At 34.4% G+C, this 69,169-nt stretch overlaps 1 protein-coding gene across 1 annotated transcript; it reads left to right on the top strand.

Annotated features, from left to right (window-relative positions):
• The first annotated feature begins 8,945 nt into the window (after window positions 1-8,945).
• Window positions 8,946-47,034, top strand: LOC133335033 (eye-specific diacylglycerol kinase-like). The gene is made up of 5 exons (XM_061543325.1): window positions 8,946-9,038; window positions 21,833-22,736; window positions 22,929-23,472; window positions 46,857-46,911; window positions 47,002-47,034. Exons 1-5 carry the CDS (start codon window positions 8,949-8,951, stop codon window positions 47,032-47,034), a joined length of 1,626 nt encoding a protein of 541 aa, XP_061399309.1. The 5' UTR covers window positions 8,946-8,948.
• Window positions 47,035-69,169: the final 22,135 nt, after the last annotated feature.

Here is a 69,169-nt window from a genome sequence, read left to right as displayed (position 1 = left end):
ACAGACTTCGGCCTACTGTTCCACACAGAGGCTTCGTCGTTGCCGATCATCATACTGACCCCAGAAAATCATCATTATCGATCACCGTTAAATCGTCGTTGCCAACTCCCGAGAATCATAATAAACATCAGATTTTATCAGAGGACGGATCGAGTCTAAAATGCGATAAAAAATTGAAATCTGAATCACTCGGATGGATTTATTTACTAAAGAAAGGTCAGATTGTACAATAGTGTCATCGATTCCGAAGGTTATATGCTAGGACACCTTCGAAAACAACTAGTATACTTCGTACGGAGAAAGCGACTTCGAGCTTCTTCCGAAAACTTGCTTTGAGATCTTGAGAACGAAGTGAAATCCGAAGAGAAAACAGTTGTCACACAAGTAAGTTTACATTTTCCCGAATCACCAACGCGCAGAGAAGCATGCGATGCTGAGATTATGAATATAGTTCAACGTTGGAACCTACGATTTTCTGGCGAGGGGATCTGCTGGAGTTGTTGGAGAGACTTGAAGAACTGGCCGACAATTACCGAATTCCACATGTCCATCTGATCTCTACTTTGCCGACTATTTTGGAAGGCAACGCTCTCAAGTGACTAAGAATAATACTGAGTGAAGAAAAATGATTGCACGTCATTGGACTCGTTCCGGGCAGAAGTAGAAAAATTGTTCTTATTCAAAGGACACTTGGCACAGCTAGAACACTCATTCTATAACGGACCATGAATCATCTTGATCTAATATATGATGGCTTCCGACCTGAATAGCGATATTATATTCGCCTTAGTGATTTCCACACTCTTGACGTGTTAATATCACTTACAGATGACTTTGAATTGTCAAAACGGGACAAAGCTGACCGAGCGACCGCACACCTCACATATGGTCTGCCATATATATAACCGTGAAACGCATAAAATACGGCATAGGATCCCTATGCAGAAGCAAATGGAGCATGTTCAGTTCATATTAGGGAATTTATGGAACTTAATGGTGTGATCCCAACTGCTTCAACTCGAACAGTTCAACTAGCTTATCAGCGGATAAGCTAGTTGAAAATTCTACTTATACAGAGGTAACAGTACTGCTCACGTTAGCCGAACCCAAAGTTCTGAGAATGGACTTCCTGTTAAAAAGAGGACTAAAGATTATGTCGAATAGGAAGGTAGTCCCTCAGACCACAGTCGGGGTTGTATCATTGTATCACCGAGAACGCTGTGTTGTGTTGTCTCGATTTTAAACACCCGTTCTTCCTGCAAACCGACGCCAGTCAGGAAGGGGTAGGAGCTGTTCTGTTCTAGCGACATAGTGACAACGAGTCTGTCATAGCCTATGCGAGTCGGACGCTTTCGGATTTAGAATGGAAATTTTCAACGATGGAAAGGGAGTGTCTCACCATACACTGGGGAATTAGAAAGATGAGGCCTTATTTAGAAGGGTACCATTTTATCGTCATCACAGATATTATTTACTTAGAAGGTCTTTGACAGAATGGTTGTTCCACTAGCCGAGCTTTAATAAGATTTCCTGGCGCGTCGGTCTTGTGCGCATCTCATCTAATTTAAAAGACCATTATTCCGATTCGTGGCCTTACCCTTCTGCATGAACCACCACTTAGCTCGCTTCTATATGCCTATTGAGCTGGGGCATCTTCATCCAGCTCAATCCGTCTGACTATGTCGATGTCCAAGAATAGATGGTATAGCTCATGGTTCATTCGACGGCGATATTGACCATCGACGCTGATCGGCACATAGATCTTCCGGAGAATTTTTCTCTCAAACACTCCAAGAGCTGCATCATCTGCTTGCGCAAGTACCCATGATTCAGATCCATACAACAGCAATAGTAGTATCAGCGTCTCGTAGAGTGTGAGTTTTGTCTGGCGAGAGGTGGCCTTGCTTTTGAGTTGCTTACTCAGCCCATAGAAGCATCTGTTGGTCAACACTATTCTCCTCCGGATTCCAAAGCTGATGCTATTAGTTTTGTTTATGGCGGTACCAAGGTATAATCGTTGGTTCGGGTCTACTGGACGTCTTGCGCGTTGATACCATCAGCTTGGTCTTTTCTTACTGCCAGTCTCACTCTGACAGACTTCTTCTCAATTCGTTCAAAGGTGGCTGTTACCGCTTGAATGTTCGATCCATTATATCGATGTCGTCGACGTAGGCTAGTAACATATACTGTTTGGTGTACAGAGTGTCATTTCTGTTCACATTTGCATCTCGTATGACCTTTTCAAGTAGGATGTTGAACTGGTCACACGACAAACCGTCATCATGTATGGATCCTCGTTCGGTATTAAAGGTTTCCGAGAGGTCCTTTCCTACCTTAACATTGTACCAGTTAAAGTTATCCAGCATAGCTGTATTAATTTGGCAGGAATGCCAAATGCAGACATGGCTTTAAACACCTCAGAACGGATAGAGCTGTCGAATGCGGCTTTATAGTCGACGAATAGATGGTATGTGTCGATGTGTTTTTCGTGGGTTTTTTTACAGGATCTGGTGCAGAATGAAAATCTGGTCAATGGTGGATTTGCCAGGTATTGACATTGACCATTGGGTTCAGTCGTTCACACAGCACGCTGGATAGCACTTTATATGCGATGGGAAGGAGACTTTTCCTTTATAGTTGGCACATATCCTTTTTTAATCACGGGACACAAGATGCTGAGGTTCTAATCATTGGACATGCATTCCTATAACCAAATTGTATTAACCCTACGGTCAATAACCAAAAATGTATACGTAGATCAATAACCGTGGTACATTTGTACCCATCCAAAGATAGCTCTGTTACTCATTAAAAAATTGGACTATCGTGAGGTTTTTTGTTTGAAATTAGTCTATACGGATCTGATCTAGATGTAGGAACTCAACATTATATATACATTAAAATAATATATACTTAAATCCATGCTTAAATGATAATCTATCTAAAACAATCATAGTAAATTCCTTATAGCTTTCGAATGGGTTAAGCTTTTTTAGTTATTTTTTTATTGGGATCTTATTTAGGTGTTCCTCAACCCCTCTGCAAATTTTTGTGGCCCCAGACAACATGGGACCATCAGGGCGACTCGTGGAAGTCAGAAACTACCCTGGTTTTCCTTTGGTATACATGGACTAAAACAATTATTATTGGCAATTACTCACATTTTATGAGTTTAGAGATTGTGATTGGCGCATTTTTAACATTATTTAATACTTTAAAACGTTATTTAATGATAGTTTATATATGTACGCCAATTTAGGATTGTAATAAGTCAGACTAATTCGATTATAGAAAAAGTTTCAGGCCCAATATGAAGAATAATTGGAAAATTGCGGACAAAAATCATTGTATTTGTCCCTTTATACCAAGGGAAAACCAGGGTAGTTTCTGACTTGCACGAGTCGCCCTGATGGCCCCATGTTGTCTAGGGCCATACAAATTTGCAGAGGGGTTGAGGAACACCTAAATAAGATCCCAATAAAAAAATAAATAAAAAAGCTTAACCCATTCGAAAGCTATAACGGATTTACTATGATTGTTTTAGATAGATTATCATTTAAGTATGGATTTAAATATATATTATTTTAATGTATATATAATTTTGAGTTCCTACATCTAGATCTGATCCGTATAGACTAATTTCAAACAAAAAACTCACGATAGTCCATTTTATTAATGAGTTACAGAGCTATCTTTGGATGGGTACAAATGTATCACGGTTATTGATCTACGTATGTAATAACTTTAAAAAATTTTAAAAATTATATATTTGGAAAATATTTACAATTTTTTCTTCGATTATGTGTGAAAATACCTCAAGAATGATTCCTCAAAATTTGATCCAAATATCTCCATTATTAAAAAAGAAAATTACTCATTTATTAAACATGTTAATTATGCGTTAAGGGAAGCAAAATCTGGCTTCGAAAAAATTCAATGTGTTCTTAGAAGGAAAAGAGGCTTCAGCTGTCATATAAAAATGTGCATTTAAAGCAACTAATAAGACCCATATTAGCATACGCCTTTCCCATTTGGTTTAGCATTTCGTCGGCACAAATGGAGAAGATTAGAATATTTGAGAGAAAGATGTTGGCATACTGTCATAATATGAAAACAATACAACTTGAAGATGTTAGCTTTCGATCTCCGTCAAATAAAAATATATACAACATTAGCAAAATTAAACGCATAGACAAATTCATGATTGAATTGGCACTAAAAACTATAGACAAATGTACTACACATGAAAATTTATTAATAAAAAATGGAATGATAAGTGAAGAGGAATTCATTAGACACTTTGAGAATGGTGGTCATCTCTCCCCCATGTGCTTGATACATCTTAATAACCATGGTTTATTATTCGATGAAGAAAATAAAATATTATTTTATAATAGACGATATAATACATATGACATAGACAATACAGTGTATAGTACTGAGCAATTTTAATGGTCAAAACCGAAATAAATAAACAGTTGTAAATAGTAGTTTGCAAGTAATTTTCCTTTCTTTTTAGTTATAAGTTTAAAAAATATTCAATACGGAACAAGTTTTTCATCCCTTTTCTTGTTCAATTAATAAAATAAGATTGACAAAGTCAAATTACAAATGACAATTAAAACGGGGCTGACCTTCCTGTTTATTTGAACTATATATACATACATATATATAAAAATCGATATTCCTTGAAAAAGTTATACTGTAAGGAGCTATATAAACTATGTAATAGATTTAAGAAAACCTTGTAATACAAATGAAATGGGAAATAAATAAATGCTATATTCGCCAACAAATCTAAGTGGCTTTGTTCATCTACAAAACTCATCCGATTCCAGCGCAACATAATTGCAAATTAAGTGAAAAACAAAACTAAAACAACGACATCATAAAAATGGTTCAAATGATCATCGAACAATTGCAACAACATGTCCAAGCTATACGCAAATCGGCCGCCAGGCTGCTGAAAATGTCCAACAAAAATCCAAGGGCAGTCTCAGTAATTGCCCCTCTCATTTCGGTGGCCAACGTGATCATGATCATGGTACAAATGTATCACGGTTATTGATCTACGTATGTAGTAACTTTAAAAAATTTTAAAAATTATATATTTGGAAAATATTTACAATTTTTTCTTCGATTATGTGTGAAAATACCTCAAGAATGATTCCTCAAAATTTGATCCAAATATCTCCATTATTAAAAAAGAAAATTACTCATTTATTAAACATGTTAATTATGCGTTAAGGGAAGCAAAATCTGGCTTCGAAAAAATTCAATGTGTTCTTAGAAGGAAAAGAGGCTTCAGCTGTCATATAAAAATGTGCATTTATAAGCAACTAATAAGACCCATATTAGCATACGCCTTTCCCATTTGGTTTAGCATTTCGTCGGCACAAATGGAGAAGATTAGAATATTTGAGAGAAAGATGTTGGCATACTGTCATAATATGAAAACAATACAACTTGAAGATGTTAGCTTTCGATCTCCGTCAAATAAAAATATATACAACATTAGCAAAATTAAACGCATAGACAAATTCATGATTGAATTGGCACTAAAAACTATAGACAAATGTACTACACATGAAAATTTATTAATAAAAAATGGAATGATAAGTGAAGAGGAATTCATTAGACACTTTGAGAATGGTGGTCATCTCTCCCCCATGTGCTTGATACATCTTAATAACCATGGTTTATTATTCGATGAAGAAAATAAAATATTATTTTATAATAGACGATATAATACATATGACATAGACAATACAGTGTATAGTACTGAGCAATTTTAATGGTCAAAACCGAAATAAATAAACAGTTGTAAATAGTAGTTTGTAAGTAATTTTCCTTTCTTTTTAGTTATAAGTTTAAAAAATATTCAATACGGAACAAGTTTTTCATCCCTTTTCTTGTTCAATTAATAAAATAAGATTGACAAAGTCAAATTACAAATGACAATTAAAACGGGGCTGACCTTCCTGTTTATTTGAACTATATATACATACATATATATAAAAATCGATATTCCTTGAAAAAGTTATACTGTAAGGAGCTATATAAACTATGTAATAGATTTAAGAAAACCTTGTAATACAAATGAAATGGGAAATAAATAAATGCTATATTCGCCAACAAATCTAAGTGGCTTTGTTCATCTACAAAACTCATCCGATTCCAGCGCAACATAATTGCAAATTAAGTGAAAAACAAAACTAAAACAACGACATCATAAAAATGGTTCAAATGATCATCGAACAATTGCAACAACATGTCCAAGCTATACGCAAATCGGCCGCCAGGCTGCTGAAAATGTCCAACAAAAATCCAAGGGCAGTCTCAGTAATTGCCCCTCTCATTTCGGTGGCCAACGTGATCATGAAGCGTCGAGGAATTCATAACCTCCATTGTAACGTACCAGGAACATTCGATTTTCTTTCCTCGGTGATGAGGATGCCATGATGGGTATCTCATTGCTGTTCTATGGCTTGGCCTCCATATGGTGGCAAGGTGTACGCAAGGAAGCTAAAACATGGGATGATGTTTTGGCTCTGATTCGTGACCATTTCTCACCCACCAAATCGGCCTATGTGGCCATCTTTGAGAAGAAACAGGAAGATAATGTGATGATAATTTGTGATGATTGGCTATTTTCTTAAATGTAAGTATTTTAGTCAACTGAACTTCTGAACATTTCGAAAATATGCCGGTATTTTTGTGTCGACGGAGTGAAGTTTTCTCGCTTTTAACAAAGCGAACAATTCATGAAATTTTGAATCCAAATAAATTCGCACCTCGGAGATAGTTTGATGGGACTTGTAGTGGAGAGCATTGTATCACATTTTTAAATGAGAAATTACCTAATGACTTTGGGGCAGGAAGTGGTTGAAAGTTTTCTTAATGCAAGGAAGTTGTTACGTGCCAAAAGCCACATACATATAAAGCGTCACTGATCATAGCAACGACTCCCCATGAGCGCCAACAATGAGTGCATAGGCATTTGCTAGCGTCAGCTACCGTATCATATAATTCATTCTCATTCAGGTTGTGACGCCGCAAACATAAGTATTTCACTTTCATCTATTGAGGGCGGCTTGCCATTGCATAGGCTCGCTATTTTGTGTTGTGGATGTTCATTGCATTGCGGCTACATAAATACATACACACAGAGGCTTCGGCTTACTGTTCCACACACAGACTTCGGCCTACTGTTCCACACAGAGGCTTCGTCGTTGCCGATCATCATACTGACCCCAGAAAATCATCATTATCGATCACCGTTAAATCGTCGTTGCCAACTCCCGAGAATCATAATAAACATCAGATTTTATCAGAGGACGGATCGAGTCTAAAATGCGATAAAAAATTGAAATCTGAATCACTCGGATGGATTTATTTACTAAAGAAAGGTCAGATTGTACAATAGTGTCATCGATTCCGAAGGTTATATGCTAGGACACCTTCGAAAACAACTAGTATACTTCGTACGGAGAAAGCGACTTCGAGCTTCTTCCGAAAACTTGCTTTGAGATCTTGAGAACGAAGTGAAATCCGAAGAGAAAACAGTTGTCACACAAGTAAGTTTACATTTTCCCGAATCACCAACGCGCAGAGAAGCATGCGATGCTGAGATTATGAATATAGTTCAACGTTGGAACCTACGATTTTCTGGCGAGGGGATCTGCTGGAGTTGTTGGAGAGACTTGAAGAACTGGCCGACAATTACCGAATTCCACATGTCCATCTGATCTCTACTTTGCCGACTATTTTGGAAGGCAACGCTCTCAAGTGACTAAGAATAATACTGAGTGAAGAAAAATGATTGCACGTCATTGGACTCGTTCCGGGCAGAAGTAGAAAAATTGTTCTTATTCAAAGGACACTTGGCACAGCTAGAACACTCATTCTATAACGGACCATGAATCACCTTGATCGAATATATGATGGCTTCCGACCTGAATAGCGATATATATATTATCAGCGGATAAGCTAGTTGAAAATTCTACTTATACAGAGTTAACAGTACTGCTCACGTTAGCCGAACCCAAAGTTCTGAGAATGGACTTCCTGTTAAAAAGAGGACTAAAGTCGGGGTTGTATCATTGTATCACCGAGAACGCTGTGTTGTGTTGTCTCGATTTTAAACACCCGTTCTTCCTGCAAACCGACGCCAGTCAGGAAGTAGGAGCTGTTCTGTCAGGTAGGAGCTGTTCTGTTCTAGCGACATAGTGACAACGAGTCTGTCATAGCCTATGCGAGTCGGACGCTTTCGGATTTAGAATGGAAATTTTCAACGATGGAAAGGGAGTGTCTCACCATACACTGGGGAATTAGAAAGATGAGGCCTTATTTAGAAGGGTACCATTTTATCGTCATCACAGACATTATTTACTTAGAAGGTCTATGACAGAATGGTTGTTCCACTAGCCGAGCTTTAATAAGATTTCCTGGCGCGTCGGTCTTGTGCGCATCTCATCTAATTTAAAAGACCATTATTCCGATTCGTGGCCTTACCCTTCTGCATGAACCACCACTTAGCTCGCTTCTATATGCCTATTGAGCTGGGGCATCTTCATCCAGCTCAATCCGTCTGACTATGTCGATGTCCAAGAATATATGGTATAGCTCATGGTTCATTCGACGGCGATATTGACCATCGACGCTGATCGGCACATAGATCTTCCGGAGAATTTTTCTCTCAAACACTCCAAGAGCTGCATCATCTGCTTGCGCAAGTACCCATGATTCAGATCCATACAACAGCAATAGTAGTATCAGCGTCTCGTAGAGTGTGAGTTTTGTCTGGCGAGAGGTGGCCTTGCTTTTGAGTTGCTTACTCAGCCCATAGAAGCATCTGTTGGTCCGTTTATGACGCAGTCACGGATTATTTTGATGTTATTATTTCTGTAAACCGACACCCACTACAATAACCGCTGCCCGCCGCCACCATGCAACGCTTAAGGACAACATTTACGCGTTCGCGTACTCCAACTGGTGCCGAAATGAAAACTCAAAACAGTCTGGAAGTGCCCAAACAGGTGCGAGTCCTTGTAAATCCTTTTTTTTTTTGTAACACAGATATTTTATGTTTTGTTGGGTTGTTCACTTCTTTTTTTTTTTTTTTGGAGAGGGGTTGTTGTTTTTTGATGTTGTTTCTCAACAATTGTTATGCGTAGAATTTCCATAAAATTCAATTTCGTTTTTTTTTTGCTTTCCATTTTAATTTTTTTTTTTTTTTGTTCGCAATTTAGAATTCTGTTTTGAAGCTGTTCGTCGTGTTAAACTCTTCCATTGTGTTCTTTGTTTTATTTTAATTTTGCACATATTTTTGTTTTGACTGGAGCGAGATAAAATATTTGCAACTTCGCTATTTTGCATTTATCTTCAGGTGACATTTAAATTTAAGATTAGAATATTTTTTGAAATCTCGAGGAATTCATTAAAGCTGTTTTTAGTTTGAAATTTGATGGGGAATGCAGTGGAAATTTCAAGAATTTAAAATGAAGTAAATTTTAATTAAAATAAGAAAAATAAATATAACCAGTAAGGAAATTAATAAAATCGGACGGGGCCGACTATATTATACCCTCCACCACTATGGGTATATTAAACAGGACAATTATCATGAAATTGGATGAAATAAATATGTGATATTTATTTAAATGTGAATCGACCTAGAGCTATCCATAAACATGTCATTCGTTTAAATATCACTAGGACATCCGTTGGGCTATGTATGTAGTTCTAGAAAACGCAACTATGTTATTCTATGCACAATTTTGTACCTTGTGCAAATTTTGATGTCAATCTGACAAACATGAGGAGTTTGATGCACAATTTACTTAAAATCGGACGAAAATATGTATGGAAGCTATATCCGAATATAAACCGATTTCAACGAAACTTGTCACAGGTTAGGTTATACTAATGTCAGTACGTTTTGTTCCAATCAGCCATATATTGGCTTCTTGGTACGTCAATTACTTAAAATCAACCTACAATATAAGGGAGCTAAATCTCAACAGATTTACACGAAATCGGACGAAAATATATATATATCTAGATCTGAACCGATTTTCGCGAAACTCAGAACACATCATTCCAGCATCAATTCAGTACGCTATGCCAAATTTCGTGCACATCGAACGATATATAGGGACTTTGGTGCACCATTTACCTGAAATCGGACGAAACTATATATGGGAGCTATACCTAAATCTGGACCGATTTTCACGAAACTTGGCGCACATCATTCTGGACCTAATTCAGTAGTCCATGCCAAATTTCGTGCAAATCCAATGATATTTAGGGACTGTGGTGCACCATTTAACATAAATCGGACGAAACTATATATGGGAGCTATATCTAAATCCGAACCGATATTCTCCAAACTTGGCACACATCATTCTCGACCTAATTCAGTACTTTATGCCAAATTTCGTGCAAATATATATATATATATATATTTATATTCTTTGGACCCCCAGTTACCCTAAATCGGACGAAACTATATATGGGAGCTATATCTAAATCTACACTCAATTCATTACGTTATGCCAAATTTCGTGCAAATCGAAATATATATAGGGACTTTGGTGCACAATTTCCCTTAAATCGGACGAAACTATATATGGGAGCTATATCTAAATCTGAACCGATTTTCTCGAAACTTGGCACACATCATTTTGGACCGAATTTAATACTTTGTGCCAAATTTCGTGCAAATCGAAAGATATATACGGACTTTGGTGCCCCATTTACCTTAAATCGGACGAAAATATATATGGGAGCTATATCTAAGTCTGAACCGATTTTTCCCAATTTCAATAGGGTTCGTCCTTGGGCCAAATAAGAGACTTGTGCCAAATTTCATCAAAATCGGTTCATAAATGCGACCTGTACTTTGTTTACAATTTAACATCTACAGACGGACGGACGTACGGACGTACGGACATGCATAAATCGACCCAGAAAGTGATTCTATGCATATTCTCAAATGGAACCATGTGTCTATCTCGTTTCCTTTTGCCTGTTACAAACATATGCACAAATAATACCCTGTACCACAGTGTGGCGAAGGGTATAAAAACGCACCGAACTTTTTATAACCTCTTCCATTAGGTGAAGATGCAAAATACCAAAAACTGATCAGAACTTTTATATGGGCGGTATGGTAAATTACTACCAAGAGAAACGGAAATATCAAACTACGGACACATAGAGTGACAAATTGGGTTTGGACCTTGAACATAAATAAAGAGTGGTTTTTATGTGGGTGTTGTGTACAAATATGTACTTCTATTGAAAATATTCATCGATGAAGTTATACACAGACGAAGCTCCCGGAATGTAAAATGACAGTAATTTCAATAAAAATACAAATAATGGATTTGGGCCAAATATGGACCCTTATTTATATTTTTTAAGAGTTATATGAGAATAGAACTCAAAATATTAAATTTGGGAGCTAAAACAAATATTGAATCAAAGTTGATGATTTTTATATCCTCAGCTGCTTGGCTAATGAGGATCTATACATTTCGCTACAGCAAAAAAGTGTCTCAGCGAAATATTTCTTTCAGGCCCCATTTTTACAAAATCCGTTTCAGATATGTCGGAATGTCCTTCTATATTTCAATCTGTCTATCTGGGATTTATTAAAAATTGGAAAATCGTAATATTATCTCCAAACATAAATTTAATTCGGAGATGGGCATATCTGTCCAATCTTTTTTGGTACCTTTCCCGCAAAGATACCAAAATATCATGCGAACAAAGTGTCCTATTTGAACCAAACTTTGCACAACCTAATATTAGGTTGGGGAAAATAAATCCATTATTGTTTCGGCAGATAGCTGTGATAAAATCGCAGAACTGATCGAAGTTGTCTGGCATGTTAGCAGTTGTAACATCGCGCATTTACACAAAGCTGGATTCAAAAAGAAGCTCGATGTTTGGGTGCCACACCAATTAACAGAAAACAATAGGATGGATCGAATTTCCATCTGCGATGCCTTGGCCAAACGGAATGAGACAGACCCATTCCTTAAACGGGTGGTGACTGGAGATGAGGAATGGATCACATACCATAACACTTTGCGAACATGATCGTGGTCAAAAAGCGATGAAGATCCTCAAACGGTGGTTAAACCAAGATTTACGGCCAGGAAGGTTCTGCTATGCATTTGGTGAGACTGGAAGGGGATTACTTATTATGAGTTGCTTCCATATGGCCAAACGCTAAATTTTGATCTCTACTGTCAACAACTGGACCGCTTGAAGATGTTTGGGGAAAAAGAAATCCATTATTTTTTCGGCGGATGACTGTACTAATATATTTCTCGTAAAGTATCCATCAAACAATTTCAGATTTATGCTCGTTGAAAGGGTGACATTTCGCAAATTTATTTTGCTGTTTTTTGTTTGGTGCATTCAGTTGTGAGTTACAGGGTGTCAAAAATCGAAGTGAACAAAAAGAAATTTCGGTATACTTTACAGTTTTTTTTCTGACAAAGGCGAAAATGCAAGCCAAGCGAATCAAATTTTGAATGGTGTTTATGATTCCGATACTGTAGAAGCCTCTATACATTTTACATATTTTAAATGTCATCCTCATTTTAGAAGGTATAAAAAGTTCAACCGGACCGAATTTAACATCTTTTTAACTTTTTTCATTGAAATAGGAATAGGAATGACTTTGACAATTCAACAATTTTTTTATAGGGATATTAGATTCATTATGATTCCACGAAAATATATGCTGATCGGGTTTTCGTTTTCGAACTACAGCGGGCACCGCAAACGGCTTTAGTAAATGCAGTCTTTCATAAAAATATGCAAATTTTATTAACAAACAAAAATTTGAAGACGAGGCTTTAACCCTGCGGTCAATAACCGGGTACATTTGTACCTTTTTTGAATAAAAATGCTGTACAATTTTTAATAATGGAGATATTTGGATCATAATTTGGGGAATCATTCTTGAGGTATGTTCACACATAATCGAAGAAAAAAATTATAAATATTTTCCATATATATAATTTTTACAATTTTTTAAAGTTATTACCTACGTACATTTGTACCCATCCAAAGATAGCTCTGTAACTCATTAAAAAATTGGACTATCGTGAGGTTTTTTGTTTTAAATTAGTCTATACGGATCTGGTCTAGATGTAGGAACTCAAAATTATATATGGGAAATTACAAAAATCTTTTAAATTCCTTGAAGCTGAGGTTTGCAAGGTTATAACTCGCGAAATATGAACATATGGCATATAATTTAAATTCATTTCTATAAAATGAAATGTTCTTGTCAAAATCTTAAAATATTGGTAATAAATAATAAATTGCGTGGAAGCTGTGATTGTGGTAATGTAAAAAAAATGGGTGAAAATGTGTTGAAGCCAACGAGTTTTTTGTGTTCCGTCCTGATTTGTGGATAAACTACACAACGCACGTACATGTGATCAGTGATTAAGTTGCAGAATACCCCATGGACAATATGGTTCTAATGTATGATTTTTCGATATAATCAATGGATCCACCCAAAATGGATGCTGACATTTTGAAGCCGGATTTTCGGTGTTTTTTGAATTTTTCTTATAATTAGGATGCGCATCCAGATAATGGACTAAACTGACTATAGGATTGTAGAACTCGTAATTTTGCTTCGTTTAGTGTATATCTCATGAATGTGCTCACCGTAGCTTCTTTGCAATTGGGTTGCAAAGACGAAAATTTGGTGCGTAAATTTTTATAAAAAACATATTTTTTGAGTCTAAAATTAAGAATGTCCATTCAAATTCCGTGGAACACCGCGTGATTTTAGTTTTTTTTACGTGCCGGATCTAATGAGCCCATCCATGTTCAATTCCGCCCAATAAAACGGCGGATATAGATACCTTGAATGTGGGAAAAACTGCAAAAATTTATTTTGACAAATTCGCGTATATAATCGCGTTTTTCTTCGAATGGATTTCACATACATTCATTCCTGTGTTATCATATTCGCGAATCTGTGTGAAAATAAGTCAAAAATATATCGATACGCGAATAATATGCGTATTTTATCCAAAATCGATTGTGGAGGCACATCCGCGGTTCTTAACCGATCCTTTTGAAATAGGTGTCGTTTTGTTTATTTTCATAGGAGATTACTGAAATCGGATGCGCATAAAACTCGTATGCACGTTGCGTGATTTTTAGCCATTTTTAGGGTTTTTGCATAGTAAAGTGCATCGAGCGGCACACTTCGGCCGCTAAACGAAACCTCGAAAAATTCATAATTATTGGAAGAGATTGATTCGGTTTATCCGAAAAACGCATGCGCATCAACTGATTTCTGCGAATACGCGAATTGCATCCTTTTTAATGTTGATCATTTTCATATACGTTACTGCAATATATTTGGTCGTTTTTAAAGTCAAAACTATTAAAAATAGAATCTACCGATATTTAACAATTATCTAAAAGAATTTGCAGAAGAAAGCTGGGTATATTTTAGAAGATTAAGAAAACCCGTATCTTCTTAACCATACTAAAAAATCGAAATTCAAAAAACCTTTTTATTTTAATTCAAAAAACAATTTATTTTATTTTCTGATATCTTCATGCTTCTATTTGGTTTGTTCGCGACCATTATACCGTATTTCAATGTGATTTGACAAGTATGCAAAGAAAACAAATGTGTTTATCCATTTGTGAAGAAATTCGCGAATTACAACAAATAGGAATTCATTTAATTTATATTTGAAATACAAGATTTAAAATCGCTATAACTTTTGTGCGCAGCATCCGAATTTGTGAACGTGAACAGATTTCGAATCAGCATATTTTTCTTAACCTATGTACCAAAAATCATGAATGTGCTCGCAAAAAAAATTTTCAAAATTTTTTTAATGGAATTTTAAAAGAATTTTGTAATTTCCCATATACATTAAAATAATATATATTTAAATCCATGCTTAAATGATAATCTATTTATAACAATTATACTAAATTCGTTATAGCTTTCGAATGGGTTAAGCTTTTTTAGTTATTTTTTTATTGGGATCTTATTTAGGTGTTCCTCAACCCCTCTGCAAATTTTTGTGGCCCTGGACAACATAGGGCCATCAGGGCGACTCGTGAAAGTCAGAAACTACCCTGGTTTTCCCTTAGAATACATTGACCGTAGGGTTAAAGAAAAATATCTTTGAAAAATGTTAATCAATATGGTTGATCCTCAATAAGTGGCTATTACTTCTTAACAAATACACGCTTGTTTTGGTCCTTAAAAATCATCAAAAACCCCCAGAAAATATTCTTTAAAAATTTCATGCTTGTGGTAGATCATGAAAAAAATTAAATCTTCGTTCTAGCTTAGGTTTATCTTGTAAGGTTCTCTTTCGTATTTTCCTTATTTTCTTAAGCCGTATACTAAGTACCACAAGGCCATACTTTTGACCTCCAATAATTCAAACATTTAGCGATCCGAATAAAGACGCACAATGACTCAAGATAGAAGAAGATTATATTTGCCTCATACGATTTGACTGAAGACATGCCATTTCTAAAATAACCTGCACAACATCATCCCATAACATAAGGAATTTTTTTCTAATCACCAAATTCTTGTTGCAAGTTCCTATTAATTTTTGATTTGAAATTAATTTTTTTTATCTACAAAACATAACCTATATTTTCCCCTTTTTTCTGTGTGACATTAGAATCTCGTTTTTGCCTCTAGTTCCAAACTGACTCCGAATGTATCATAAAATATAATAACATGTAGCTTGAACATACATAACTATAACAAAATATGACCATGTGTGATAAATATTTTACAAAAGGTCATTCATGTTTTGCACTTTATTTAAAGTTATAGTTCAGGGTACTAATCTACTATCTAACCTATTTCCTAACTCCCCAAAGACAAATTCCATTTTAATTGAAATTTTAATTAAGAACTTCTTTGTAAAAATTCAATGAAGATATTATATTTTCAGTGAAGGTCCTTTCTTAGGGATATTAGAAATTCTACGCTTTCTTCATAACATACAATTTTTTTTAATTATGTTTTCAGAACTTTTATGACAATAAAGGGGTATAGTATATCTACCTATATCAAAACTTGACCAGAAACTAGATAATCCTTAAATATAGATCTAAAGCTCATCTTTTTTTATAAATTATTCCCGTTTGCATTACCTTCATAATTTAAAGAAAAACGTATAAACAACACGACATCTAGTTATGCATCATGTCATGTCTTCCTTTATGAGTAGTCCTTATTAAAAGTAAAAAAATGAAGAAGAGGAGGGAGGAGGCAGGAGGGAACTTACTACCACATTACATGATAATGTTGGTCGTAGAATAATTAAAATGGACATAAGTTTTAAATGACAAAAGGAAAAATGTCCTGTTACAGTAATTCATTACCCTGATGCGTACTTTGAGTGGTAGATATGGGTGAGAGTGAGTTTGTGTGAGAATGCGTGTGTGTGGTCACATACATATGATATAAAATATGACGATGTTGTTTTAAAGGATACACTCACTGGGTGCTTTGTCTATTCTCCTACACCCCCTCCTTCTCCTTCGCATTGTTGTCATTGTACATCATTACAACCACAACAATGTTTTTCACAGATTTTTTCACACACAAAAGGGATTGCAGTTATTATTTTATGTCATTTTTATTGTTATTGGTTGCACAGACATCCACATCCACACGAACAGGACATTACACCATGATTCATGTCCTTCGTTAACTGTTGCCTGTTTTAAATAAGTTGATAGCCACAAAGTATGTTAATAATGTTTCACTGGAAAAACAAACAGACATACATATACTTACATACTTACATAGAGAGCATATGTAAGTAATAATTCTACTGTTGTTATTATTGTTGTTGTTGTTAAATATTACATGACATATACAAATCCCCTTTTGACATATGACAATGACCGATGTCAATCATCATCCATAGTGGTGTTGTCATTGTTGACATATAAGTACTTTGTCATCATTATTATTATTATTGTTGTTGTTATTATTATCATCATCAGCAGAAACAACAGCATCATTATTGTCCAATCAGAAGATAGATGGATAGTAGGCTGTCAGGTAAATAATTCAATAAAGGGACTATGGAAGAAGAGAAGATTATGTTTCAAGGACCATTTAAGGTTTAAAAAAAAAAAGATTTTAAAAATTATTTTTTCAGAAACTATTGTACGTGCGTATTGTTATAGGCGAATAGGCGGAGATATTATAACGAAATTTTTGAAGAGTCACAATAGACGAATTTAAAAAAAAAAAATATTTGTTCAAGGGTCATAATAGGCGCGGAGTATTAAAAGAATATTTTATAAAGGACCATCTAAGGTGTAGATTTTTTAAATATATTTTTTCAAGATCCTACAAGGCGTGGGTTTTATACCCTTCACCAAACTGTGGTACAGGTTATTATGTCTTTGTGCATATGTTTGTAACAGGCAAAAGAAAATGATATAGACACATGTTTCCTTTTGAGAATATGCATAGAATCACTTTTTATGTCGATTTATGCATGTCCGTCCATCCGTCTGTCTGTCCATGTTAAATTGTAAACAATGTACAGGTCGCATTTATGTTTCGAATTGGATGAAATTTGGCAAAGGTCACTTATTCGGCCCAAGGACGAACTCTATTGATATTGGAAAAAATCGGTTCCGATTTAGATATAGCTCCCATATAAATTTTCGTCCGATTTTTGGTAAATGGTGCACCAAAGCCCCTATATATCATTCGATTTGTACGAAATTTGGCATAGCGTACTGAATTAAGTGTACAAAGATGTGTGTTAAATTTCGTGGAAATCGGTTCAGATTAAGATATAGCTCCCATATATATATTTTCGTCCGATTTTATGTAAATGGTGCACCAAAGCCCCTATATATCATTCGATTTGTACGAAATTTGGCATAGCGTACTGAATTAAGTCTACAAAGATGTGTGTCAAATTTCGTGGAAATCGGTTCAAATTATCGAATAGATATAGCTCCCATATATATGTTCGTCCTATTTTAGGTAAAAAGTGCACCAAAGTCCCTAAATATCCTTCGATTGGCACGAAATTTGGATGTATAAGTAAATGGAGAACTCAAAATGTAGCCGAATGCACAAAACATAATGAAATAAGTGTAACCTAACATGTGTCAAGTTTCGATGGAATCGGTTTAGATTTCGATACTTTGCTTTAAATTTTTATACCCTACACGACTATGTTGTCAGGGTATTATAGCTTTTTGCAGCTCCAGGAGTTTGTAACGCCGCGAAATATTGGTCCTAGACCCACCTTTAAGTATACCGATCGTCATATCTCGACTAGCTGAGTCGATCTAGACATGTGTGTCCGTCCGTCTGTCCATTATATTTTGTAAACACGATACAGGCCACAGTTATGGACCGATCTTCACCAAATTTTGCATGTAGGATGGGTTCTGGCCAATGAAGACCCCTATTGGTAAAGATCGGTTAATATCTAGGGGATGAAATGGAGCAAATACGTAATTTTTATCGGTTTTTCTGGTCGCTCTATAGGCCGCAATTATGACCCAAACATCGCGAATTTTTACATAAAGAAGGGGATCGGGCCAAAGAATAAGCGTGCCTGTTTTGATAAGGATCGGTCAATATTTAGCGGGTTAATTAGAACCTGACATTTGTGTGAAAAATTACAAAATTTTTATTCTATAGCGTATAGATTTACCCCTGAAGAACATAGACCCGAAAAGTTGTTGGTGGTTGACCTTTAAATTGATACCAATTATATGGTCGTATGTACTCAGATGTGGGAGTTACACTTAAATATTTAAAGGTTCTTATGTATTCAGATATTATTTAATAACCCTTCTTAAATATATTTTTTCAAGACCCTACAAGGCATACATTTTTAAGAGAATATTTTTCCAAGACCCTACAAGTCATGGATTTTTAAAAAAATATTTTTTCAATGACTATCCAAAGCGTGGATTTTTAGAGGAATATTTTTTTCAATGACCATCCAAGGCGTGGATACTTAAATGAATATTTTTTCATAGGCCCTACAAGGCGTCAATTTTAAAATTAATATTTTTGGAAGGATCATAATAGGCGTGGATTATTGACGATTTTTTATGAACAATGGGATTAATACTTTATGGGCTCTCCGGTAGATATTTCTCGGCCTCCATGAAGGGCACAAAAATCTGTCCTACCTTTAGCCAGAAATCCATTATCCCTTATCCTTGTTTATTGATTTTCTTTCTTTTGAAAAAAATGTTCCCCTGTAGTTGTCCCCATGGGCCATAATGTGCGCTTAAAGTGATGTGTCACGACGGCACAGAAGATGACAAACCACTTTAAGGATTAATTTAAATTTAACATTATAACACAACAACAACACACACACCCACCCATCCATACATTGTTGCGTCCATGTAAAGTCGCGTGTGTGCATATGATAGGTTTTTGTTGTATTTTCGTCCTTTCTTGCATCCATATCACGCACACAAACGCGGCGCGGCATCATGCATGTGGCACGCCGCACACACATACACCCAAATCATTTGGTACTCAGTTGAGTTTTCTTTTTAGCCATTGTTGCTCTTGTTATTGTTGTTGTATTATTTATGACATGCACACAACATGTTTGTATGAATGACGCCTGCAGCCGTATTTTTTTATCGTCATCCTGACATATCCATCTGCATGTTGTCCTTTACAAAGGGAGGACTGGTTGGTTGACAGCCTGGTTGTTCGGTTGTGTGGATGGATGTTTGAGTTTATTATTACAAAATAACACACTATTGTTGTTGTATGCCATTACCTCATCATTACATATTCCGTCATCAAAATAAGTGAAAGGAAAAAATGCGAAGCAGGATTTGTGAGAAATGGCCATTCGTCTTATTGTCCTGGTTTTTGCGAAGTGGAACACGAATATGTCACCGTTTTAATTTTAAAATAAAATATGGAATTTCAGATAAATTGGTCTTGGTCACGTGGATGTAAAACCAGGTTAATTTTGTTTGAGAACCTATAGGAAATCGGTTATTTTTATACCCCTTCACCACAGGCCCAATCCTTAATCTGAATAAAATTCTATATGACGAAGTGCCGGTAATAAGGCATTCCGGATTCTTGTAGGACAAAAAAACATGTTTTCGATTTTGGTCCATGTTTAGAAATAGTCTTCATTTAATAGAAATATCGCTCCATTTTCGGTATTTTGGGAGCTTTTATCTGCAATTTTTTCTTCGAAGTTACTGTAATTTGGCATTCCGGGTTCTTGTAAGGTGAAATAAATGTTCGCAAGGAAATGTTCAATATATGTAAAATTTTTGAGGTTACCCCATTAAAAAGTTCCGCCTTATTTTCGGTACTTTGAAGATTCGAGCCATTTTTTCTACCGAAGTAGATTTATTGGAAAATGAAAAAAATCTTCGAGGAAAATTTTCGACATAGATCCATGTTTAGTCATAACTCCCATATAAAAGTTCCGATCTCTTTTCGATCGTTTTCCAACCGAAGTGGTTGAAATTTAACATTTCGGGTTCTTGGAAAATTAAAAAATCTTCGCGGAAAATTTCAGATATAGGTCCATGTTTTGACACAGCTCTCATTTACTGGTTCCGAACCATTTTCTAAATTTTGAAGGTTTTACCAGCATTTTTGTCATCGAAGTAAGGTTTTTTTGGGGGATAAAAAATATCTTTGCAGGAAATTTTCGACAGATGTCGAATCCATGTATCCAAAGAAGTGGCTGTGCTATGACTTCGATGTCCTCGTAGGGCAAAACAAAATTAAAAAGTCGATATAGATCCTTTTTGAGATAGCCCTCTCATATAAAGGTCCCGTCAGATTTTCAGCATTTTTGTTTTTGAGGTTTCTTGAAATGTGGAAAACATATTTGCAGAATCGAAGTGTTCCGCCTTATTTTTGGCATTTTTAAGGTTTTAACCGCATTTCCCAAACAAAGTAGTTGTAACCTCACATACCAGGTTCTAGAAAGGTGAAAACATATTCCCAGAAAATGTCATATATAGGAATATGTTTTATACGTGGACCGCATACAATTTTTTTAGGGTTTTAGGAGGGTTTCTTGGAGGGTGGAAACGCCCTGTGTAGATAATTTGTGATATAGGTCAATTTATAGGACCTCCCCATTTTTGGTATTTTGAATGTTTTAGACGCCTTTTCTTACTGAATTAGGGTTTCGGAAGGATAGGATCACATTTTGAGGTATCCCTCCATGGATTTTAGCCGCATTTTCCCATCGAAGTGGCTGTATGATGACATTGTGGCTTCTTGGAAAGTCGAAGCCCACTTCGCAAAAACAAATTCAATACGAGTTCATTATGGATCCAATCGTATTTTCGATAGCTTCATTGCGTTACCCTTACTGTAATTTTGTTTCGGGTTTTTGAAGGGCGAAAACATTTTTCAAGAAAATATCCGACATAGGCCCACTTTATGGATATGACCGCAGCTGTATATTCCGGATCCTTGGAGAGTGAACCACACCTTCCCAAAGAAGTTTCGGCATTTTTAAGATTTTAGTTGCATTTCCCACCTACGTAGCTACAATTTGGAGTTCCAGGTCCGACAATATTCGGTAATTTGAATGGTTCAGTAGCATGTTTCATCGAATTAGCTGTTATTTGGCAATCAGGCTTTATGGAGGGTAAACATGGACCCCATAATAGACCCCTAAATATTTGGTATTTTAAATTCGGACTGATCGAAATTAACGACATTTTTACTATGTTTGAAATTGACCTTTTATTCAAAATATATAATCTATCCGAAATCTCTCACTACTTTCAGGTCCGCTCGGCCTCGTTCGATGAAATGCAACTGGAGTCACAACGAATGTCCTCGCACTTCCTCAAACAACAATCCTCTTCAGATGAACGTTCCTCCGATGGCGGCTTTCTCCAGGTACCACAGGTCATGCATGCCCAACGGTCACATTCCTTCGATTCAGCGGCCGCCTCAGCGGGCAGTGATGATTCGGGTACCTTTCTCGAAGTACCACGTCGTGGTAAAAATAGACGTAGTTCCTCATCAAAGACTCCACCACCCTGTATCCACTGTTTCTATCTCGAGGAATATGAAAAGCAAATGCGGGCCCAGCAACGCTATCTGCTCGATCATCATGAAATGAAAAGCTATAGCATGACTAGTTCCGAGCTCAGTGATGACAATGAAGATGAAACTGCCGAAATCGATGAAGATCTTGTCGAGGAGGAGGAGGAAGAAGAGGAGGGTGGACAGGCCACCGATCGTGATGGCCTGTTGGGTGATGAAGGTGATGCCACCGATGACGATTTGTTAAATGCCTGCCCCGACGATGACAAAAACAGTGTCGAGACGCTGGATGTGTACGACGATGCGGCCCTCGAAATGGATATACGTCTGGGCGGTATGGTCACAAGTAGTATAGATGAGACACGTGCCCGCTTGCCGCGCCAAATGCGCCGTCATACCATCGGTAGTTCGGTGACCACATCCGAGGATGAGGGTCTCGAAGAGTCCGAGCATGATTCACCACATTTCGGTAATACATTAATGCCCCCGCCACCCACGACACCCTGCGGCATAACATTCACGCTGTCCCCGACCAACGGTGATTACCCGCCTTTTCCCTCCGCCTCCCCCTACTCCTTCCCCATTGATCCGGGTTCACCGCCGGCATCGCCTTCATTTGCTTTATCGGTGTGCGGGGACAGTCCCGTCATGGAATTGCCACCGCCACCGCCCATATCACCCCTAGAATTACTGCCACAAGCGCCATCATTCGATGTAACTTTGCCACCACCACCAGCCTTCAGTACCGATGACTTTTCACCTGCCATTACTATCGCCTCTGCTGTTGTCGATGGATGTAGCCTAACGGCGGCAGCGACTATGTCGGCGTTAGGTCATGATGACATGCCGCCGCCGCCATCGTCACCATCTGCAGCAACGCCATTAGCATCACCCAGTCAAAGACCACGCCGACGTTCTATATCCCGCCAAGAAGCTATATTTGTTGAACCCACAGGTAATTCGCTGGAAAATGTGTCGCAAGAGGAACAACTGAAATCCTCGGGGGATGGAGGAGTGAACTCCTCGATTGATGAGATTTCCACACTGGCCATATGTGGGTCACCGGCACCACCAGTCGGGGGTGTAGCAACCGCCTCTACCCCAGCCAGCAAGCATGCCTTGGTTGTGCGTGATATTTATTTAACAGTACCTGATTTGAGACGTGATCGTGCCGCTTCGGTAGATTCGTGTTTTTCCAAAGTATCATCGGGCAATAAAACGGAAGAGCTGCAACCGAGTGATGGTTGTTTCCTGACCGTACCCAACATCAATGCAACACGTTCACGTTCGGTGGATATTGTGCTGCCAACGGATGAGCAGGCACGTTACAAGGCATTGGCAATGGCCGGTACCACAGCGGGGATATATGGTGAAGGGTAAGTATTGAGAAGGATGAGATGTGGGAGTGTGTGTGTGTGTTTCTGTTTGCATGTGTGTTCTTTTGTTATGTATTATTTTGTTGTAGTTACTTTGTGGTTATTTTGTTTCCGTTTCCACTTTTTATTCTTCTTGCTCAACATGCTGAGAGATGATGTGGTTTATTGGGGTAGAGGGTTTGGGTCTGTGTTGTGTCTTTTTTGCCTAAAGGAATTTGTCGTTTTCAGTCATCGTGCCTGACATCAGTGGGGTATGAGTGTGTGTGAGGGGTTTCCCTTCATGGCTTCATTGTTGTTGTGTTTGTTTCTTTACAGCTTTCACTTGTGGTCAAAACTTTAAAATTTTAATTTCCTCATAATTTATTAAAAGACATTTTGTGTCATGGAGCCAACCGCCAGGCCGACCCATCAACCGTCATTTGACGTTGGCTGAAAAGACAAACTTTTTCCCTCCATGTTGATGATGGCCAACTTGTAAAAAATTAATTCTTAAATTATCCAGGGGTTCCTTTTTTTGTTCGATGGAAAATAAGTTAACGTCATTATTTCGAGACATATTCTTTGAGGTCATTTGTTGTCTTTTCTTCTGCTGTTTTATCGAAAAAATTGCTTTAAACTTTTCTACAAAGTCATGTTCTTTATGTCTGACATTACCATGTAATGACATATCATTACTTCTAGCATGACTTCAGGTCGAGACCATAATGAAGTAGTTAAAAGTTTTGTCCGCGAGAGAGTGAGGAGAATTTTTCAATTTAGAAAAATGTGACCCTTGAGGAGATTTCGAGCATATGATTGGCAATATTTCTGGTAACTGGAACAATTATTTAAAAATTTTAATTAAAAAGTTTCGAAGGATTTGTTTCATGAGCGTTAAAGTCTTCTTTCAATAACCCTAACCTGTTAAATGATTCCAGGTGACTTTCTACAAGTACCTCAGACAATATATGTATGTATGTGCCTAATTTTTTTCTTAATTTTGTTTCTTATTTTGAAATACCAAAGCAGAATTTCCTATCCAAAAACTCTCAACCCATAAATGCTCCTTAAGTGAGGGTTTTTTTTAAGGCAGATTATTGAATTTGCGTACAATAATAAAGAAGTAAGGAAAGTAGAAAAGTTCGGACGGGACCGGCTATATGATACCATTCACCACTTGGGTATATTCAATAGATGAATCCTAACAGACGTCGCATTTTTAAAAGAACAGTAAAATTAAATTGGATCCATAAACATGTCATTCTGCAACCGATACTAAAGTTTTCATTTGGCCAGATATAGAAGCTATATCTAAACCTGAACGGATTTTCACGAAACTTAACACACATCATTCTAGACCTAATTCATTACGCTGTGCCAAATTTCGTGCAAACCGAAAGCTATTAAGGGACTTTGGTACACCATTTACCTTAAATCGGGCGAAATTATTTAAGAGAGCTATATCTAAATCTGAACCGATTTTCGGGAAACTTAACACACATCATTCTAGATTTAATTCATTACGCTGTGCTAAATTTCGTGCAAATCAAATTATATTAAGGGACTTTGGTGCACCATTTACATTAAATCGGACAAAAATGTATATGGGAGCTATATCTGAATCTGAACCGAATTTCAGGAAACTTAACACACATCATTCTAGGCCTAATTCATTACGCTGTGCCAAAATTCGTGCAAATCGAAATATATATAGGGACTTGGGTGCACCATTTACATTAAATCGGACGAATATATATATGGGAGCTATATCTAAATCGTGCTATATCGTTCGTCCTTGGTCCAAATAAGTGGCCTATGCCAAATTTCATTCAAATCGAATCATAAATGCGACCTGTACTTTGTTCACAAATATACATGGACAGACGGACGGACATGCGTGAATCGACTCAGAAAGTGTTTCTTTTCATATTCTCAAAAGGAGTCATGTATCTGGTTTCCTTTTGCTGTTACAAACATGTGCACAAATACACAATACCCTGTACCACAGTGTGGTGAAGGGTATAAAAAACTAGTGAGGGGCGGAAAAGTATAGTTGGACGGGGCTAACCATATGATTCTGCCTGGGCAATATTTTGCCATATTTACACCCTCTTGAGATATTTACACCCTCTTGACAGCTCTAATTTTAAATCCTGACATATTTCCCAAATCCTGTTTTCTCGGGATGAATATTTACGCCATAAAATACAAATTTGGTCACCTTAGATTTTGGTTGATTTGACATTCGTAATCTTGACCGATCATCATCTAAACAGTCGTTCCTAAGTATTTGGTCTTATCTCCTGCACCGTGTAAATTATGTGAGAGCAACTAAAAAATCTGACAAATATAAAGTTTTCGGTTCATTGCACCTCCTAAATACCATCTCAATATAACCGAAAATTGTAGGTGTCGTCCTTGAATATTGGCGGAAATTCATGTAAAATTTTAAAGCTATCAGCGTAACATTTCCGACCTCAAGTGGGGTAATAGTAATACTAAACAATATCATAACACATAGAAACCAACAACATAATTGGACCCAATTTAAAGGTCAACAACTCCTCTGGGATATACAATCAACTTCTCGGGCCTATGGCCTTCAGGAGTAAACAAATATGATATAGAAGAAAAATTTTGTAATTTTTCACAGAAAAGTCTATGTCCATTTGATCTCAAAATATTTACCTATCGTCATCAAAACAGTCATGCTTATTCGTTAGGCAGATTCCCTTCTGCATGTAAAATTACGTTCGGTGTTCGGATAAGACAAAAATAAAGTTTTTGGCCCATTTCGTCCCCTTAATATTAACGGGTCATTATCAAAAAGAATAGGGGTCTTCTGTAGTCAAACCCCATCCTACATGCAAAATTTCCTGGACAGACAGACGGATGGACACACAAGGTAGGCTGAGGTAGTGACTACGACTTGGCCTAGTTTTTCAGTTGCCAAGTCAATTCGGCGTAATTCCTCATCGAAAACTTCACCTTCATGTACATTGTTTCTAATTTGAGGAATATGAGGAATAAATATGGGTGCAGCATTACGTTGACAACTGCTGCTGAACCGTATATAACACACTTTAGAGGTCATATGCTGCTACTTCAGGTGATCCTTTTTAAAAAGAAGGATTACTGTAAATACGTGGAGAAATATTACAAAGGTATGCGGGACTTTAGTCCCTTAAAAATAAATCGAGATACAGCTGTGGACTCATAAATCGAATTTTCTAATTTGCTAGAAAATAAACATTGAATACTCTTCAGAAGAAAGCAGCAGCTAGAGTTCCTTTTAGATAAATTTTACATTACTCTCAGATGTGCCCTATAAATCGAGTATCACGTAGAGGTCTTCTATATTTGTAAATATCTTCTATAGCCACAATATGTGCGTTTATAATGCCGTCAGAGGCCTTCCATACAAAATGAATATATTTGGGAGTCTTGTGAAATATATTCAACATATAAAGGTTATGAGTCCTGCACACCGTCCTCAATATATAAAGTAACCCTTACAATTACTCAATTATTGCCCACTGAAACGCTTTCGAACTCTAGTAGATGTCTTACGAAAGAGTTTCTTCTGATTTCTTCTGGAGGGTATTCTATGTTTATTTTCTGATATAATCCCTAGAGATCTTTAAGATTAAAATATCTGTGAAAAACCTTCCTCTAACAAAAGATCTCCAAGTCCTTGAATAAATGTTTGTCGACAATCGACGCCTACGACTCTGAATTTACTTAAAGAAATAGTTTATTGCATTCACGCTTAAAACTTTGAGAGTCCTTATTGTATTGTCTTTATGATCCTTTAAAGAAATATATATATTTTTCTAAATCAAATCTTAATGTTTCTGATATATATAGCCGAGGCTTACACAAGATTTAAATAAAATAATTGACATTTCTTTAAAAAAATCAGAAACCAGGTTTAATATAACTACACGTGTTTTAAATTTATTTATTTGTTTTCCACGAAAAATGTATCTTGCCAAAGGGTGACGGATTTGTTAACAACGCGCGTTTTCAGTTACTTTTATCAACAACCAAAGTAATGGAATTTTTCTCTTCATACCCTCGTATCACCAAATGAAATTGTAAATCAAACACGTGTGGAGTCTTTGTTATTTTTTGGGTTGAATGGATTTTCTTTTCAATTATCCTTTCGCTGTTGCTGCTGCTATTTTTTGTATATTTCAATTCAGTATTTCACTTAAGTAAAGTGGATTACATACTTGAAATGAAAAATCTTGGACAAATTTGGTGTATTATATACAAAAAAAAATCCAAATGGAAATACGTGATTAATTTAGAAAAGGCAACAAAAGGGAAAATACAACAAAAAAAAAAACATTTTGAAGGGAATGTACAAAAAAAGTTGTGAGGAAAAGGGTGCGTATGATAAATATGTTAATCATACACCATGATAGTGTTTTATTTATATTAATTATACGCTATTATTTATTATTTAAAAATTTATTCCTTTATCAATTCATCGTCCTTGAGAAAATATTCTTATATAAATCGAGGACTTTATTTGGTCCTTATGATCCTTGAAAAAATATTCTTAAAAATATACACGCCTTGTATGGATGGCTTTAAAAAATATTCCTTAAAATCTACGCCTTGTATGGATGGTCCTTAAAAAAATATTCTTAAAAAACTCCACGCTTGTATGGATGGTCCTTGAACAAAAAATGTTTTTCAAACTCCACGCTTGTATGGATGGTCCTTGAAAAATATTCTTTAAAAAATCCAAGCCTTGTATGTATGGCCCTTGAAAAAATATTCTTAAAAAACTCCACGCCTTGTATGGATTGTCCTTGAACAACAAATGTTCTTTAAAACTCCACGTATAGATATCCTTTATTTGGTCCTTAAACCAATATTCTTTAAAAAAAACAATGCCTTAATCCGGCCCTTGAAAAAAATATTCTTTAAATTTTCAAGGACTATCCATATAGGTCCTTGAAAAAATATTCTTTACATTTTCAAGGACTATCCATATAGGACATTGAAAAAATATTCTTTAAATTTTCAAGGACCATCTATATAGGTCCTTCAAAAATTATTTTTTTTAAAATCAACGCCTTGTATGGATGGTCCTTGAAAAAATATTCTTTAAAAAATCCACGCCTTGTATGGATGGTCCTTGAACAAAAAATGTTCTTTGAAACTCCACGCCTTGTATGGATGGTCCTTGAAAAAATATTCTTAAAAAAACTCCACGCCTTGTATGGATGGTCCTTGAAAAAATATTCTTTAAAAAACCACGCCTTGTATGGATGGTCCTTGAACAAAAAATTTTCTTTGAAACTCCACGCCTTGTATGGATGGTCCTTGAACAAAAAATTTTCTTTGAAACTCCACGCCTTGTATGGATGGTCCTTGCAAAAATATTCTTTAAAAAACCACGCCTTGTATGGATGGTCCTTGAAAAAATATTCTTTAAAAATCCACGCCTTGTATGGATGGTCCTTGAAAAAATATTCTTAAAAAACTCCACGCCTTGTATGGATGGTCCTTGAAAAAATATTCTTTAAATATCCACGCCTTGTCCTTGAAAAAATATTCTTTAAAAATCCACGCCTTGTATGGATGGTCCTTGAAAAAATATTCTTTAAAAATCCACGCCTTGTATTGATGGTCCTTGAAAAAATGTTCTTTAAAACTCCACGCCTTGTATGGATGTCCTTGAAAAATATTTCTTAAAAATCTACGCCTTGTATGGATGGTCCTTGAACAACAAATGTTCTTTAAAACTCCATGCCTTGTATGATGGATGGTCCTTGAAAAAATATTCTTTAAAAATCCACGCCTTGTATGGATGGTCCTTGAACAACAAATGTTCTTTAAAACTCCATGCCTTGTATGATGGATGGTCCTTGAAAAAATATTCTTTAAAAAATCCACGCCTTGTATGGATGGTCCTTGAACAAAAAATGTTCTTTGAAACTCCACGCCTTGTATAGATGGTCCTTGAAAAAATATTCTTAAACAAACTCCACGCCTTGTATGGGTGGTCCTTGAAAAAATATTCTTTAAAAAACCACGCCTTGTATGGATGGTCCTTGAACAAAAAATGTTCTTTGAAACTCCACGCCTTGTATGGATGGTCCTTGAAAAAATATTCTTTGAAACTCCACGCCTTGTATGGATGGTCCTTGAAAAAATATTCTTAAAAAACTCCACGCCTTGTATGGATGGTCCTTGAACAAAAAATGTTCTTTGAAACTCCACGCCTTGTATGAATGGTCCTTGAAAAAATATTCTTTAAAAAACCACGCCTTGTATGGATGGTCCTTGAACAAAAAATGTTCTTTGAAACTCAACGCCTTGTATGGATGGTCCTTGAACAAAAAATTTTCTTTGAAACTCCACGCCTTGTATGGATGGTCCTTGAACAAAAAATGTTCTTTAAAAATCCACGCCTTGTATGGATGGTCCTTGAAAAAATATTCTTTAAAAATCCACGCCTTGTATGGATGGTCCTTGAAAAAATATTCTTAAAAACTCCACGCCTTGTATGGATGTCCTTGAAAAATATTTCTTAAAAATCTACGCCTTGTTTGATCCTTAAACAAAAAATGTTTTTTAAAACTCCACGCCTTGTATGGATGTCCTTGAAAAATATTCCTTAAAAATCTACGCCTTGTTTGATCCTTAAACAAAAAATGTTCTTTAAAACTTCACGCCTTGTATAGATGTCCTTGCAAAATATTCCTTAAAAATCTACGCCTTGAAAAGATATTCCTTAAAAATCTACGCCTTGTTTGAACCTTTAAAAGATATTACTAAAAAAATCCTTAAAAATCTACGACTTGTTTGTTCCTTGAAAATATATTCCTAAAAAAAATCCAAGTCTTGTATGGATGTCCTCTGATGAAATATTACTTCAAATATATTCAGATGGTCCTCTAAAAAATATTATTTTAAAAATCTACGCCTTTGTTTCGTCCGTAAAAATAATATTTAAAAAATCTACTCCTTTGCTTGGTCCTTAAAAATATTATTTTAAAAATCTACGCCTTTGCTTCGCCTTAAAAATATTATTTAAAAAATCACCTTTATTTGGTCCTTAAAAATATTATTTAAACCAGTGAGCGGAGCAGTATAGTCGGACGGGGCCGACCATACGATACCCTACACAACTACCACGGAACTCAAATTTTCTGCGGATGTTTATTCCGAGCCTGGGCAATATTTCGTGATATTTGCACCCTCTTGCCCGATAGAGGTAAACAGCACCTCTTCCTCACACTGACATATTACGAGTATTCAGTACAGCTATTGTCAAGATTTCCTTCACCGTGGGTTGTGTTTTGATGTTCGGCTTTCATTTGTGGTCTATAGATCAACTCGAAAATAACACAAACTATTAAGTTTTCGGTGCACTTCATTCCAAAATTATTATCTGATCATCACCGAAATTTAGAGGCGTTGTCCTTGACCATACCCGGAACCTCATGGAACATTTCAAAGCGATCAGCGATATAGTTCCGCTCTCTAGAGTGATAATGGGTTACTACATAATATACGAATACGGAGATAATTGTAAATATTTAGGTGTAACTCTCACATCCGAGCACATACAATAATATAATTGGTCTTAATTTAAAGGTCAACCACTCCTCTTGGATATAATATCAACTTCCCGGGTGTATGTCCTTCAGTGGTAAATATATATGCTAAAGAATAAAAATTTTGTCATTTTTCACACAAAAGTCAGGGTCAATTTGACCAGCTAAATATTGACCGATCTTTATCAAAACAGGCATGCTTATTCTTTGGCCCGACCCCCTTCTCCATACAAAATTTCACGATGTTCGGGCCATTATTGCGGCCTGTGGAGCGACCAGAAAAACCGACAAAAATTTAGTATTTGGTCCATTTCATCCCCTAAATATTAACCGATCTTTCCCAAAAACAATAGGGGTCTTCATTGGCCAGAACCCATCCTACATGCAAAATTTCGTGAAGATTGGTCCATAACTGTGGCCTGTATCGTGTTTACAAATTATAATGGACAGACGGACGGACGGACGGACGGACGGACGGACGGACACACATGTCTAGATCGACTCAGCTAGTCGAGATATGACGATCGGTATACTTAAAGGTGGGTCTAGGACCAATATTTCGCGGCGTTACAAACTTTTGGGGCTGCACAAAGCTATAATACCCTGACAACATAGTTGTGTAGGGTATAAAAATCTACGCCATGAGTGATCGTTGAAGAACTATTCTTTATATAATCCAGTATCATGGAACGTATAACTAATACCATACGTATACGCCCAACTGAATCAGAATTATTGTTACTAATACGTCACACAGTTCAAAAGAAGTTAATATTTAAAAATCCGTAGTTAAATTTATTATTTAAAAATATTCACACTTTAAAGAATTTTGCTTAAAATCCTCTGGAATATATTCATTACTACCATCCTATCAAAAATTATACACCTTCACATATTATAATACCCTTCACAATAATTTTGTATCAGCTGTCATTACAAAGTACAGGAGGCTTACTGTTATTGATGCGAAGAAAAATATTACATTTAAGTCACTGCGCTTAAGACCCATGAAGGAGGCTTGGCATACACCCCCAATTCCATCCACTTCTCTATTACAACTGAAAGACGTTCTGTTCCTCGCCGGCTTTCCTTGTTACCACAATTAAAAACAGTTTATGTTAATTGACCATAAAACTCGACGACTGTGTGAGGTTAAGGAAACGAAGGAAATCATAACAATAATAGAAAATATGTTACAGACAAGAAATGAAAGGAGAGCAGAGCAGAGAAGAAAAAATCTATGAAATGAAATAATGCCATGTAATAACTGAAATTGGAATGAGAAATTAAAATACTCAAAGTAGGGACTAAGGAACATTTCTATGAAATGGAATTATTTCATTAGAAATAACAAAGGTAATGCCAGATGTGCTACCATAAATTAATTCGTACTAGGCAACAAAAATAAAAAAAACAACAAAAAAAAATAAAAATGTAAAATGCTTTCAGAAAATATTTTTTATATACAAAATAGAAAAAAAGTTGAATTAAACAATTAAACAAATATTTTATATATTTCCATTGAAATATATGATCAGTTTTTATCCAAATTTTAAATGCATTTATTGTTTAATATGTACAGTAGAGCGTATAACTATTAACATACATATACGCACAATGAGACCAGAATTATTAATACTTATACGCTACCAAGTTCAAACGAAGTGTTTAAAGGATCAAAAAGTATTTCTTAAAGAATTTGTTAGCTAGGGCTCTAAGTATACTAGACTATAGCTTGGCCTATAAACATATTTTTAGAAACCCATACCTATATATAGGTCTCAAAAACAGTATTTAAATCCCATTCCTGTTGCTGTGGTAGAAATCTGAACATAGTTTTTAAAAATGTAGTCTTTTCATTAACATGTCCCTTCACTTATCGTTAACAATAAATCTTTCCATAAATGTATTAAAATGTTTGAAACATGAGTACCATGGCTCGTATAACAAATAACATACGTATACGCACAATGAACCCAGAATTATTAATACGTATACGCAACAAAGTTCAAAAGACTTTTAACTCACACACCATACAAGGCTTGAATTAAAAAAAGTATTTTTGCACATCTATAAAAGGCATGGATTTTTTAAAAAATATTTTTTTTACATCTATACAATTCGTGAATTTTTTATAAAATATTTTTGTAAGGGTAATTTGGTTTTTTTTAGGTTGCCACTTTGTGTAAAAAACTTTTTTAGGCCTCTAACATTATTTTTTTTTAATATTCGCGCCTATTACTAAGCTAGGCCTCTAAAAATATTCCTTAAAATATCCCCAACTATTGATTGCTAGGCTTTTAAAAATATGTGTTATTATAAGCATGAGTACCTTAGGTCGTATAACTACTATCACATGTATACGCACTGCGAACCCATAATTATGAATACTTATACGCAACAAAGTAAGTGTTAAATTATTAATTAAAAATATTTAACAAGTAAAAATATTTCTTTAGGTTCATACAGGCGTGGATTTAAAAAAAAAATATTTTTTCAAGCATATTTTTTTAGGTTATCATTGTGTGTAAAAAACTTTTTCTTAGACCATTCTTAATAAGAGGTCAAATATTTTTCGCTCGTATACAAAAGTGTCGCCTTATTTTATGTATATACAAGGTTCTAAACCAATTTTTCATTATAAGGGTTTAAATTTAATATTTCATTTTCCACGCCTATTGCTGTTCAAGGCCTCTAAAAATATTCTTTAAAAAATCCACGCCTATTGCTGTTCAAGGCCACGCCTATTGCTGTTCAAGGGCTCTAAACAAAATCCTTAAAAAAGCACGCCTGTTGCAACACATGTTCTTTAAAAAAAAATCCCCACTACGCCCATTTTTAGGCCTCTAAAATTATTTTTTTAATTATTCTCGCTTATTGCTGTGCTCGGCCTCTAAAAAATATTCTTTAAAATATTCCCAACTATTAATATGCTTGGCTTTTAAAAATATGTGTTATTATAAGCGTGAGTCCCTTAGGTCGTATAACTTCTATCACGCGTATACGCACAACGAACCCATAATCAATAATACTTATACGCATCAACGCTAAAATAAATGTTAAATAATTAAATACAAATATTTAAGAAATGATATACATTACTTCAAAAAATCTAACACTTATAAGTAAGTGTTTGTTAATTTCTCCTTGATAATTTTAAAAATAAAATTGTAATAACGAAGTCATATTAAAATCTGTAACTGTGAAATGTCACAATAGGTCAAGTGATTGTCTCGTTGTAGAATATAAAAAAAAAATAAAAATTCAAACACCTCTACTCCGTCAATGTCTATTAATGTCTTTTTTAGTCTATGAAGAACAAAAACATCTGAAACATTGTTCGTCAGTTGTTATCAGTGGTACGTACTCCTTGTCACGGTGAAGATTGTCACATTTCGTGAAGAAAATGATAACCAACCACAACTTGGCTACAATGGTTGGTTGACACGTTGTGTTGTTATTCTTCATTCATGAGTAAGAAATGTCATTTCAAATAACCCATTTATTTATCGCTCTCTCCTCATGGTCTTTAATGAAACATATTAACAATGAAATGACACTGACATAATTTCTTTCTTCTGTTTTGTTCTACTTTTGAAATTCAAGAAAAAAAAATGCTGAAAATGTCATTGACATTTCTTACAATCTCATAAATACATTTTGTGAGATTTTGAAATAGAGATTAGAATTGATTTTATTTATTTTTTAAGATGCTTAGAGGTAAGAAGAAATATATCACATGAGAAAAATAGCAAGTCAGCTGTTAAGATAGAGTACAGATTTATTGAAAACCATTTATTCTAGGACGTGTCTTATCAATTCTCTAATGGGAAACATTTAAAATACATTGACATGAGCGATTTTTTGTTAGGAATTGGAGGAGGAGAATTCATTTTTTAGGGAATGTGAGGTTGATTGTGTCATGGAATATTATTAAATGCACATTTCTGCTAAAGGCTTGAATTTTTAAAGAATATTTTCTGATTGGATATTTTTAAATAATTTTTCAAGCTATTCAATAGGTGTAGATTTTTTAAAAAATATTTTTACACATCCATACAAGGATTGAATTTTTTTAGAAAATATTTTGTCACAGGTAAAAGGTATTTTTTCACACACCATACAAGGCGTGAATTTAAAAAAAAGTATTTTTTCACATCTATAAAAGGCATGGATTAAAAAAAAAAATTCACATCTATACAAGTCGGGGCATTTTTTATAGAATATTTTTGTAAGGGTAATTTGGTTTTTTTTTTGGGTTGCCACTTTGTGTAAAAAAAATTTTAGGCCTCTAGAATTATTTTTTTAATATTCACTATTGATATGCTCGGCTTTTAAAAATATGTGTTATTATAAGCATGAGTACCTTAGGTCGTATAACTACTATCACATGTATACGCACAGCGAACCCATAATTATCAATACTTATACGCAACAATGTTAAAGGAAATGTTAAATGATTAATTAAAAATATTTAAGAAATAAAAATATTTCTTTAAATTCATACAGGCGTGGATTCAAAAAAATATTTTTCAAGCATTTTTTTATACCCTACACAACTATGTTGTCAGGGTATTATAGCTTTGTGCAGCCCCAAAAGTTTGTAGCGCCGCGAAATATTGGTCCTAGACCCACCTTTAAGTATACCGATCGTCATATCTCGACTAGCTGAGTCGATCTAGACATGTGTGTCCGTCCGTCCGTCTGTCCATTATAATTTGTAATCACGATACAGGCCACAGTTATGGACCAATCTTTACGAAATTTTGCATGTAGGATGGGTCCTGGCCAAAGACCCCTATTGTTTTTGGGAAAGATCGGGGATGAAATGGACCAAAAACTTTATTATTGTCTAATTTTCTGGTCGCTCCAGAGGCCGCAATAATGGCCCGAACATCGTGAAATTTTGCATGGAGAAGGGGATCGGGCCAAAGAATAAGCATGCTTGTTTTGATAAAGATCGGCCATTATATAGAGGGTCAAATGTGTGAAAAATTACAAAATTTGTATTCTATAGCATATATATTTACCACTGAAGGACATAGACCCGAGAAGTTGATATTATATCCAAGAGGAGTCCTTGACCTTTAAGTTAATACCAATTATATTGTTGTATGTGCTCGGATGTGGGAGTTACACCTAAATATTTACAGCTATCTCCGTATTCGTATATTATTTAGTAACCCAGTATCACTCTATAGAGCGGAACTATAGCGCTGATAGCTTTGAAATGTTCCATGAGGTTGCAGGTATGGTCAAGGACAACGCCTATAATTTTCGGTGATGATCAGATAATAATTTTGGAATGAAGTGGACCGAAAACTTAATTTTTTGTGTTATTTCCGAGTCGATCTGTAGACCACAAATGCAAGCCGAACATCACAACACCACCCACGGTGAAGGGAATCTGGACAATAGCTGTACTGAATACTCGTAATATTCGGAAAATATGTCAGTGTGAGGAAGAGGTGCTGTTTACCTCTAATCGTGCAAGAGGGTGCAGATATCACGAAATACTGCCCAGGCTCGGAATAAACATCCGCAGAAAATTTAAGTTCCGTGGTAGTTGTGTAGGGTATCGTATGGTCGGCCCCGTCCGACTATACTTCTCCGCTCACTGGTTTTTAGATTATCATTGTGTGTAAAAAACATTTTCTTAGGCCATTCTTAATATGATTCGTATACAAAGGTCTCGCCAAGGTCCAAAACCAATTTTTCATCATAAGGGTTTAAATTTAATATTTCATTTTTTGTTGGCTGCAATTTAGCATGGCAAAGGGCCCTGATCGATGTTAGGTCTTTTAAATGTCCACAACAAAAGTTTGTCCCGGTCGCCTTAACAACATATTTGTTTGCTTAAAGAATATTTGTCATATTTATCATTTAAATTTGTTTTGCTTATCCTAAAATATCATTGATTTATTTAATATTTTTCTTAAATATTACAAACATCTTTATTAGCCTTTTTGTAAAATAAGTAAACCCCTCTGAAAGAAATATCCCCAAATAACATTTTTTTTAGAATGAATTTCATAAATTATGAATCAACAAATATAACTGTGGCCCAGAGATTATTCTTAGCTAGCCTCTGGGGATGGTCATGTCAAACGGACATTTGACATAACAAGAAGACATGATTTGTTGTTGACACACAATCATAAAACTAAACAAATAATACTGGCTGACAAATCATAAATAAGAAGAACCAGAGGAAGAAGAATAAGCTTGTCATCTTCAAAATCAGTAGTATCCGTTTTTTTGCTTTTATTAACAAAAATTCTCCGCACTATTTTTCATAATATTGGGTTTTGTTTGTTTGTCATTGATGTGGTCAAGCACACACACAAACACACACTCAAAATGCTAAGCAAGTATTAAAATATTTCTACTTTGCTCAAAATCATCCTCACCACTACCACCACCACTATCACATTTCAATATTTCCTTTTCACAACCATTACCCATGAAATTGCCTCTCTCTTCTGTGGCTCAGAAAAAATCTCCATAAGTCCCATTCATGATGATGATGGCTGAACAAAATTATTGTGTAATACAAAATAGCCATATATACAGACAGAGAGACGGACAGACAGTCAGTCAGGCCGACTAATACAAACACAACAGACAACAAAATCTAAATCTTTAATGCATTTACTATTGGAAATTGGATCACTTGTCAACCACACAGATGGACAGACAGACAGGCATCGTCATCCATTCCGACAGACACAAACGAACCGGCAATGTGTTTACAAGGACAACAACATGGCCGGATAGATGATTGAAGGAATGTTATATAGACGGATGAATGGTTAACTGAATGAATGATACAACTTCCCATGATATAATCCGCCCCGATAGATGACGATGACATGAATGTCTAGGCGTCAAATAGAGGAAATTGCAGAATGAAATAGCGTATAATTTGTTAAATTGCCGAGGAAGGTATATATGAATATATAGGAAAAGATATATCTTTCCACGACATTGTAACTGAAATTCCGATTGTCTTAAAAATACACTATTTTATTTCATAGATAAAATTACAAAAAAAAAATATTAGGTCGCGGAAAAACAAATCCATTATTTTTCGAAATTAACTGGCATATTAGCAGTCGTAACATCGACCAGGAGCTAAAAATCGACCATAAAACGGTTTTAATCCAATTACACAAAGATGGATTAAAAAAGAAGATCGATGTTTGCGTGCCACACGAATTAAAAAAAATAATAGGATGGATCGAATTTCCATCTGCGAAGCCTTGGCCTAACGGAATGAGATAGATGAATTTCTTAAACGGATGGTGACTGGAGATGAGAAATGGATCACATACGATCGTGGTCAAAGAACGGTGAAGCACCTCAAACCAGGACCAATGGCCAGGATAGTTCTGCTATGCACTTGGTGTGACTGGAAGGAGACTATTTACTATCAGTTGCTTTCATGTGGCTTCGATAGATCTTTAAACCATATACACCTTAAATAAATAAAAGATTCCTTTTATACATAGAAATATTACGCCAGGTACGTTAAGATCAACTCTTAAGGGTCACATTTTAGTATTACAGGTACTTACCTCAGTTGCGATCCTAAAGCCCCTTGAAGCTCAAAGCAAAAGGGCAAAACAAAAAAAACAAAAAAATACAATTAGTAAGGATGTAAAATTTTTAGACTTTTTATGTGTATATGAATAAATATATAAAAATAAACATATATTTACAAATTAAGAGTCCTCAGGGTCCTTAACAAATCCGGGCAGAGTTCTTGCAAAATATTATTAAAACATTCGGGCATCACTGGGGGTTTTGAAACTCTTTTTTAAAAGGCTTCTCTAGGGGTTTTGAAACCCCTATTTCATTTGAAATTCAGAATCTTTTGGCTTGTTATTTTTTTAAACCCAAGCTCCTTTAGGTACTTTAACGCTAGACCACACACATCTACAGTGACTCGCCAGAAACTTCGGGATCTTGTTTGGGAAGTTTTAATAGATCCGCCATACAGTCCATACTTGACACCAATTGCAAAATTTCTTTAATGATAAAAAATTGGTCTCTAGGGAGGATTGTGAAAATTGACTACTAGAGTTTTTTTTTTGCAAATAGAGAGCAGGACTTCTATGAGAGAGGCATTATCATGTTATCTTTAAAATTGCATTAAGGGAACCCCACCCATTCTCGATTTTAATTTTTCAAGATTTTCAATGGGCTGGCAAATCAATACCAATGCCTGTTAAGATTTGTAACTTTGCACATATATAATTGAAAATTTAAAAGAGAAGAAAAATAATTTACAAAAAATTTTTGTTATTGTTTTGTTGTTGTTTTTTGTAATTAAAGAAAAGTCGTTATTTTTTATGGCGGGCATGATAACTCCTCACTGGAACATCGGAATCCGAAAATTCCAACGGTGTTAGAAAGAGTACATGTCTGGCTCTCGTATGAACTAGGATTATTGACTTCGCTCTAAAATTAACAAAATGGTGGACCTTTGAAAAAATATTTTTGGAAAATCGCCGATTTTTTACCAAAAACCAAGTTAAAAAATGAGGAAGATCTTCACCGATTGGCTTTATCCTAGTTCATACGAGAGCTATACACTCCCAGAGAAACGTTGCAAAATTTGGATCCGTTTGGATTATTAGTTTTTGAGTTATCGTGCCCGCCATTCGCAAAAAAATGTTTAGAGAAAAACGCGTTTAAAGTTTGAAAAGCCATTCAGCCACCCCCCATTGTTCGACATTTGTCTTCATTCTAGGAACAGTCCTTTTCAAAGCAGATTTTTGTTGTAGCGATGGATAATTAATCCATACACCTACAATTGCTTCCTGGTATACACATGTTTTTGCGCAACCGTTTTGGAAGTGTTGATGGCTCAGAACGTTAAACGGTCTTGGCAACATTTGTGTTGCTCTGAGGACCTAGGTTCCTCAGGTTTTATATTGAAATACTGTAGAATTTGTTGCACTATAATTCCGAATTCCACCGAATTCTTCATACTTATAAGCATTCATTTCCGAATTCTCTTTCATAAGTAAAATTTAAAACTTTTGTACCCATAAGTACGAATTTCCATGACTACTTTAATCGAAACGTCAACATTAATTTGTATTCCAAATTTGTAGATTTCAGTTCTATCCATTCACCAGACTGTAACTTTCTAACTTTCAAGATTCCATCTCTATTATTACGAATTGTCAAAACTACCTCCATGTGTCAATCCTACATTCAAACAGTAATTTTAATTTTAATCAATATACAAAGATCAATATTCCAAAATCCAAATTGTACTAAATTTAGTATCACTTAGTGCCCATAAGTACTTTTTCCTAAACTACCAATTGTACCAAATTTACTACCATTTAGTACTTTTCATACGCATAAGTAAGAATTTCTAAAACTAACTCAATCTTGTTTTCAAAAAGTAATCGTAATCGTACCAATATTCCAAAACTATCTCAATCCTGCACTCCGACAGTAAACTTAGTTGCAACTTTCAGGATTCCAGTTCTACCCATTCACCAAAGTCAAAATTGTAACTAATTTAGTACTTTTCGTACCCATAAGTACGAATTTTCAAAACTATCTCAGTCATCCACCCCAAAACAATTTTATGCCCACATTTATGGATTCCAGCTCTACACGTTCACCAACATCCAAATTGTACCAAATTTAGTGCGATTTAGTACTTTTAGTACACATAAATACGGATTTCCAAAGCTGACTCTATAGCTCAATCCTCAACATTTTAGTGTTTTTCGTACCCTTCTAGTTCGGATTTCCAAAAACCCAACCTTATCTCACGCCTACACACCAGCAGCAACCATCACTCAAAATTGCAAGCTTCGAGCTTTAGCCGTTTGGTCTGGGCGATGATCTGTCAGTCACTCACTTAACATTAAGCTCTTTTATATATTAAGGATTCGATATTATAGTTTCGATAGTCCTTCACAAATTGCCTTTGATAATTCTATTCAGATTTATTAATATTCAGAAAATTGTGTTTAAAAACTACCTGGTCCACTATAGGCCAGGAATCAATTTTTTTTGACAAAAAGTCCATTTCAAGTAGAGAGGAAAAAGGGTTATATATTTCAAATCTGTGGACTTTGCGATTTACACCAATAAATTTTTTATCATTGTTATACCCTACACAACAATGTTGTCAGGGTATTATAGCTTTGTGCAGCCCCAAAAGTTTGTAACGCCGCGAAATATTGGTCCTACACCCACCTGTATACCGATCGTCATATCTCGTCTAGCTGAGTCGATCTAGACATGTGTGTCCGTCCGTCTGTCCATTATAATTTGTAAACACGATACAGGCCACAGTTATGGACCAATCTTCACGAAATTTTGCATGTAGGATGGGTTTTGCCCAATGAAGACCACTATTGTTTTTGGAAAAGATCAGTTAATATTTAGGTGATGAAATGGACCAAAAACTTTATTTTTGTCTGATATTCTGGTTGCTCCAAAGGCCGCAGTTATGGTCCAAACATCGCGTATGGAGAAGGGGATCGGGCCAAAGAATAAGCATGCCTGTTTTGATAAAGATCGGTCAATATTTAGCGGGTCAAATGGACCCTGACTTTTGTGTGAAAAATGACAAAATTTGTATTCTATGGCATATATATTTACTACTGAAGGACATAGACCCGAGAAATTTATAGTATATCCAAGAGAAGTTGTTGGCCTTTAAATTTATACCAACTATATTGTGGTATGTGTTCGGATATGAAAGTTACACTTAAATATTTACAGTTGGTTACGTATTCAGATATTATTTAGTAACCCATTACCACACTGTAGAGCGGAAATATAGCGCTGATCGCTTTTAAAATTTCCATGAGGTTCCGGTTATGGTCAAGGACAACGCCTATAATGTGCGGTGATGTTCAGATAATAATTTTAGGATGAAGTGGACCGAAACTTATTGTGTTTTTTTTTTCAAATCGACACAATTATAAGCAGAATATTAAACTGGAGAATGAATCTGGCCAACTAATTTGATGGGCTTTTATAATGATCAGTCACTATTCAGCGGGTCAAGTCAACCAAGACCTTTCTGTGTAAAATGAAAAAAATTAGATATTATGAAATAAAACATAATTCGAAATAGATGTCATGGCAAGAAATAAGAGCTATTGACCTCTAATCGGTTAAGAGGGTGCAAATATGGCGAAATATTGCTCATTCTTGGAATAAAGATAGCAGAAAGTTAGAGTTCCGTGGTAGTTGTATAGGGTATCATATGGTCGGCCCCGTCCGACTATACTGCTCCGCTCACTGGTTTACAAATGACATAAGGTCAAACTCGAAATTTCATATTTTTCTGAATTAAATTTATAATTGAAAAATGTTGTATAACATTGACATGTGTCAGAAAATTTACATGAAATGAGTGAAATTAAAGTGAAAATTATTAGTAATTAGAAAATAATCATCAAAAATTTCGTATATAAAATTCATAAATATGATTTTTCCAAAGGATATTTTTATGATTATAACACCAATCGTTGCCTTAATTAGTTCTCTATCCAGAATTTTGAGACCTTCTGCGCCCGTTCATAAACTTAAGAGGAACTTTCTTTAAAATCCATTTTCTGTCAGAAAAAAGTTTTTTTTAATATTTTTGACAGTAATTCATTTAAACAGTTATGATCGGCCGGATCGAACTGTTTATACCCTCCACCATGAGGTATATATTCAAATTATATAAAATTTATCAGGATTTTTATATGGAACTATGTATGCTACATTGCAGCCAGGAGAAAAGTACATACCAAAGTGCACAAACTGAGGTTGCTGGTGAATATAAAGAAATATGGGGTAATATTTAAAATGTTCTGTGAAGAAGTTGTTTATCCACAGAAGTCTCGAAATGGCAAATTACAGCCACTCCTGTTGAATACGCCTGGATTATCGGAACACTTATAAAGGGGCCTGAACTTTATATGGAGGTTATTCCAAAACGGCAACAGATATTGATAATTTTTGGTAGGAAGATTTGGCACGCAATGAAAAACCAATTTATTAAACTTGGGTAATTTAAAAAGTATTACTTTTAATTCTAGCACACAGGTCTTGAGAAAATATTCTTTTAAATCCTCGTGAGTTATGATCCTTCAAAAAAGTGTACACTTTGTTTTGGTTGGTCCTATAAGAATATTTCATTCACTATATCCAAGCTTTTTATCCTCCTTGAAAACATACTTTTTTATATCTAGCTATTATATACCCCTCGAAAATATATTCTTCGAAAAATCCAATCTTTTTTATCCTTGAATACATAGTTTTTAATACCACTTCCAAAAATATTGAAAAACTTCTTATAGTTCTTCAAAAATGTCTTGGAACTTTCAATTTTTAAACATCGATCATAAATTATATGGTTGCGTAAAATTAATATTAATTATTGGGGACACAGAGACGTATTGTTGCTAATAATATAGCAATACGGTTGAATGTGACGTATACACAAATATTCGTTTCCAATAAAATCCTCACCACATGCGAACACATTTTATTTTTTATTTATATGAGGTATTAAAACCCCGAAAAAAACATATGTATATAAAAATATATTTTGTTTAATTTCCAAAATACATGCAATAAAAATGTGATAAAATTTAATAGATATTTAATTTTTATTAGAAATAATTCGACCACTTGTTAACCATACAATCTCACATACATAGGATGGTCCGCAGTAGAATATTTTTTCTAAATCCCCATAGCATATGTCCCTTCCTGCATTTATTTTTATTTGCCCAACCACGTCTGCCACCATCTCCGTTTTATTTATTTATGGCTGCAACAATGTTTATGAGACAACAACAGCAACAAGAACTACTGGTGGCAATAATAAAATGAAACAAAAGAAGAAAAAATAACACCACCAACAACAAAGGAATCCCCATAAAAAAACATTAAATCGACCCCAAAACATTTTATGTCTTTATTATTATGAGCTTTTATGTTCTTTTTTTTCGGTTACCCGCTAAAATTTTTGTTATAACATCTTTGTTGAAGGTGTTATGGGAAACCAGTCAGAATGCAGGGCAGTGTTTTATGACAACACGAATACAGTAGAAAAAAAGAAAAATTGTCTTTCAAAAAATAAGAGAAAACGTTTAAAATCCTAATATAATGGTGAGACATAAAATGAATGTTGAAACCTGTACCGTAAATGATGTCACAGAGAAGTGATTCTCCTTTAAACCTCATGTTTATTACAAGATTATGATGAAGTGTTAAGCATTATTGTGGGTGGACATTTTTTGTTGGAAATTGGGGGATTTATATTTTTTACTACCACTTCTCCAGAGAGTATTGTTGTTGAAAAAAAAACACTTATTATCTGAGGGCTTCGCCTCAAAATCCATTTGTTAAAATATTTATACCAATTTGCACCAGAGTGCAATTTCTCTTCACCACTCGTTTGACTTTTTCCAGCAGAATGCTAAAAAGTTCACACGACAAACTGTCACCTTGTCTGAATCCTCGTTCGGTATTAAAGGGCTCCGAAAGGTCCTTTCCGACTTTAATTGCAGACCTTGAATGTCCCCTGAAAAAAATCTATAAAAGAGTAAAGTGATTAACTGACTGACTGATTTAACGATTCATCAACGCCCAGACGAAACGGCTGGAGCTAGAATCTTGAAATTTTGGGTGAGGGTCACTCTTGGTCCAAAGGTGACAGATAAGGCTGGGTTTTTGGAAATTCGTACTAGAACGGTACGAAAAGTACTAAAAGTTATACCATTTGTATTTTGCGAACCGGTAGAGCTAGAACTCTGACATTTGGATTGGTGGTCGCTGATGGAGTGTAGGATAGGTGTAGCAAAGGGTTTTTGGAAATTCGAACTATAACTATCCGAAAAGTACGAAAATGTACTAAATTTGGTACAATTCTGTAGCATTTGAACGGATAGCGCTAAAAACTTTAAATTTGGAGTGTGAATTATGGTTGAGAAGTATGGTCCATTTAAGGAGATGGTTTTGAAAGCGTGTACTCATGTGTATGAAAAGTACTATATGGTACTATATTTGGAACAAATTTAATTTGGAGATACAAATCGAGCTGGAATCCTGGAATTTGAAATTAAAATTACCGTCGGAGTGTACGATTCGAATATGAACGTAGTTTGTATTATGTGTACGAAAAGTACTAAATCGTACTATAATCGGTACAGTTAGGATTTGGGTGAGCCGATAGAGCTGGAACAATGAAGTTTGGAGTTAGGATCATTGTGGGGATGTAGGATTAGGGTCAGGATTCAGTTTAACAAATTAATACTTATGGATACTAAATGGTACTAAATTTGGTACATTTTTATTTTAGGGGAACCAATAGAGCTAGAATCATTAAATTTGGGGTCAGGATCACTGTTGAGGTGTAAGATTGAGATATGTAGGAAGTTTTGGAAATTGGTACTATTGTGTACTAAATTTTGTACAATTTAAATTGTGGGTGAACCGATAGTGTTGGAATCCTGAAACTTGTATTTAGGATCAGTGTGGGGGTGTAGGATTGGGATATGTAGGAAGTTTTGGATATTGGTACTACTGTGTACTAAATTTGGTACAATTTGTATTGTGGGTGAACCGATAGAGTTTGAATCCTGAAACATGGATTTAGGATCACTGTGGGGGTATAGGATTATGACATGTAGGAAGTTTTGGAAATTCGTCTTACTGTGTATTAAAATTGGTACAATTTGATTTGTGGGTCAACCGATAATGTTGGAACTAGGATTTAGAATGACTGTGGGGGTGTAGGATTGGGGTATGTAGGATGTTTTGGAAATTGGTGCAACTATGTACAAAATTTGATATTATTTGGATTTTTTTGAACCGATATGTCTCGAATACTGAAATTGGGGAAATAAGCTTTTCATTGGATTATATGAAGTATATAGCAATGGAAATGAAATGGGTTATACGATTTCTGTTGGATGGTTGAGGTGGTACTTATGGACATTTATATTCATGTGTGTTAAATGGAACTAAATATGGAAAAAATTGGATTTAAATGAACCTTTAGAGATCGAATCATGAAATTAGGTACTTAATGGTACTACTAAGTGTAATAAAATTGGATTTAGGTGAACCGATAGAATTCTGAAATTTGAAATTATGATTGGGGTATGTTGGAATTAAGATTGGGGTATGTGGGAATTCTTACTTATGATTGTTAAAGTAGGTAGTTATGGAAATTTATATAATTGTGCACTAACGGATACTCAATTAGGATTTGGGTGAAGCTCTATTTGATTTGAGAACAATGGGTAAAACAATGACACCAAATTTAGTGGTCGGAATGGGTGTGTAGGTTTGAGATATAGAAGTAGACTTGAAAAACGTACTAAAGATAACATATGTACTAAATGGTTCTAAAATTTTAATAATGGTCGGTATAGGGTTTTAAATACATCGCATACTCGCTAACTAAGTAGCCGGTATATGCTAGTAGTCTATAAAAATCTACGCCTTCAATGGCCCATGAACAAATATTTATTAAAATAAAGACGTCTTCAATGGCCCTTGAAAAAATATTCTTTAAAAAATCCACGTCCTTTGTAGCTCTTGAAAAAAAATCGACACTTTTTGTAGCCCATGAAATTTTTTTCTTTAAAAAATATTTTTTTTATTATTTTTATTATTTTAAAAAATATTTTTTTATTATTTTTAACATTTTCAACTCATTTTTTTTTAATTATTGCCTACTAACTAATTATTTTCTTTTTTGAAATTGCAGGAATGAACAGCTTTTTTATTTAATAATCTATAAATTTAATTTTTTTATTTCTTCTTTCCAAACAGATTTCTGCATGATTTGTTGTTGATCTATACTTTTTGTGTGATTTCTTCTTCGATTGTTTTTTTTTTACATTTTATTTCAAACATTTCTATAAACGAAAATACGTTACTAAACCTATTCTTATTTTCCCTCCTCTCTCTTTTGCAGGTACGTATACCAAGTAATACACAACTACTATGAAATTTCGGAAATACTGTTTCCTTGCAAATCTCCAAGGAAACATGCAATGTGTTAAGTATCTTTACAAGAAAAAAAATTTTTTATTAACTTATTCCATAATTCTACTAATTATGGTAAAGTTTATTTTTGTTAGAAACATTTTCTTGGAAATTCCGATATATGAAATATTGTGTAATGTTAAAATTGTATGTACCCTTTACGAAAACATTTCATGGGCAAACAACTGTTGAATAGTTTTTAAATTCAACTAATGAATTGAGTTTAGGCGAAAGGAGGATGGAAATGAGCACATAACTAATTAAAGGGATTTTTTGTAATTTAATAGAATTCTTAGGAAAATACTTTAATGACGAACATAAAAACCCTTCACAATCAAGTGGTTAATTTTCCTTTTGGAATTTAACAAATTTCTTTGAAACTGTTTCCAATTAGCTATGGTCCCTTTAAAGTGAGTATTCAGGAATTTTCATTTGTATCAAGCAATTGAAAACAAAAATTAAAAAAAAATTAATGAATACGGATAAATATTTGCATGGTGATGGAATTTGTTACAGGGCCAGGTGGGCAGGAGAAAGTGGATATTCAAAATGAAGTGGATATTTAAAATACCTAACATCAGTGGAGATTTTATATGGGGGCTATGTCATGATAAACTGTTGGGAGGAGAAAATGAAATTTCAAACTACAAACACTCCTCCTTTTGTAACCCTCGAAAAAATTATTCTTTAAAAAATCCACGCCTTTTGTAGCCTTTGCCTCTTGAAAAAATATTATTTTAAAAAACAACGCCTGGTGTGGCTTTTGAAAAAATATTCTTTTAAAAAACAACTCGATGTGTTGCTTTTAAAAAAATATTCTTTCAAAAATTCACTCCTTTTGTAGCCACTGGCTCTTCAAAAACTATTCTTTTAAAAAACAACGCCTTGTGTGGCTTTTGAAAAAATATTCTTTAAAAAATCCACGCCTGTTAGAGGCCTTGAAAAATATTCTTTAAAAAATCCACGCCTTGTGTTGACCCTTGACAAAATATTCTTTAAAAAATCCACACCTTTTGTAGCCCTTGAAATAATATTCTTTAAAAAAATACACGCCTTGTGTTGACCCTTGAAAAAATATTCTTTAAAAAATCCACGCCTTGTGTTGACCCTTGAAAAAAAAATATTCTTTAAAAAATCCAATATTCTTTAAAAAATCCACACCTTTTATAGCCATTGAAAAAAATATTCTTTAAAATATCCATGCCTTTTTTAGTCCTTGAAAAAATATATAAAGGGCGAGAGGAAGAAATCGAAATTGAAGATGTGAAGTAACACGAACATTTGCTCCTGACAGCTATCTTATGGTTGAAGAAAATGATAACTCACAATTGCCCAATTACAAATGAAAAAAAGAAAATACCAAGGTGGTGAATGGGTGGCGTCATTCACTTTTGGATTCTGCAACAAATTATCCAGACATTACTCCTCACACCATGTGGAGAAATTCTATTGAAATGCCACACAATTTGAAACGACACCCGCCCCTTTATCTCCATGACTGCTTTTATTTACTCTTTGCAAAAAAAGCAAATAACACTGAGCCTGATAAATTAAATGTTATGGCTTTCAGTTATTTCATAAATCTTAAAAAAAGGTAACCAAAAAAAATACCCCATGAATGGCATTTATCCGCCTTTGGTGAAGTGAAAGAAAAAAATATATAAAATGGTTACATTAATTTAATGGCTTTTGGTAACCGTTCAAAAACAGACCACCAAGCACTCACCCTTCTATCATAACCCCCACAGCATCAACCCAAATTACTATAACAATTGGACGCCACCCGGTTTTCTGTTTTCAATGGTCAAATGAATGAACGGATGGAGGGGGAATGATTGCTTAAATTACGTCGTAGAAACTGAATCATCTTTGTTGCTGTTGTTGTTACAAAATGCTGTGAAATTTTAGGAAAAATAAACGCATTGAAGCATTGCCGGGAAAATTGTCTAATCATGCGGCAAATCTGCAAGACTTTCAAAATGCCAAGATGAACAATTGAATGGGGAAATCAATGACCCAAAAATGGGCAATTAACAGAAGCATTATTTTCCCTTTTTCCAAATAAGAATTTTTTTAAAGATATTTACAAAAGGAAGATAAATTATGATTTTGGGTATGATTGAAGATTTAAAATTATTTAAATCTAATGATATTTAAAAAAATCCTTTTATGGTATTCTTTAAATGGTCCACGCTTTATAAAGTCCTTGAAAAAACATTCTTTAAAAAATCGACCCCTCATAAAGACCTTGAAAAAATATTCTTTAAAAAAAAATCCACATCTTATAGTAGTCCATGAAAAAATATTCTTTAAAAAAATCCAAGCCTAATAAAATCTTAAAGGCTTTGAAAATATACTCTTTGACAAATCCCCACCCATTAGAGGCCTTGAAAAAATATTCTTAAAAAGAAACCTACGCCTTCTGTAGTCCTTGAAAAAAATTACTTTAAAAAAAAATTTTTTAGCCTTATAAAATCCTTGCAATATTTTTTTAGCCTTATACAATCCCAGTAAAATTTGTTTAGCTTTTTAAAATCCCTGTAAAATTTTTTTAGCCTTATAAAATCCTTGCAAAATGTTTTTAGCCTTATAAAATCCTTGCAAATTTTTTTAGCCTTATAAAATCCTTGAAAAATGGTTTTTAAAAAATCCACGCCTTGTAGAATCCTTGCAAATTTTTTTTAGCAAATCCATGCCTTGTAGAATCCTTGAAAAACGGTATTTAAAAAATCCATGCCTTGTAGAATCCTTGCAAAATTTTTTTTAGCAAATCCATGCCTTGTAGAATCCTTGAAAAACGGTATTTAAAAAATCCATGTCTTGTAGAATCCTTGAAAAATGGTCTTTAAAAAATCCATGCCTTGTAGAATCCTTGAAAAATGGTCCTTAAAAAATCCACGCCTTGTAGAATCCTTAAAAAATAGTCCACGCTTTGTAGAATCCTTGAAAAATGGTCTTTAAAAAATCCACGCCTTGTAGAATCCTTAAAAAATAGTCCACGCCTTGTAGAATCCTTGAAAAATGGTCTTTAAAAAATCCACGCATTGTAGAATCCTTGAAAAATGGTCTTTAAAAAATCCACGCCTTGTAGAATCCTTGAAAAATGGTCTTTAAAAATCCACGCCTTCTGTAGTCCTTGAAGAAATATTCGTTAAAAAATCCACGACTCATAAAGTCCTTGAAAAAATATTCTTTAAAAAACCCACGCCTTGTGTTGACCCTTGAAAAAATATTCTTTAAAAAATCCACGCCTTGTGTTGACCCTTGAAAAAATATTCTTTAAAAAATCCACGCCTTGTGTTGACCCTTGAAAAAATATTCTTTAAAAAATCCACGCCTTGTGTTGACCCTTGAAAAAATATTTTTTAAAAAATCCACGCCTTGTGTTGACCCTTGAAAAAATATTCTTTAAAAAATCCACGCCTTGTGTTGACCCTTGAAAAAATATTCTTTAAAAAATCCACGCCTTGTGTTGACCCTTGAAAAAATATTCTTTAAAAAATCCACGCCTTGTGTTGACCCTTGAAAAAATATTCTTTAAAAAATCCACGCCTTCTGTAGTCCTTGAAAAAATATTCGTTAAAAAATCCACGCCTTCTGTAGTCCTTGAAAAAATATTCGTTAAAAAATCCACGCCTTCTGTAGTCCTTCGTTAAAAAATCCACGATTCATAAAGTCCTTGAAAAAATATTCTTAAAAAAATCCACGCCTTCTGTAGTCCTTGAAGAAATATTCGTTAAAAAATCCACGATTCATAAAATCCTTGAAAAAACATTCTTTAAAAAATCCACGCCTTTTGTAGTCCTTGAAAAAATATTCTTTAAAAAATCCACGCCTTCTGTAGTCCTTGAAGAAATATTCTTTAAAAAATCCACGCCTTTTGTAGTCCTTGAAAAAATATTCTTTAAAAAATCCACACCTTCTGTAGTCCCTGAAAAAATATTCTTTCAAAAAATCACACATTCGATGACCTTTGAAAAAAATATTCCTTAAAAATTCCACGCCTTGTGTGGTCCTAGAAAAGATATTTAAAAAAATCCACACCTTATTTGAAGCGTGAAAAATATTCATTTAAATTCTACGTGTGATAAAAACACCTTTCCTGTTATAAATCAAAGCCCTTGCATGACCTCCACACAAAGAACCCTCTTTTTAGAGGGTAATGTAAGGATAAGGTGTTTACAAAAATACAATTCAATTTCCTCTTTTTTCCGGTCGGCTCATTAGCCCCATTAAGCTACCCAAAAAAACGAAGCTGATGCTTTTTTCCCTCTTTCATTTTCCTTTGTCATATTTAATTCCGTTTCCGGAGGACTAGGCAAATGGATTATGGTTTAATTTTTTTGAAAGGCTTCCGCCGGTGTGCAAAATGGGAAAAGAATTCGTTCTGTGAAGGCGACCACAGTCACAGAGGTTACAGCCACAAATCATCATATGAAAAACACATGCAAGTAAATGAATTTATGAGATGAAAGAGAGATTAATTTAAATTACAAAGCAAACCAGACCACAAAATTCTTCCCAACAAAAATTTAAATTATCTGAAGTGTTCCGAAATGAAAAAGATACATATTTTTCAGGTTATGGCCACGGTGGCGTATGACTGTTATAAATTCCAATGGTAGGTGGCGTATGAATGTTATATGTCGTATACTCCATATATTCTGTTTTGTAATTTTGTTAATAAGAGATAAATCAGCCCTTTCCGACTACTTCTATTGTCATCCATCAGAAAAATATTTGTGTGTGTGTTTTTCCCCCTCCAGCCACAAAATTATCTTTTCTGTCATTTTTTGAAACCAGTCCTTTGCCGTATTACTTTGAAAGAGTGAAAGGTGGGTGGTAGGTCGTATGCGGAAGAACTATCACTCGTATGTGTTTGGAATTCTGTGGTTAATGTGACAAGGTGACAGCTCATCATATGTACCCAACAATATCAACCATTTGACATGACTAAGTTTATTTAAATAAAGAATCTGATGTGGTTTTGGTTGGTGTAAATGGCTAAGATTAGAAATGGTGTGTGTGCGAAGTAAGGAATATATGTGAAAGTTTATGAACTTTTATTATGGTTTTGAATGACACTGATTTAGAATAAGAAGAGGAAAAACTAACACCAACAGATCTGAGGCAAAGGTATAATGAGAGCAAATTCCATCATGACATGCCAACAGAGGCATGAATGGAAGGCGAATGATTTATGCCCACATACGATTTCATTTATTGCTGGAGGTCTTCAGCTGCCTTTCAAAGGGGCCGGAGGCAAACGACATAACGTGATTTTCCATAGAAATTGTTGTGTAATGTAATTTCTAAATTTCCCCGAACTCAATTTGGTCTTTCATAATAGCTAAGAGATTAAATTGAAATTGTTATTGTCGAATTTTTGGTAACTTTAATATAATTAGCTCGATTAGACATTCGTCTCTAATTGAAATTTATTTAGGCGTTAAATTCCATGAAACACAAAAGCCTTTCATTCAAAATATGGATAGGTGGCGTATAATTAATAATAATTATTTGATAATATGGCGTATGAATTATATATTACGTCTACGTCAAAAAATACTTCGTATAAGCCTCACTAACATTTGTTTGTGGTCGAAAAATATGTCCTGGAATATATAGTCTTGAAAAAAATATAAAAAAAATCTACGCCTTATGTGGACCCCAAAAAATATTTTTCAAAGTATCTACGCACATAAGGCACCCAAAAAATATTTTTCAAAGTATCTACGCACATAAGGCACCAAAAAAATATATTTAAAGAATCTACGCCTTATGTGGACCCCAAAAAATATTTTTCAAAGTATCTACGCACATAAGACACCCAAAAAATATATTTAAAGAATCTACGCCTTATATGGACCCAAAAAATATTTTTTAAAGAATCTACGCCTTATGTGGATCCCAAAAAAATATTTTTAAAGAACCTACGCCATATCTGGACCCCCAAAAATATTTTTAAAGAACCTACGCCTTATGTGGATCCCAAAAATATGTTTTTTGAAGAATATACGCCTTATGTGGACCCCAAAAAATATTTTTTTAAGAATCTACGCCTTATGTGGACCCCAAAAAATATTTTTAAAGAATCTACGCCTTATGTGGACCCCAAAAAAATATTTCTTGCGGAATCTACGCCTTATGGGGACCCCAAAAAATATTTTTTAAAGAATCTACGCATTATGTGGACCCCAAAAAATATTTTTTAAGAATCTACGCCTTATGTAGACCCCAAAAAATGTTTTTTTAAAGAATCTACGTCTTATGTGGACCCCAAATAATTTTTGTTAAAGAATCTACGTCTTATGTGGACCCCAAATAATTTTTGTTAAAGAATCTACGCCTTGTGTGGACCCCAAAAAATATTTTTAAAAAAATCTACGCCTTATGTGAAACTCAAAAAATATTTTTTAAAGAATCTACGCCTTATGTGGACCCCAAAAAATATTTTTTAAAGAATCTACGCCTTATGTGGACCCAAAAAATATTTTCTAAAGAATCTTCGCCTTATGTGGCCCCCAAAAAATATTTTTTAAAGAATCTACGCCTTATGTGGACCCCCAAAAAATGTTTTTTAAAGAATCTGCGCCTTATGTGGACGCCAAAAAATATTTTTAAAGAATCTACGCCTTATGTGGACCCCAAAAAATATTTTTAAAGAACCTACGCCATATCTTGACCCCCAAAAATATTTTTAAGGAACCTACGCCATATCTGGACCCCAAAAAATATTTTTTAAAGAATCTACGCCTTATGTGGACCCCAAAAAATATTTTTTAAAGAATCTACGCCTTATGTGGACCCCAAAAAATATTTTTTTAAAAGAATATACGCCTTATGAGGACCCCAAAAAATATTTTTTAAAGAATCTACGCCTTATGCGGACCCCAAAAAATATTTTTTAAAGAATCTACGCCTTATGCGGACCCCAAAAAATATTTTTTAAAGAATCTACGCCTTATGTGGACCCCAAAAAAATATTTTTTTAAAGAATTTACGCCTTATGTGGACCCGAAAAAATATTTTTTAAAGAATCTACGCCTTATGTGGACCCCAAAAAAATATTTTTTAAATAATCTACGCCTTATGTGGACCCAAAAAATATTTTTTAAGAATCTTACGCCTTATGTAGACCCCAAAAAATATTTTTTAAAGAATCTACGCCTTATGTGGACCCCAAAAAATATTTTTTAAAGAATCTACGCCCCAAAAAATATTTTTTTTAAATAATCTACGCCTTATGTGGACCCCAAAAAATATTTTTAAAGAATCTACGCCTTTCTAAAGAATCTTCGCCTTATGTGGACCCCAAAAAATATTTTTTAAAGAATCTACACCTTACGTGGACCCCGTGGACCCCGATGAAATCTAAGCCTTATGTGGACAAAGAATAAATTTTGATTTTTTTTTTTATTTTTTATTTAAAAATCTACGCCTTATTAGAGCATTGAAAAAATATTTATTTTTTAATTAAATTTCTAAATATCCACGCTTTTGGTAAAAATATACTTTAAAATATTAGCACTATGGTTGCGTATGATTTATGAAATCCATCATACGCAACTGAGTCAGATTATTAAAATTAATTATACGCCATAAGGGCCAAATTAATCCATTTTTTCAAATTCTCTTTCCCTTTTTAGTTAATTCGTATCAGAATAAACTTTATTCTACCTCTATGACTTTCCCTCTTCAATTTTTCTCCATCGTCATAATTACCTCATAAACAATAATAAAAAACAAAAACTCTCAATTTCATACACAATTTAAATGAAATCGTTGCTGGCACATCGACGAATATTTCGAACATCAGAAAATCATTAATAATTTGAAAGAGAAATCGAAATGAAAAAAGGAACGCCAACTATTGCAATTTATGGCCATTTCATGGTTTTCAAATGCATGTGTTGTCGTCGTCGATGTTCACCAAAATATTCCAATTGAAAAATATGTGAAAAACTCAAAAAAAATTGTTCGAACAAAAATTACTATAGACCACAATTGCAATGTTAGAGAAGGTTACGGTAGATTGGGTGGCCGGAAAAAATTGTATATTTGAAAACGCGTTTTTTTTTTTTTTTTTTTTGTAATGTAAAAAAATTCATATCACGCTTTCACTGATGATGACCACGACAATCACAGGCATTTCATGATGATTTTGCTGATGGAGGGAGATTATTAAAACCGCTAATGGCTCAAAATTTTGCTCTTTTGGTTATAGTGATTTTGTCGATTGATTTTTTCAAATTCAGTAATTTTTAAATGGCTTAAATATGAATATGAATTTTTGCCCATCCAAAAATAAGGGATATTTGTGGATGACTTGATTTTTTAAGGTAATTATTTTAGGACCTATAATAAGCGTTGAATTTTATACCCTTCATCACTCTGTGGCACAGAGTATTATGTCTTTGTGCATATGTTTGTAACAGGCAAAAGGAATAGAGACAGACCCATGGTTCCTTTTGAGAATATGCATAGAATCACTTTCTGAGTCGATTTACGCATGACCGTCTGTCCGTCCGTTCGTCCATGTATTTTTGTTAACAAAGTACAGGTCGCATTAATAATCTGAATTGGATGAAATTTGGCACATCTCATTCATTTGGCCCAAGGACAAACCCTATTGAAATTGGAGAAAATCGGTCCGATTTTATGTAAATGATGCACCAAACTCCCAATATTTGTCCGATTGGGACAGAATTTTGAACAGCGCACTGAATCAGGTTCATGCTTATGTGTGCGTAGTTTTGTTGGAATATATAGTTTCGTCCGATTTTATGTGAATGATACACCAAACTCCCAATATTTGTCCGATTGGCACAACATTTTGAACAGAGTTCTGAATTAAGTCCAGACTGATGTCTGCGAAGTTTTGTTAAAATCGGTTCAGATTTAGATATATCTTCCATATATAGTTTCGTCCGATTTTATGTAAATGATGCACCAAACTCCCAATATTTGTCCGATTGGGACAAAATTGTGCGCAGCACACTGAATCAGGTTCATGCTTAAGTGTGTGGTGTTTTGTTGGAATCGGTTCAGATTTAGATATAGCTCCCATATATAGTTTCGTCCGATTTTTGGTGAATGATACACCAAACTCCCAATATATGTGCGATTGGCACAAAATTTTGCTTAGAGTACTGAATTAGATCCACACGGATGTCTACAAAGCTTTGTAAAAATCGGTTCAGATTTAGGCATAGCTCCCATATATATAGTCATCCGATTTTATGTGAATGATGCACCAAGCTCCCAATAGTTGTCCAATTGAGACATCATTTTGCACAGAGTACTGAATTAGGTCCAAACTACTGTACGCGAAGTTTTGTTGAAAATGGGTCAGATTTAGATATTGCTCCCATATATAGTTTCGTCCGATTTTATGTGAATAATGCACCAAACTCCCAACATTTGTCCGATTGGCACAAAATTTTGCACAGAGTACTGAATTAGATCCAAACTAATGTATGCGAAATTTTGTTGAAATCGGTTCAGATTTAGACATAGCTCCCATATATAGTTTCGTCCGATTTTATGTGAATAATGCACCAAACTCCCAATATATGTCTGATTGCCACAAAATTTTGCACAGAGTACTGAATTAGGTGAAGACTGATGTCTGCAAAGTTTTATAAAAATCGGTTCAGATTTAGACATATCTCCCATATATAGTTTCGTCCGATTTTTTGTGAATGATACACCAAACTCCCAACATTTGTCCAATTGGGACAAAATTTTGCACAGAGTACTGCATTAGATCCAGACTGATGTCTGCAAAGTTTTTTAAAATATCGGTTCTGTTATAGGCGTGGATTTTTTAAAAAATATTTTTTTAATTTCCTTGATAGACGTATATTTTTTAAAAAAATATTTTTCTAGGTCTACGAGTGGGATATATTTTAAAATGAACATATTTCAAGAAATAGCGTATGATTAATATTAATAAGTAGGCTCTAGTGTGTATGAGTATTATTTATTAATAATACGCCTAGTTGTTTTGTGTATGCTGTTAAAAAACTCTGGTATCCGGTTTCTGACAGATAACACCTTATGAAAATTTATTGCATTGTTTTATACCCTCCACCATAGTATGGAGGGTATATTAATTTTGTCATTCCGTTTGTAACACATCGAAATATTCATTTCCGACCCTATAAAGTATATATATTCTTGATCAGGGTAAAATTCTAAGACGATCTAGCTATGTCCGTCCGTCCGTCTGTTGTAATCACGCTATCTTCTGAAGGGTGCAGAAATCTTGCATAAAGTTGTATTTTGTCTGCAGGCAGGTCAAGTTCGAAGATGGGATATATCGGCCCACGTTTAGGCATAGCTCCCATATAAGGGTACCCCTAATTTTCGGTATTTTGAGGTTCTTGAACGAGTTTTTCAACCGAATACGCTGAAATTTGCTACATTGGGTTCTTATTGGGTACTAAATGTTTCCACAAAAAATTATTAATATAGGTCCGCTTTTTCTGGTAGTTCCCATATAACGGTACCTCCTAATATTCAGAATTTTGGGGTTATTGATCGCGGTTTTCAACCGAATTTGCTGTAATTTAGTATTTTGTGTTCTTAATAGGTACCAAATCTTTCCACAAAAAATTATGAATATAGGTCAAGTTTTTCCGGTAGCCCCCATATAAGGGACCCCCCCACCCATTATCGATATTTTGGGGTTCTTGATCGCGTTTTTCAGCCGAATTCGCTGAAATTTGGTAGATTGGATTCTTTATTAGTACTAAATGTCTCCACAAAAAATTATAAGTATAGACCCACTTTTTCTGGTAGCCCCTATATAACGTTATCTCCTAATTTTCAATATTTTGGGGGTTTGGTCGCATTTTTCGACTGAATTGGCTGTAATTTAGTATTTTGAGTTCTTAATAGGTACCAAATCTCTCCAAAAAAAAATTATAAATATAGGTCCATTTTTTGGGTAGCCCCCATATTAATGTACCCCCCCAATTTTCGGTATTTTGGGGTTTTTGAGCGCGTTTTCCAACCGAATTTCCTGCAACTTGGTATTTTGTGGTCGTATATGGTAACAAATCTCTCTACTAAAAATTATTAATAATCGCCCCCTTTTGGCGTAATCCCCATATAATATTAAAATAGTTATCTGATTTGTTCTGCGTTTTGAGTTTGTTTCTAAGACTCTGTTGTAATCATTTCTCCTGCGGAGGATAGCGAGGTACAAAATTATAACGTAAGGTACGATAATGAACTATAGCCGCATTTAGATCTAGCCCCTGTGTGGAGGTTCCAGAAGGAGTGGACCGATATTCCCCATCTTTGAATTTGAATTAAGTTTGGAAAAAATAATAAGATGGGCAAAGTTTGGATGAAATTTAAATTTTCTGAAACAGATTTGATCCAAAGAAACATGGGGTCTAGAACCAAAATTTCGATGAGGCATATTTTCACCATGTTAAATTGTATACACCCTCATTAGCCATAAGGCTGTGGGTATAATTATCCATTAAAATTTTCTGAAACTTGTATTATGGCCTACTTTATGGTTTACATAATCCGTTTTTAGAAATGTCGGTATAGGTCCACTTTTTGGTATGTTCCCTACATTTATACCCTACACAACTATGTTGTCAGGGTATTATAGCTTTGTGCAGCCCCAAAAGTTTGTAACGCCGCGAAATGTTGGTCCTAGACCCACCTTTAAGTATACCGATCGTCATATCTCGTCTAGCTGAGTCGATCTAGACATGTGTGTCCGTCCCTCCGTCTGTCCATTATAATTTGTAAACACGATACAGGCCACAGTTATGGATCAATCTTAACGAAATTTTGCATGTAGGATGGGTTCTGGCCAATGAAGACCCCTATTGTTTTTGGTAAAGATCGGTTAATATTTAGGGGATGAAATGGACCAAATACTAAATTTTTGTCGGTTTTTCTGGTCGCTCCAGAGTCCGCAATTATGTTTTGATAAAGATCGGTCAATATTTAGCGGGTTAAATGGACCCTGACTTTTGTGTGAAAAATTTCAAAATTTGTATTCTATAGCGTATCCCCAAGAAGTTGATAGTATCTCCAAGAGGAGTGGTTCGCCTTTAAATTGATACCAATTATATGGTCGTATGTACTCGGATGTGGGAGTTACACGTATATATTCGGATGTGGGAGTTACACGTATATATTGCCACAATAGAGGGGGGAATATAGCGCTCATCGATTTAAAATTTTTCTTGAGGATCCAGGTATGGTCAAGGACAACGCCTATAATTTCTGTGATGATCAGATTAAATTTTTGGGATGAAGTGGACCCAAAACTAAATTTTTTGTATGTTTTCGAGTTGATCTATAGGCTACAAAACCGAACATCACAACACACGGTGAAGTGAATGTGGACAAGTAATTAAAAGGGCTGTACAGAATATTGGGATATTCGGAACATATGTCAATGTAAGGAAGAGGTGCTGTTGATCTCCAATCGGCCAAGAGGGTGCAAATATCACGAAATATTGATCAGGCTCGAAATAAACATACGCAAAAGTTAGAGTTCTGTGGTAGTTGTGTAGGGTATCATATGGTCGGCCCCGTCCGACTACACTGCTCCGCTCACTGGTTATATTTCTAGTACCTATCAACGCTTTTTCACTTGTTGCAGTTTCGTTTTTCGCAATTTAAAATTCTATTTATAATCACACTTCACATACTGAATATTCACATATATACATTAATATTTTGTTATATATTAATATTTATTTTATTTATATATCACTTTGTGGCATTTAATGGGAAAAATTATGATGCCAAATCATTGTGGATTTTTACTTCTGCGAATGAATAAATTATAGAGTAGAAAATTACAAAAAAAAAAATAAATAAAATATTCGAAACAGATACCACGAGAACGTGGAGGGGGCTTGGAGGGTCTGAAGTTTGTTTTTCGGGCGGTAATAAATCATAGCTGTTGACTTTTAATGCATTTTAAATGTGTTTGGTTTTCTTTATTTTGAATTTGCAAAATATTTGTAATATATCGCTTTGACAGATTTGTAGGGTTTTTGTGATATTAAAAATAGATATATTGCTATGTCTGAATATATTACTGTAATTATTATTTTAATAAGTAGCTAATATGATTAATATTGAATAACAATTTAAATAGTTCAACATGAATTGAACATGTGAAATTTTGTATAACTTCAGTTCAGGCGGTTTATTTGGGTTACCATTTGTGTTTTGTATTTGCAGAATAGTCAGGCTGAATCCCTGTTTGCTGTTTGTGTAACTATTTAATAATAAATACACAAAAGGAAAAATTAAAATGGCAAACAAATATGACTATTTGTATTGAATGCGTTTTGAAATCGAAGGTCAACCTTTCCTCCCCCTAAGACCATATATCATAAAACAAATTATATCATATTATTACAATTTTCTACAAAATCATTCAAAAATAAATAACAAAACAACAAAATCGCATATCAATTTCTATAAATGTCTGTTTGGTAATTTCCATGCAGATAAATTCCAATCATATAATAATTTTTTGTTTTTATATCGACAGCAAACATTTTATCTTAATATTTAGCCCAAAAATTATTATTCCTGACATTTGAATGCAAAAGACAGACAGACGGGGCGGTCGGAAAGAAGGGCAGTCATGCACTTCGAAATATATTTATGACCAAATATTTATTTGCTGTGCATGAATTGTGAATATGAATATCATTTGTCAAAAGTGAAATCAAGCGTTAATTGTAAAATTATTGAAATTTTGTGGGATGGGATTATAAAAGCGTTTGTATTTTTAAAATTTTACAATTTCATCTAAATTTGGAATTAATGAGAATTTGCTGTGGTTGGTAATTTGGAATTTCGATAGAAATTTGGAATTGCATTCAAAAGGATTTTTGGATTACATATGAAAAATGTTATACACAAATATTGTTTCTATTAATAATTTATAATACAGGCAAAAATAAATATATTTTTCAATATATAAATTAAAAGAGATAAAGTAAATGAATATTTCTACTCTTATAAATATCCAGAATTTGATATGTCCTCAAAAAATATTCTTTAAAAAATCCACGCCTTGATTGGTCCTTGGAAAAAATATTCTTTAAAAAATCCACGCCTTGATTGGTCCTTGGAAAAAATATTCTTTAAAAAATCCACGCCTTGATTGGTCCTTGGTCCTTGGAAAAAATATTCTTTAAAAAATCCACGCCTTGATTGGTCCTCAAAAAAATATTCTTTAAAAAATCCACGCCTTGATTGGTCCTCAAAAAAATATTCTTTAAAAAATCCACGCCTTGATTGGTCCTCAAAAAAATATTCTTTAAAAAATCCACGCCTTGATTGGTCCTTGGTCCTTGGAAAAAATATTCTTTAAAAAATCCACGCCTTGATTGGTCCTTGGTCCTTGGAAAAAATATTCTTTAAAAAATCCACGCCTTGATTGGTCCTCAAAAAAATATTCTTTAAAAAATCCACGCCTTGATTGGTCCCTCAAAAAAATATTCTTTAAAAAATCCACGCCTTGATTGGTCCCTCAAAAAAATATTCTTTAAAAAATCCACGCCTTGATTGGTCCCTCAAAAAAATATTCTTTAAAAATCCACGCCTTGATTGGTCCCTCAAAAAAATATTCTTTAAAAAATTTACGCCTTGATAGATCCTTAAAAAAAATATTCTTTAAAAAAATACGACTTGATAGGTCATCAAAAATATTCTTATAAAAAATACGACTTGATAGGTCATCAAAAATATTCTTTAAAAAATCCACGCCTTGATTGGTCCCTCAAAAAAATATTCTTTAAAAAATCCACGCCTTGATTGGTCCCTCAAAAAAATATTCTTTAAAAAATCCACGCCTTGATTGGTCCCTCAAAAAAATATTCTTTAAAAAATCCACGCCTTGATTGGTCCCTCAAAAAAATATTCTTTAAAAATCCACGCCTTGATTGGTCCCTCAAAAAAATATTCTTTAAAAAATTTACGCCTTGATAGATCCTTAAAAAAAATATTCTTTAAAAAAATACGACTTGATAGGTCATCAAAAATATTCTTATAAAAAATACGACTTGATAGGTCATCAAAAATATTCTTTAAAAAATCCACGCCTTGATTGGTCCCTCAAAAAAAATATTCTTTAAAAAATCCACGCCTTGATTGGTCCCTCAAAAAAATATTCTTTAAAAAATCCACGCCTTGATTGGTCCCTCAAAAAAATATTCTTTAAAAAATCCACGCCTTGATTGGTCCCTCAAAAAAATATTCTTTAAAAAATCCACGCCTTGATTGGTCCCTCAAAAAAATATTCTTTAAAAAATCCACGCCTTGATTGCCCCCTCAAAAAAATATTCTTTAAAAAATCCACGCCTTGATTGGTCCCTCAAAAAAAAAATATTCTTTAAAAAATCCACGCCTTGATTGGTCCCTCAAAAAAATATTCTTTAAAAAATCCACGCCTTGATTGGTCCATCAAAAAAATATTCTTTAAAAAATCCACGCCTTGATTGGTCCCTCAAAAAAATATTCTTTAAAAAATCCACACCTTGATTGGTCCCTCAAAAAAAATATTCTTTAAAAAATAAGAATGGATTTTGAAAAAATATACCTTTAATATCCACATTCCTCCATAGTCCATAGTCCAAGGACCAATGAATTCCTTCGAAAAAAATTAAATATTCGGGACTATTTTGATTTTTTTAAAAATGTTCTTTAAAAAATCCACACCTTTATAATTTATACCCATAATCCCTTAATAAGTTTCTTCCAGCCGCGTAGATATGCTGTCACGAGTGCCGCATGAATCTTGTTCTTATTCTCTTTTATCATTTATTTTCCCTCCGTTTATTTAACCCATAAATATTATTTTTTTATTTTCATGCGAATGCAAATGAATAAAATATCGCCTAATCCCAGTAACGTTGATAATTTGTTTGATTTATGGAGCCAGTAGTAAATTTATCAACTCTACCTAGGTCAATATTTATCACCCATATCTGATGGTACCATGGTAGTGGTAAATATTGACCTAGTCTTGGTTCCTAGAAATCAACAAGTTTTTGTTGTTGTTTTTAATTTATGTGTTGAAAGAGGGCCCCCCATGTTATCACATACCTCTGAGTGTGGTAGTTTTGTGACAAAAACAACAACAAATATCCTTAAAAAATCAAAACAAAGCAATAGCCACCCTTAATGTCAACAACGGCGGCAAAAACAATCACAACAAAAGCTAAACGACACACACATACACTCTCTTTCTCACAGAGTTCAAAAAAGTTAATTAATGATTTCGTTGTTGTTGTTATTGTTATTGACGTAGCAATGAACTTGAAAACAAGCCCCCATTTGTTTTTTTGAAAACAACAGCAACAACAATAACAAACTACTCAACACAGCAAACTGGTCAAGACATGGAGAATAACACAAACCATTTGGGGTGGCTGGCTGGCAAATGGCTGTCAACTTGTGGCGCTCATTCTTTATCCATTAATATGCGATCACTCATTCACACATTGTTTCCATATGGGTTTCTTGTTGTTGTTGTTTCTTTTTCTACGATAACCCCACACACCCGAGTCATGTAAACGAATTGCTGAAACGAGCGTCATCATGCATTTGTCTAGCATGACTGTGGTGGCGGCGAACACAAACAATTTTCTCATATGAGTTAAACTATGAAAGAGAACAAAGTGAGAGAATATAGCGGGAGATATTCACCACTCTGAGAGTTGTAGTTGACAAATTCTGTTGGGGGAGACCAATATGGTGTTAGGCGGTCACCACATGTGTGTGAATAATGACAAATACATGAACGTCATCAGCCATATGAGTTGACTTCAAAGTTCTACGAAATATTTAACGGCGTTACAACACATTTTAAAGTTTATTAAACAATGGCCTGCAGTGTTTTCTCTTGAATTAAGAAATTAATCTTATCAAGCTGTATAAATCATATTTTTTGGAAGAGATTTAACTTTATATTGGACTAATCGGAGAATTGTTGAATTATAATGAAATTCCCAAACCACCCACATCCGTTCTGAACATCTAAATTCAATTCTGAATATAAAGTGTACCTATTTATAAAGTCCTTTGTTTTTTTTTCTCCCTGAGACTCCCCATTTTAAATTAATCATCATCATTATGGTTACAGATAATAACTTCCGATCCGTTTTAGATTTCTTTGTTCATTGAGATGCACATTTCTTTATCGTTATTTATTTGTGTCTTCTTCTACGTTTTTCTGCATACCATTTTACTTCAATTGAATTGTAGATTTTTGAATCATAGATGAGTCGTGGCTGACTGACTGGCTGCCTACTTCAGATTGTTCTTCAGCCGTCATTGTTGTTCTTGTTAATCATCAAGAAATGACGTTGGATTTGTGGTTTTGTTTACGTCAATATTAAAACCACCCCAGACGTCAGTTGAATAATAAATAATACTTGAGAGTCGATTTCCTTTTTTTATCCATAATTTTTGCATATGGCTATGCGGAGAATTAACATAAGAAGGAAAGAAGAAATTTGCGTATTTTTTTCAAAATGTTTGAATAGAAATGAAATATTTTTTGGAGAAAAATATATTTTTTCGGGCATCCATCAAGAGTATGATTTCTTAAAGATTTTTTTTTTTTTTTTTTTTTTTTTGAGGATCAGAATAGGTTTCGGTTTTTAAAGAATAATTTTTCAGGGACATTTACAGGCGTGGAATTTTTAAAGCATGTTTTTTCAAATCCCATAGTACGAGTGGATTTTTAAAAGACTATTTTTTCAAGGACTATAGAAGGCGTGAACATTAAAAAAATTTCAAGTACCATAGAAGTCGTGGATTTTAAGAAAAATATTTTTCAAGAACCATAAAAGGCGTGAAATAAAAAATATTTTTTCAAGCACAATAGAAGTCGTGGATTTCTTGAGGACCTATCACAGCGTGGATGTTTTTAAAAATATTTTTTAGGACCTATCAAGGCGTGGATCTTTTAAAGAATATTTTTTGATGACCTATCAAGGCGTGGATTTTTTAAAGAATATTTTTTTGAGGACCTACCAAGGCGTGGATCTTTTAAAGAATATTTTTTGAGGACCTATCAAGGGGTGGATCTTTTAAAGAATATTTTTTTGAGGACCTATCAAGGCGTGGATCTTTTAAAGAATATTTTTTTGAGGACCTATCAAGGCGTGGATTCTTTAAAGAGTATTTTTTGAGACCTATCAAGGCGTGGATTCTTTAAAGAATATTTTTTGAGGGATCAATCAAGGTGTGCATTTTTTATAAAATATTTTTTGAGGACCTATCATGGCGTGTATTATTTAAAGAATATTTTTGTATGACCTATCAAGGCGTGGATTCTTTAAAGAATATTTTTGTAGGACCTATCAAGGCGTGGATTCTTTAAAGAATATTTTTGTAGGACCTATCAAGGCGTGGATTCTTTAAAGAATATTTTTGTAGGACCTATCAAGGCGTGGATTCTTTAAAGAATATTTTTGTAGGACCTATCAAGGCGTGGATTCTTTAAAGAATATTTTTGTAGGACCTATCAAGGCGTGGATTCTTTAAAGAATATTTTTGTAGGACCTATCAAGGCGTGGATTCTTTAAAGAATATTTTTGTAGGACCTATCAAGGCGTGGATTCTTTAAAGAATATTTTTGTAGGACCTATCAAGGCGTGGATTCTTTAAAGAATATTTTTGTAGGACCTATCAAGGCGTGGATTCTTTAAAGAATATTTTTGTAGGACCTATCAAGGCGTGGATTCTTTAAAGAATATTTTTGTAGGACCTATCAAGGCGTGGATTCTTTAAATAATATTTTTGTAGGACCTATCAAGGCGTGGATTCTTTAAAGAATATTTTTGTAGGACCTATCAAGGCGTGGATTCTTTAAAGAATATTTTTGTAGGACCTATCAAGGCGTGGATTCTTTAAAGAATATTTTTGTAGGACCTATCAAGGCGTGGATTCTTTAAAGAATATTTTTGTAGGACCTATCAAGGCGTGGATTCTTTAAAGAATATTTTTGTAGGACCTATCAAGGCGTGGATTCTTTAAAGAATATTTTTGTAGGACCTATCAAGGCGTGGATTCTTTAAAGAATATTTTTGTAGGACCTATCAAGACGTTTATTCAAGAGCCAAACAAGGCGTAGACTTTTTTTAAGAAGAGTTTAGTTTTTAAGATTTTTTTCTAGCTCCGAAGAAGCCTTAGGTATTTTTAATATTTTTTCAAGCTCCAAACAAGTCGCCGATTTTTTTAATATTTTTTCAAGCTGTAAAAAAGTGGTAGAGTTTTTAAGAATTTTTTCGAGGATAAAAAATTTTTTATCGACCTTCCAAAGCATATCTTCCTCTTCCGCACACATCCTTTCTATGAAAATCTGAGTTTCGTAAAGTAAAAAAATGTATGACCACTTTTGTACGTCACTGTATCATTTCATTTGTATTTGAACTTCTACATTAATGATGATGATGTGCGATTATAAGTAATCTCTGCGAAGAACGATGCAATAACACACATTGGCGACATTCACACATCATTTGTTGCCCCCAACCCTCTCTATCTCTCTTACTCTCGTTTATTAAAAGAGCAGCTACACAATGACTACAAACGACGACAACGATCTTGTAGATGGTTGTTCATGATGATGATGAGGAAGATACCGCCGTCAACCCCTAAGCTTCAATGGCATACGATAATAATAATGATGATGTTCGCTCTCACGCTGGCTGCGACAAAAATTCAAACCCACAACAACAAAAAACACCAACAACAGAATGAATGCTTTGCAAGTATCGGAGGTAGAATCTGGCGAACAGTCTTCTCTAGTCTGCAGTGGATAAAATTTTTCAATACGACGCGGATACGAGGCGGTATAATTTTTTTGGTTTAATGTTTGATGCTCTAGTTGGAAGGCGCATAGAAACACCAAAACAAAAGACAGACGGATTGAAAACAAAACAAAAAAGAGAATTAAATAGAAAAACTTGTTTTTCGTTCGGTTTCGGTTGAGTCGTCGATGTAACGTGTAAATGTTCTGTGACGTCAACAGTGTAAACAATAGATGTGACAGCGACAACAACAAAAACCAATAACAAGAAATAGAATAGAATATAAAATATAACAACATCATTTTGTTGGTGTTTATGTGTATCAAATTATTATTTGGATCACAAGCGATGTGAAACAGCTCTGCAAATAATTTGTAGAAGAAAATAAAAATAAAATAACGACTAAAAAGCTCAAGTGGAAAAATAGTAATAAATCTTGTTTATTAGTTTATTTTGTATATTTTTTTTGGTTTTGTTAAATAATCTTTAAATAAGAAACACGTGAAAAGTGTCTTCATACGATAGCCAAATATCATTTGCTTGTGGTTTTTAATGAAATAAAAAAATATTATTTTAAATTGAATTTAATTGAATTCTGCTGTGGGTCGTAAAAAATGTTCATAATAATTCAATAAAAATCTATAAAAGTGGTACTTAAAAATTGTGGGTAATGTGAAAATGATATTAATATAAAGTGTGTGGCGCCCAGTATAAATTGTGGTATAAACCTTTGGTTTGAAAAATCTAGAATAATAGAGAAAACCAGTGAGCGGAGTTGTATAGTCGGACGGGGCCGACCACATGATACCCTACACAACTTCCACGAAAATCTAACCTCTTGGCCGACTAGAGGTCAACAAATATTACTAATATCCATTACAGCACTTCTAATTACTTGTCCAGATTCCGTTCGACTTGGGTTGTGTTGTTATGTTCGACTTTCAATTGTGGCCTATAGAAAAACAAAGAATTAAGTTTTTGGTCCACTTAATCCCAATATTATTATCTTATCATCATCGAAAATTATATGCGTTGTTCTTGACCATACCTGGAACCTCATGGACAATTTCAAAGCGATCGGCGCTATATTTCCGCCTCTAGTGTGGCAAGAGGTTACTAAATAATATATGAATACGTAAGCACCTGTGAATATTTACGTGTAACTCCCACATCCGAGTATATACCACAATATAATTGATATCAATTTAAAGGCCAACCACTCCTCTTGGATATACTATCAACTTCTCAGCTCTGTGTTCTTCAGGAGTAAATATACGCTATAGAATACAATTTTTATCATTTTTCACACAAAAGTCAAGGTCCATTTGACCCGCTAAATATTGAGCGATCTTTACCAAAACAGGCAAGCTTATTTTTTGGTCCGATCACGACCAGAAAATCAGACAAAAATAAAGTTTTTGGTCCATTTCATCCTCTAAATAGTAACCGATCTTTACCAAAACAATAGGGGTCTTCATTGTCCAGAACCCATCCTACATGCAAAATGTCGTGAAGATTATCCATTTGTCCATAACTGTGGCCTGTATCGGGTTTACAAATTATAATGGAAAGACGGACGGACGGTCACGCATGTCTAGATCGACTCAGCTAGTCGAGATATGACGATCGGTATACCTAATCGTGGGTTTAGGACCAATATTTCACGACGTTACAAACTCTTGAGGCTGCACAAAGCTATAATACCCTGACAAAATAAAATCTGGACTATGTGGGCAACGTAGAAACATGAACTTATATTGGAAATATTATGTGAAGATGTAGTTTTTTTACCAATATTCTAGAAAGCCATATTACAGTAATTTCGTAATCCCAAAATAAAGTCATTTCAGTTGGAAAATATGCCTTGGGCGATCAAAATACATCTAAAGAGGCTGGGCCTGTGTATGGAGTCCTAAAAATAACGAATTTTATATGAGGATTATAAATGATTCTGGCCCTATATTCGTAATTTTTAGTAAGACATATTAGGTTGGGGAAAAGAAATCCATTATTTTTTTATGAACTATAGGACTTTCAGATTTGGGCGAAATATGCACCGTTTTGTTCTATGATTCCTTGCCATCATAATGCCTCTCTCATAGATGTCCTGCTCTCTATATGCAATAAACTCTAGTAGTCGATTTTCAAAATCTTCCCTAGATACCAATTTTTTCATTAAAGACATTTTGCTATGCAAGAATAAATGATAATCGGACTGTATGGCGGATGCATTAAATCTTCCCAACCAAGGTCCCAAAGTTTCTGGCG

The sequence above is a fragment of the Musca vetustissima genome, unplaced genomic scaffold (assembly GCF_032173495.1).
Source record: "Musca vetustissima isolate MV318-11 ecotype Yass unplaced genomic scaffold, APGP_CSIRO_Mvet_v1 utg163429, whole genome shotgun sequence".
NCBI lineage: Eukaryota > Metazoa > Arthropoda > Insecta > Diptera > Muscidae > Musca > Musca vetustissima.
Note: the sequence above shows the minus strand (reverse complement) of the source record. Positions and strands in the feature narration are given on the sequence as shown.

Coding starts and splice junctions, on each gene's coding strand:
- LOC133335033 (XM_061543325.1), top strand. CDS start 8,949: ATGCAACGCTTAAGGACAACATTTACGCGTTCGCGTACTCCAACTGGT. Junction 23,473..46,856: donor GCGGGGATATATGGTGAAGG/GTAAGTATTGAG, acceptor CTTTCCAAACAG/ATTTCTGCATGATTTGTTGT. Junction 46,912..47,001: donor GTGTGATTTCTTCTTCGATT/GTTTTTTTTTTA, acceptor TCTCTTTTGCAG/GTACGTATACCAAGTAATAC.